The sequence below is a fragment of the Miniopterus schreibersii genome, assembly GCF_964146895.1.
Source record: "Miniopterus schreibersii genome assembly, chromosome: 8".
Classification (NCBI taxonomy): domain Eukaryota; kingdom Metazoa; phylum Chordata; class Mammalia; order Chiroptera; family Miniopteridae; genus Miniopterus; species Miniopterus schreibersii.
The window spans coordinates 14,758,815-14,827,677 of record NC_138109.1 but is presented as its reverse complement, the minus strand read 5'-3'; the positions used below and the strand labels follow the sequence as shown (position 1 = coordinate 14,827,677).

The following is a 68,863-nucleotide window of genomic DNA, read 5'->3' as shown; positions in this document are numbered from 1 at the left end:
AAACAACCTAAATGTTCATCAGCTGATGAATGAATGAATAAAATGTGGTACATCCATATATCCATGGAATATTACCTGACCATAAAGAAAAAATGAAATACTAATACATGCTACAACATAGTTGAACCTTGAAAACATTATGCTGAGTAAAAAGTCACAAAGACCCATATCATATGATTCCGTTTATATGAAATGTTCAGAATAGGCCAATCTACATAGAGACAAAAAGTAGTGTAGTGGTTGCCTAGGACTGTGAGCTGAGGGGGCTGGGAAAAAATGGGGGAGTGACTGCTAAAGGGCACATGATTTCCTTAGGGGGTGATGAAACTGTTCTAAAATTGATTATGGTGCTGGTTGAATAACTCTGTGTGTATACAAATCAGTATTGAGTTGTACACTTTATATGGGTGAAGTGAGAGATCATCCTATGTCAAAAGATTAGTGCATAGTGTGATTCCGGGCTCTTGTTTGTTGTCCCAAAGCTGAGGAGGGACCAGTGTAGGGACCTAGACTCTCCTCAGAGCTCCTTCTCCCTTCCCACTACCTCAAGTAATAGAAGGTGTGAATGGAAGAGCCTGACTCCTATTTCACTCCCATTTTACAGAATAAGAAACTGAGGTTCAGATAGGAAAAGCAATTTACCTATGTCACTAAGACTCAATTATCATAGAGACTAAGTTCCCTTTTATTTTATTTTTTTAAATTTGTCTTTAATGATTTCAGAGAGAGGAAGAGGGAGAGAGAGAGATAGAAACATCAATGTTGAGAGCATCGTCATTGATCAGCTGCCTCCTGCACACCCCCGACTGGGGATCGAGCCCTCAACCTGGGCATGTGCCCTGACCTGGAGTTGAACCGCGATCTCCTGTATCATAGGTCAATGCTCAGTTGCTGAGCCACGCCTGGTCGGGCCTAAGTTCCCTTTTAAAATCAATGAAGCCCTAGCTGGTTTGGCTGGGTGACTGGAATGTTGGCCTGGAGACTGATGGGTCTTGGGTTTGATTCCAGTCAAGGGCACATACATCGGTTGCAGGCTCGGTCCCCAGCCCCAGTCAGGAGGCAACCAATCTATGTGTCTCTCTCACATAGATGTTTCTCTCTCTCTTCTTTCTCCCTCCCTCCCTTCTGCTCTCTCTGGAAAGCAACGGAAGAAATATCCTTGGGTGAAGATTATAAAAAATTTTTTAAATCAAAGTCAGAATGAATATGGGAAATTTGTACAGGGAGGAAAGCTCACATATAGCATTTTTTGAAACATATATAACATTTGAAAGCCAGCTGGACTCTTTAGGGTGTACCCCAGGCCATGGTTGTTTTCCTCCATTCACCAGGACAATTAAAATTTAGTTTTGGTGAAAATGAAAAAACTCTACTGAGTACACCCCTTCTCTCTTCCTTTCATCTTCTCTCTCCTCTTCCTACATCCCCAAGTCATTCCCACCCCATCACAGTGATGCTCAGGTCTTGTGAATGAGCAAATATTGGACCAATTAGCTTTGGGACTAGAAGTGTCTACAGAAGGGTGATTCACAGTTACATGAATTTGCTAACTGCTCTTCCTAATGCAGATAGAAGGAAGGAGAGAGGAAAAGAAATCTGTTCCTTTCCTTAGAAAACTTGATTCAAATGTATGGGGTGAAAAAAAATAAAAATAAATAAAAAATAAAAATGTGTGGGGTGGTCACAAAGCACTAGGCCACCCTCATGAGGCCCTGCCCCTGTGTAATTCCAGCCCCAGCTAGTCTTCCTGGGGAAAATCCCTTCTGCTTTCTGGACCCCAGTTTTCCGATTTATAAAGTGCAAAATGATTGTCAAAAGACCTCCCAGCATGAGCCTTCAGGGTTCTAGGAATGTGTGGCTTAGCACCTTCTCTGCTGCCCTGACTATCTAGGAACAAGCATGGGGAGATAGGGCAGAAGTGAATCCAGTAGAAACAATGGGAATATCACCTCATTAGGGAGGCCTTCCATGATTACACCATCTAATGATGTAATCTATCTCTCCAGTTCTCTTTCTTGCTCACTACGTCTTTTTCACACTCACATACACACATGGTTGCTCCCTCCCCATTACCCTGTTTTATTTTCTTCTTAGTACTATCCAAAATGTCTTATATATTTGTGTACTTAACTATTGTCTTTCTACACTCAAATGTTAGTTCTAGAAGGGCAAGAATCTTGCCTCTCATATCTCTGGGCCTAGCCCAGCACCTGGTACACAGTAAGTGCTTAGTATATATGTGTTGTCTGATGAACGAAATGAATGAACAAATGAGTGAATGGGTCTGTGGGTGGTATCCGAGCTGTGCCAAGCATGGCTGTGATCTGTACCAACTCTTCCATGAGGAGCAGCTGAAAAATAGGGCTCTGGAGTCAAGAGACCTGGATTTGAAACCCACACTGCCAATTAGTGGTTGTATAACCTTAGGCATTTCACTTGGCCTTTCTAAGCCTTGGTTTCTTCATCTGTAAATTGAAGATAATGATCCCACATCTCAAGGTGTATTTTTATGAATTAGAGGTGGGTACATAAAGTGCTCTGGTGCATAGCAGGTGTTTAGTAATTGTTAGTTTCCTTGCTTGCTTTCTTTTCCTTCCTCTGCTGAAGCCTAGAGGTAGGAGGTCAAGGGCTTGGAGATTCTGGACTCAGCCAAAAGAGGCTGCTTCTTTCTCTCTTTTAAAATTGATTTTTGAGAGGGAGAGAGAGAGAAACATCAATGTGAGAGAGATACAGTCATGGATTGCCTCCCATATGCACCCCAACTGGGGACTGAACCACAAATCGAACCCATGACCTTCCAGTGCACAGGACAGAACAGAAGCTCTAACCAACTGAGCCACACTGGCCAAGGCACTTATCTATTTCTTATCTTTCAAGAGAAGGTAGAACAAAATAGCAAGCAAGTTCACTGAGGACAAAGCAAGGGACTTGGTCAAAGTCACACAGCCAAGCAGTGGAGTAAGCAGCAGGGGCCCTCCCTGGGGACCAGAGGAAGCCCCTGGTCCCAGGACAAGATGAAAGGAGGGGATAAGGGCAGGATCTTGTTTGGGCTGGACTTCCAGAAAAAGGAAGTAGCTGCTCTAGTCAGAGAGTCAGCCTCCTGGGTTCTAGTCCTAGGTTTGTCAGAGGCAAGTTGGTGACTTTGGAATATAGTTTACTATTTCTAGGTCTTGATTTCTATTTCTGTACATTAGGCATATTACTCCTTGCCCAGCCTGCCTTACTGAATGGAAATGTTCTGGAAAGAGGACCTGGCCCTTAGCAGTCTGCTTAGGGCTGGCTGGTAGTGTGTGGGTTTTTGACTTTATGTAGGAAAAATTTCACAACACGAGTCCAGGTGAATTGTAGGGGATGTTTATTAAAGGTGGGGACAGTGAAACAAGGGCAGGCCTAGGTTAACAGAAGGAGCTGCTTTGGCTCGCTAAGAAGTCGGAGAAAAGGGGGCCTTGGGGACAGGTTTGAGGGGTTTGCCTGAGACAAACTGCCATTGCCCATTGCTGCCCTGGTTGTAAGCCTCCTGGGGTCCCTTAGAGTTTAGGAGATGCCTGCCTGTGGGGGAAGGAGAGGGAGAAGGGGAGGGGAAGGCGCCCAGGTGCTCTTGGGAGGGAGAGTGAGCACTAGATGTTCATTTTTTGAGGGGTTTTAAAGGTTGGACATTTAGGGGAGGTCTTAGGGGAGGATCTCAATACAATATTCATCAGCTTTATGCTGATGTAACAAAATGAGGTTTATTCTCTTAACTTCATCTGTCCTTGGGTATGGTTGGCAAATGGTACTAATTGGATTCCTGCCACCTGTCTCAAGTGCAAGCCATTTACTCTTTCTTTCCTTCGTTCCTTTGTTCCTTCCTTCCTTCCTTTTTTTTTTTTTTTTTTTTTGAGAAATTACACCTGTAAGAATTTATTAAAAGGAAATATTTGAGCCCTGGCCGGTTTGGCTTAGTGGTTAGAGTGTTGGCCGTGCACTGAAGGGTTCCAGGTTCGATTCCAGCCAAGGGCACATACCTCAGTTGCAGGCTGATCCCCAGCCCTGGTTGGGGCACGTGTGGGAGGCAACCAGTCAATGTGTCTCTCTAGCATCCGTGTTTCTCTCTCTCTCTCTCCTTCCCACTCTCTCTGAAAAGCAATGGAAAAGATATCCTCAGGTGAGGATTAACAACAAAAAAAGGAAACATTTTAACATATGGGCAAAACAGAGTGTACATGTATATACATCACTGCATTATTGTTGTTTTAAAAACTGTAAACAACTTAAATATCCAGCAATAGGAGTCTAGCAAGAAGTGTTATGGTATGCTCATAGAGTGAAATAATTTCCATTAATTAAAAGAACCTCCACATGACAGTCTCGAAATTTCTTTTTTTCTTTAAAACCATTTACTCTTAATTGAGTGTCCTTGGTTTAGAGAAGGTAGGATTTACCAGATGGCTGAAAACTGCTGTTTAACTGTTTCCCTATTCTGCTTGTCCTGGCTTACTAGCCTGTCTCAGAAGTGTTAGGAGATTGATATTTAATTTGTTATATTGTTAGGAGCATGATATTTAATTTATGAGAGAATATTGCAGTGATAAATCAGGCATACTCAATTTCTAAAATTTTGCCATAAGAGCATACATTTAAATTCAAAATAAGATTAAAAGTAACAATAATAATAATAAGCTGCATCCCTCTGGGCTCTGTAAAGGGGGGGGGGTGGCTTGTAAACATATTATTTCAAAAGAACATATGAAAATCTTTGGCCAACTATAAATAAATCAAAATTTAAAAAATACTTACTGAGCACCATCTCTGGGGTGGGTGAGGAAACTGACTCAGGGGGTTAGTGACTTGCCTAAGGGCACACAGGACCTGAGAAGGTTGAGAACAGGCTGGCAGGAAAGATTTCCGCCAGCCGCTCAAGAAGCCCCTGAGAGACGGGGCTGCAGAAGGGCCTGAGACGGGCTGGGTCAGGAGAACCAACCACCAGCTCCAGCTTCCCTCTATCCCCCAGGCCCTAGAGGCCCTGGGTAGTGGAACGAGCAAGAGCCCACAGAGTCTACGGCCCAGGGTCAGCACAGGGGCCCGACTTGTTCTCTGTGTGACCTTGGGGGAATCATGCACCTACCTGCCCTCTCCGAGCCGTGTTCCCCTCCTTTGAACATGGACTTTAAGGCTGGCCAGGCTGTAGTTGGCAAGGGTCGATCAAGAGAGTGCGTTAAGAAGTCCCTTCCTCGGTATACTCTTGAGTTTGTCACCTTTCTTCAACTCTGGGAGATAGCGGGAAAGCAGGAGGAGCGCTGTGTGAAGTTGAACAAGTGGCGCGACCTCTCTGGGCTTCTGAAAATAGTGGATGACTAGGACCAGGCCAGGTGATTCCTAAATTCCTTCCAGCGCCCAAAACAAAAAAACCTGGAATTCATTAGCGGTCCGACCCCGCCGCAAACCACCTATCGCTCCCTCGCGGCTGCCCCGGGAGAGCGAAGCCCTTTCAGTCCAGGGCCTGTTCCGCCCCCGGCCAATCACCGTGAACAGAAGTTCTTTAAGGACCAAAGGAGGGAATTCAGCAGAGAAGGAGGGCGGGACAGAAGCGTGCCTTCCAGCCAATCAGAATCTCCCTGGCTCTGCTGACCAATGGCAGGATCGCCTGAAGGCGGGGCGGCTCCGGCTGTGAGACAGCTGCCGGAACCAATGGGCATGTCGCCCGCGGCCTATAAAAGTCGGCTGAGCCCGAAACGCCAAGCTTTAGGGTCGGTAGGTCGTCGCCTTCGCAGGTGTGCCCTGGGATTGCCTCGCCGTCCCTGCCGTGCGGTCCTTGCAGCCGCGCCCCCTGCTTTGGCCCCGGCCCAGTCGCCCTCCCTGCCCTCCTCCCCTTAACCACCCCCCGGTTTTTGCCGTCGGGGCTCCGGGGCAGGGCTAATTATGCCGTCGGAGAGCGGAGCTGAGGGCTCGGACCAGGTGGCTGCGCAGGTAGGGACGGCTGCGGCCTCGGCGGTGGCCGCGGCCGCCCAGGCAGGCGGCGGCCCCGACCCGGAAGCCTCGTCGGCTTCCCTCGCGCCGCACCTGAGCGGGCTGGGCTGGCCACAGGTGAAGCGGCTGGACGCGCTCCTGAGCGAGCCGATTCCCATTCACGGGCGAGGCAACTTCCCCACGCTGAGCGTGCAGCCCCGGCAGATCGTGCAGGTGAGAGGGCGCTAGGTGGGGGGCCTGGGGTCTCTATCCTGAGGCCCTCGTGGCCGCAAGGACCCCGGAGTCTGTTCGATTCGCTGGACAGCTAGGGAAAATGAGGCTCAGAGAGGGACAGGGGCCGGAACAAAATTGCATAGCATTGATGGCAGGTAGACCATATCCCCTTCCCCCTGCACCTCATGGTCCCTCCCCACTTGCTTTCCCTTCCGCCGCCCCTGGGGAGCCCTGATTCCCCTCGGACTATTCACCCAGGCCGTGGCTTGGAGAGGGGAGCAGAATGAGGAGAGACTCGGCAGTTGGGGAAGAACAGTCCTGCCTGGAAGGACAAAAGATGCCAGGCAGCTCTGGGAGGGTAGGTGTGCATTGTTGGGTTCAAAATAGTTCTTCTCATCCCCAAATCGTCATTCCTGGGCCTCACTCCCACTCCTTCCCTGGCTCAAGGTTCTGGGGGCAGACTGTCCTGTGCTCCCACAGCCCTTTGTTCAAGAGCCCCCTAGCTACTACCAGGAAAAGCCTAGAAATCCTGAGAAGGACTCCCTCTCAGCTGGATTGTGGCAGGAAAAGATTAAGCACCAGGCCAGCCCTGATGCAAGAATGCTGGAAGGCAACCTCAGGTGTCCAGGTTAGGTGTTTCTTCCCCTTCCCATGATTGGAAATGAAGGTCAGCACAGATCCCAAGCCCCATTTCTGTCCTGAGGAGCAGAAGAAGAGAATTCTGGCAATCCCTCTCCTCTTCCTTAGACTCCCTCTTCCCTTTACCTGACACCCTAAAATTGCTCTTTCATCTGTTTAGTCCAGGCATTGTCAGGCTCTGAAATAGCAGAATATGGTAATTGTTGTACCCATTTTAAACTGAGGAAGCTGAGGCCCCAAGAGGAGCAGTGAGCCACCTAAGACTACCTAAAGAAATGAAAAGCAAACCCAGAGAATCTGGAGTCTTTCCAGGAGCCACTGCTGCAAGTTCAAGGTGTTTCCACCCCTTCCCCAGATCCCAAGACTCAACTTCTAGGTCCATGGGATGTCTTCTTATAAGAAGAAACCAGAAAATCAGCCACAATTCCTGCACATTCCTACCAGAAATGGACTTTCTTTCTGGGGTAGTAGCTGACAAGTTAGGTGAAGCCTTAGCTTCCACAGAAGGGGAGGGGTGCTCACTGGGGGATTTACCTTGCCCTCCCTCCTGAGGAATGGGAGGGAGTGGGAGCAGATTCTCCAGAGCTGACTCACCCACAGTCCAGTGGCGCCTCACAGAGGCATTCCTCTGCTGCCCCGCTGTCATGGGGTAATTAGGAAACCAGTTGAGGCTTTTCTCCCCAAGACAGTCAGGTCAATCTTGAGGCCCCAACTGCTGTACCTCCAGGACTGTTGCTTCAGGAATGGGGGAGAGAGTTGAGCCCAGTGTGGCAGCTCCCCTCTGCAGGGACAAGGGGTGCCCTGGAGGGGAAGTACCAATATGGTCCAAACTGCCTTTACAGCTAGGGAAGCTGAGGCCCCAAGAGGAGCAGTGAGCTGCCTAATACCATATTCTGCTATTTGAGAGCATGGCAGTGCCTGGACTAAACAGTGCCTGCTCTGTGCCAAGCCCTCTTTGGGACACTAGGGGGCATAGATATGACTGGGACCCAGACTCCCTGCTTTCTAGGTCTCCCAGCCAGGTCGGGGAGACTGCAGATCAATAGGAGCTGGCTTTACAATGTGATAATAGTACAATGTCCTCCTAGACAAGGGTCAGCAACATCACAGAACACGGAGTTGCCTGCTGTGGTGAGGACAGCAGCAGAGACCAGAGCTGGACTGGGAGGTTGGACACCTGCCTTTAGGACCTGGGCTGTTGTCTGTTCCCTCTGCTGGGTCCAGTGTCCCCATCTGTTCAATGGGGACAGGTTGGATTCTTCTCCAACACCCTTTCTGGCTCTGGAATCCAAAGGGAACAGGATTCCCTTCACCTGGCCTGTACAATTGCCTCCACAGGGAAGGAAGCCCATCTCCTAGAAGGAATCTGCAGCTGGCAGCTTCACAAGCTGTTGAGAAGTATGTGGTGGGGGTGCTGGTTATTGACTTTGGGCCTCTTACAGTGCTGAGTTGTCCCACAGTTCAAGAATTGAAATCTTTCTTCCTCTTTACCCCACAAGGTTTTGCCTGTAGCAGCAATCTGAGCAACTAGAGATGCTGTTCTTGTTTGTACCTGGGCTAGGGGGCCCCCACTCTTTTGTAGGAAACCCCCGGCCTCTGGGAGGACTGGTTCTAATTAAGTTCAGCCATTTATTTGCTGTGTGACCTTGATAAGTCCTTTGCCCAAGGTCACAATTTTATCTCTCCAGCTGCATCCAAAGGATTTGCATTAGGTAGCTCTGAATTTGAGTCTTATAAGCCAGCTGGCTGGCAGGTCCTATAGATCTCAGCAGTAGTTCTAGGGACGGCCTTAACACAGGAGAAAGGAGGGTACAGCCACTGCCCCCTCCATGGCCGGAAAGTCTGATTCAGGAGGCTCCAAGCTGCCCTGCAGCCCTTGGGTGTGGCAGTATCTGGGGACTGTCTGCCAAACTGGCTGAAGTCACCTGGGAAAGAGACAACAGCCTTTGGCTGGCTGACACAGCCAGCCCCATGGCCTGACGCAGGCGTTTTAACAAGTGTACTGCTACCTACTCACCAGACCAGATGCCATGCCCTGGGGTGGGCATCAGCCTGAGAGCAGGAGCTGGCTCTGAGTAAGGCTGAGTCAGCTCTAATGGGACTTGGGAAGGGGCTGGTCAGCTCTGCAGGCCTGACCAGGGTCCTTGGGACAAGATCTTGGGTCCGTTTCTCTCCTTGGTCTGCACGGACACAGCTGCCAGGGTGGGGTTAGAAGTCCCACAGGCAGGACTGCAGCAACTGGCTCCTTACCTCCAGCCTCCCCTGTCTGTCTGGCCAAGGCATTCCCCAACCTCCACCTTCCTGTTCCCTAACTATTCTGGCTCTGGGCTTCAGTGACTGGAAGCTTTGGCCTCATTTCGATATTTTGAGAGGGAGGGAGAATTAGAACCCTAGTTTCTGGCCTCTGCTCCCTCTGAACCCTGGAATAGTAATGTGGTAGAAAGAAGATAGACTTTGGAGTCAGTCATACCTGGATTTGAGGTGCCTCTGCATGATCTTGGGCAGGTGACTTCACTCCTGTGAGCCTCAGTGTCCTCATCTATAACTTGGAGATCTTAAAGGCCTATCTCCTATAGGTTCTGGTGAGATTATTTTGATGGCCAGTTGCTCACCCTCCATAGCCGTGACGATACCTTCCTGTAGTCAAGGTCCTCCTCCCAGAAGCCTTCCTGGAGGGAGCCGCCCGCCTCAGATTGCCCCACTGCATCTTGCCTCCTCAGCATTTAGGTGCATTCTTTGCAGTAATTCCCTGGGAGGTGAGAAGGGCAGCCCCTCCACAGGTGCTGACTTGGCAGCAAGGGTTGCAGAATCACTCGGGGCAGGAATGCTGCCTGGTCACTTTCAGGACAGTGTGTGAAGTACTCTGGGTTGCTGAGTGTCCAGCCCAGCTCCACTCTCCTCCCCACCTGGTACTAGGCCTGGGAAGACGCCTCTGGCTAGAGGAGCAGGTTCAAGTTGACTTGTAGGTTTGCCTGTCATGCTCCTGTGTCAGCAGATGGGATCTGCTACATCCCTTCCCACTTGGTTTGGGAGGCTTCCTGAGATCTTGACCCATTCCCTCTCCCAAGAATGGAAAGGGTCTGGGTTTTAACTTCCAGCCCTGCCCTTTCTGAATGGCTTCCCCTTTGAGTCTTAGATATTTCACCACTGTAAGCCTCAGTTTCCTTATCTGTAAAATGAGTATAATATTTGCCTCACTGTGCTCTTGTAAAGATGAATTAAGATGAATATCTCAGAGTCAAAAGAGCGTGCATGGACTTGAGAATCCAATTGACCTGGGTTCTAGTCTGAGCCTGGGTGCTCTCTGACCTTGGGTGCTCTCTGAACTTGGGCGTGTTTCTTAACCTCTCTGGGCCTCATTATCATCTATGAATCCAGATGATAATACTCACACATAGGGTTGTTGTGAGGACTAACGTGGTTCTGTGTGTGAACTGAGAGTTATGTGCCCAACACATCAGAGCAGCTGCGCCATGCCTGACACCAAAACAAGTGTTTTATCTGCAGTTTTAGAGAGGTAGAGTAGAATAGTGGTTAAGACATGGACTCTGTCTGAGTTTAATTCCCAGCTCTGCATTCACCAGCTGGGTGACCTTGGGCAAGTTACTTAGCCTCTCTGTGCTTCCATTTCCCCATCTGTAAAGTGGGGATACTTGTACCTACCTCACAGGGTTATTGTGAGAATTACATGAATTTATATCCTAATGTATGAAGTACTTAGATCAGTACCTGGCCTTTAGTAAATTCTATGCTTGTTTTTTATCATTATTGCTCTTCTTTCTGAGGCTTTCGTCCAAATAGGCCATTCTCTAGCTTAGGAAATGAGGTTTAGAGAGTTAAATATCTTTCCAAAGGCACAACAGCTGATAAGTGGTCCAACAGTGGTTGATGTTATTGTCTCTATTACATGGAAGCCCGTAGCGGACCTCGGGGAGGGATGGGGGGCAGGCTTCTGACACCTCTCCTTCCTGCCATCCCCTCCACAGGTTGTCCGCAGCAGCCTAGAAGCACAGGGACTGCGCGTGCATGGTGTGCGACTACATGGCTCAGCTGCCAGCCACGTGCTGCACCCTGAGAATGGCCTGGGCTATAAGGACCTGGACTTAGTGTTTCGTGTGGACCTGCGCAGCGAAGCATCCTTCCAACTCACCAAGGAGGTGGTGCTGGCCTGCCTGCTGGACTTCCTGCCAGCCGGTGTGAGCCGGGCCAAGATCACGCCTCTGACACTCAAGGAGGCATACGTGCAGAAGTTGGTGAAAGTGTGCACGGACACGGACCGCTGGAGCCTCATCTCACTGTCCAACAAGAGTGGCAAAAACATGGAGCTCAAATTTGTGGACTCAGTCAGGCGCCAGTTCGAGTTCAGCGTAGACTCCTTCCAGATCATCCTGGACTCCCTGCTGCTCTTTGGCCAGTGCTCATCCACTCCCATGTCTGAGGCCTTCCATCCAACTGTGACAGGTGAGAGCTTGTACGGGGACTTCAACGAAGCCCTGGAGCACCTGCGGCACAGAGTCATCGCTACACGCAACCCCGAAGAGATCCGCGGTGGTGGCCTCCTCAAGTACTGCCACCTCCTGGTGCGTGGCTTCCGGCCACAGCCCAGCACTGACGTGCGTGCCCTGCAACGCTACATGTGCTCCCGCTTCTTCATTGACTTCCCGGACCTAGTGGAGCAGCAGCGCATCCTGGAGCGCTACCTGGAGGCCCACTTCAGCGGGTCCAACTCAGCCCGCCGCTACGCCTGCCTGGTGACGCTGCACCAGGTGGTCAACGAGAGCACCGTGTGCCTCATGAGCCACGAGCGCCGCCAGACGCTGGACCTCATCGCCACCATGGCACTCCAGGCGCTGGCTGAGCAGGGCCCAGCTGCTGCCGCTGCCCTGGCCTGGCGCCCTCCAGGCCCTGATGGGGTTGTGCCTGCCACTTTCAATTACTATGTCGCCCCTGTGCAGCCTCTGCTGGCCTGGGCCCACTCCTGCTATCCCACCTGGCTGCCTTGTAACTGACTCGGAACCTGGTCAGGAGCAACTGGACCTCCCCAGATGGAGTGGGGCCTCAAGGAGTATGTGGAAGGAATGACGAGAGACAGGCAGCCTGTGCCAGGTGGCCCAGCACTGCTACTGGGTTGGGCCTTAGACTGAACACACCAGACTCCCTGTGGGCTTAAGGCCAAGCCGGAGTTCTTGGCAGATGGACCCTTTGCTTATTGCAGCACATTTTTAGGCCAGCATGATTGTGGGGTACAGGAGCTATTTGTCTTGGGGGTTAATTGCCTTTAGGAGACAAAGCATGTTTGGGGTGGTAGCCTCAGTGTCCATCATCTTGGTTTGATTTCTGTGGCCTAGAAAGGGTCTTATTGGCTGTAGTGCGCCTAGCAGCCTCTGAGAGCCTTTAAACCACACAATGGCTAGAATATGGTACATTATGGGAACTAGTCACTTTGGGTCAGGCTGGGCCAGTCACAGGGCTGGTGGTCCAACCTGGCTAATCACTGGGAGAAGGGAAAACAAGGCATGAGGCAGCTACCTGGAGAGGGATATATTTGGCCCAGTCCCCTAGCACCCCTAACCTGAGCTGTCAAGGTGTGTGGTGGGCAGGAACCAAGTGGGCTGGGGTGGGACACATACATCTCATGACCCTTCCAGGGTGTTGCTTCCTTCCCCCATGTCATGAGGAGCCCTCCTGCCTGGGAGCTTGTTCTTAGAAGGATACAGGGCCCAAAGTGGCCACAGTCAAGTGGTCCCAACCCACTGGCCTGCTTATAGGTTCCTTGCTTGGGGGAGGAAAGCCATGCCCTCCTCCTGTTACTATTTTGCACTCTTACCACCTGCCAATAAAAATCATCTACACTGAGCCTAGCACCATGTTTTATCCTGGGAAAAGGACCTTCCATGCGGGTGCTGTGGCTGCCTTCCCCAGCCTGAGTCTGGCTTATATTGTGGAAGGGGACATTGAGGGGGTGGGTGCGTGAGTCCTGGGCCATTGCTGAGGGAATGCCCCTTCTTCCCTCAACATCAGCCCGAGCTTGACAACTCTGCTAGGAGCTCGTGTCTACACATGTGACTTGTACCTGCACATTGCCTCTGCAAATCTCTTGTTCAAGAGTAAATATTTAAGTGTTTCCCACCTAGAGTCCTAATAACCCTGGACCTGGCCTCACACTGTGGTGTTCAGGGCTGCTTGACCCCATTTCTGCCCATCCTACCCCACTCCTTCCCAGGAAGCAGATGGGGAACAAGTTGGATAAATCCAGACTGAAGACCCCTCCAGTAATGGCAGCTAAAACTGGGGGACTTCTAGGGTCCCACAGAGCCCGAGCCCAGATTTGGCCGCCTTAGGAGAGGTTCCCTCAATTCTCTGGCTCCCTCTGTCACCCCCAAGTGCCGATGGGCACTGATGAGCACATTCCAACTTGTTCTAAGCAGGTTCCCTAGAGGGACAGGTCTCTCCTTTCCAGACTCACCAGGGGCTATACCAGGCTATCTGGGAGTGAATGTCAAGCTCTAAGGGAGCTGTTCCCTCAGGGCATCAAACAGTCATAGTTCTGGACGCTTCCCGCTGTTTACCCAGCCTCTTTGATCCAGGGAATGCAAAGCCCTTAACATATTCAGCCTCATTAGTGGCCTCTGAAGTGGTGGCTTTGATGGTTTCAGCCAGGGTGAAAAAAAACACAAGGGTACAGAGGAGACCCCAGGTCACCTGGGTGAGTCCAGTCACCTCACCTGCTCAGTGGGTCCCTGCTGGACTCAAAATGGCTAGAAGGGTGAGTGGAAAGGCTCTCTTTGCTTGGTGACTAAAACAGCCCCCACCTTCACTCTGACCATGCCCACCCAACTAGGGTCCTGGGAGGGACTAAGTTTGTCCCATCTCCTCCTGATTTGGGCACATAGGGGATGCTCACAATGTAAGTACAGAGGCTTATCTTGTCAGGGTAGGGAGCAGGCTTCACTGGGATATGCTTGTTTCAGAGGGTGAGAAAGCCAGGAACCAATGCTACATAAGTGTGTATATATCTGCTTTCAGCCCACGGTGAACCAGCTACCCCTCTGGTGACTGGGAATATGTCAGCAAACCCAGGACCAAGATCCTTGCCCTTTTGAAGATTACATTCTAATGGGGTAGACAGAAAATTAAATTATATAGTCTTAGAAGGTCGGCGATGCACAAAAATATACATAACAGGATAAGGGATTGGAATAGCTGGAGTTTGCAATTTTTAAAAGTCATGGTGGACCTCATCGAAAGTGTGATATTTGATTGCACAGATTTAAAGGTAGTGGGAAGCAAGCCGTGCAGATGTCTGGGGAAAAGAGTGTCCACGCAGAGGGAACTTACGCATGTAAGTTCTGATAATGTACACATGTTCCTGGGAGGCATGTCTGGGGGAAGGCGCATGCTCCTGAGGGTGTCTAGCTGGCCTTATGCAGGTGTATGTGCTTTACTCCAGGCCAAAACTATGCTAAGGTCTTCCCAATCACTACCTCTCATCTTCACAACTCACAAGATGAGCAAGAATTATCTCCATGTCACAGACCAGGAAACTAATGACAGAAAGATCAGAGAAGTTTGTCTGACTCCAAAGCCATTGCTGTTACCATCCTGCCCCTACACTCTGATTTTCCATGGGTGAGCGTGATAGTATGTCTCCTGTACATACATGTGACAGGGCATGTTGGCAAGGGACAGAATGAGTTTGTATTTCTGTGACATTTGCCATTTTATGTATGACTATGGCAGAGTGTAGCAGTGTGATAAGATGGATGTTTTCCTGATGTACATGTGACAACAGCCATGACTTGTGGTGACTGTCAGAGGCCTGTGGGTATGTTCAGGAGTGGTACAGTGGGTGTGAGAGAAACACTCAGTGGTTGACATTGTTCTCAAGGACAATTCCTGCAGCCACCTAAGAGGCCAGTACAGGAAGGTATCAAGAACTGGAAATCACCCTGGGTGGTTCTGCTCAGTGCTTAGAGCACTGGCCCTCAGACTGAAGGATCCCGGGCTCGATTCCAGCCAAGGGCGCCTATCTGGGTTGGGCACTCAACCCCTGTCCCTGGTCTAGGCGAATGCTAGAGGCAACCAATCAATGTGTCTCACAATCAATGTTTTCTCTCTCTCTCCTACTCTCTCTGAAAAGCAATGGGGAAAAAAATTATCCTTAAGTGAGGATTGGAAAAAAAAAAAGAACTGGAAATCAAAGAGCCAGACAAGGGAAGGGTGAGGAAGAAAATCCCCCATGCCCCAACCCCACAGTGCTCTCCAAGCAAGTCACCCATCCCTAATGACAACAGCAGGTGGGGAGAACTCCAGAGGAAAAGCATTACGGTAAACATTAGGGAACAGGAGATATGCCCCCAGGCAGTTACAAATGTGTTGGCCCCTCCAGTCCCACTCTCCACCCTCTCCTGCTGTTTGCCCAGAGGAGGATGATCCAGGAACTGTGCATCATTGACTCCCTTGTTCCTGCCTTCCTGTTGGGTTTGGCCAATGAGAGGCCCAAGCAGGAAACTGGAGGAGAATGGGGTGTTTATTCCCCTGCTCCCTCCCTACAAGGTTGCCATGGTTGACTAGATCTCTTAATCATAGGCCACTACTCATCAGGGACCCTCTCCACGCAGCTGTACTCTCATCCCTTTACTCTCCCCTCCCCTGCCCTTCCCCTTTAGGTCCAGGAGTTGTAAAGCCTTCCCACTTTTGCTATCCCCTGAGAGCTGCACCATCCCTTGTTAGTTTCTTAAGCCCACATCTTTGGAAATAGTCCCTTTTAAGTTTCTGCCCAGTTTGAGTGTCCCCTGTCTCCTGCGGGGACCCTGACTGACGAAATAGGTCCATACAGTCGACAGCACAGTCATATGCTGCCACACTATCATAAACATGCATGACCTCCCTCAGGGTCACACAGTCTCACATGTGCATACCCACCCCTTAGCTTCCTCATCACAGCCTTACTCAGGGAAGACTTCCTGGAGAGGGTCAAGGTCAAGGAAGAAATCAGTCTGCAAATCAGTCAACAGTCCCAAGATTGCCAAATCAAACTAAACAGGAGCTGCTCAAGGAACTGCCAACTTAAAGAGTGGTGACAGACAAAGGAAAAAAGGCAAAGGTACTTGTACAGTAAACCACAAAACCGCATGCAATTGTCTCACAACACTGAAATTTATTCTTCCTAAATGTATGAATCAGGGGACGGAATTCTACAAGTTCTGGGTTGTGTGTGAGTAAATGTGGCTCGTTCCCTCTATTATCAGGATATTTGAATAAATGTGGTTCCTTTTCTCATTTAAAACTCTGCTTAGAATTATGTGGCCACTACCTCTTTTGGAAAAAGAGGTATGTCCCCCCAGGAGCCAAAGCTGATCACCTTTCTGAGGGGCCACAGGCATGCTCCCACAGGGACAGGGCAAGAACAGTGAATGAGGAAGACAGATTTCTCAAACCGGTTTCCCTCAAACAGATTTCCAAGTTGTCAGACTGAGAAGCAATGGCAGCTACCAAGCTGCGTTGTGACTTGTTTAAGAATGATGACTGTTTTTTAAAGAAATCCTTTCCACTTCCACATTGAAAATGTTTGCTGCACTCTTAAATAATCTGATTGCGGCTCAGGGACCTGTGGCAACACTACCAATCATACAGTGTAAGCCAAAGTCAAATGTGGCATACATAAAGAAATTCATAGTATAGGTGACTTCCCCAGAATCCTGTCCCTTGCCTCTGTAAACAAGGTGCTCCTGTGAGGTGGAGGGCTCAGAGTTGTGTAGGGCTGACTGAAGAAGTCTTCCTGAAGGAGGTGCTCAGAGAAGGAACAGGATCCAGGAGTTCAGATCCATAGAGTTGCTGGGAAGATCTGGAGAGAACAATTTCAAGATCTTCAATTACCTCTTTCCCACAGCCACCCAGCCCCACCCAAACACCTCAACATCTCCTGCCTTAACAGAGGCCATTGTGGAGAGAAGGGCCAGGGCAATATTATAGAACTGGGCTCCACTGACTCCCGCCCTGGAAGGGGTGGGAGTTCCTGGAGTAAGCAGAGGTTCCCTTGGGCCTTTGTATTTGGCTGGGATCCCCACTGGTCTGAGCAGCTGGAATGGAATGTTCCTGGGATGAAACGCCTGCCCCTTCCTCCACCTCTCCCCTTATGGAGTTCCCCAGGGCTTGTGATGCAGGGAGAGAGAGGACTGTTTCAGGGATTCCTGATATGGTGATGCTCTGGAGAAGCAAAGGCCCACACTGCCTGGGGCCTATGTCCTGGCAGCCTCTCCTAGACTGGGCAGATCTGCTCCATTCCATGTGTACAGATCTCCACTATGTGCTAAGCACTGAGTGTGACCCCTCATTTAATACTCAGAAGCTATGTCCTCCCTAGCTGCCCAAAACACACACACACAGAAAATACACTGGTTCAACGAGAAGGTAAGTTATTTACCCAAGGTCTCCCAGCTGAGAAGTTCCAGGCCAGGATGGAATCCCAGGTCTGTCTTGTTCCAAGCCTGGGATACTTTTTGCCCCACCATAGATCCCATCCTCCTCTTCCCCTGCCATCCCAGGCTCTTTGCTCTCCTTAGCACCAAACATCCAAGCCCAGGCGTGCAGAGCGGAAGGAGCCCTCCAAGGCAAGCGAGGGCCCTCAGCATAGTTGGCCTGCCCTTGCCTAAAGCCAGGTGTGCTGACTCAGCCTAACTCACCCCCCTTTCCCCCTGAGCCCAGACAACCAGGCTGGAGAACCAGCCTCTGGGGGTGTGCCCAGACCTTAGGGAGGGGCACCTTCTGCTACCCCTCCAGCATCTTATCACATCACTCCCAGAACCAAGGACCAGGGATCACTGAAACCAGATATAAAGGTGAGACTTCAGAAATTCCCCCACATTTACCTGATAAATGAAAAGTCACATAGCCAAATGTTTAAGGGATCTCCCACTTACAGGTTCTATGTCTTTGGGCAAGTCATCTGTGGAAATGGGAATAATAACCTCTACAACCCCTATGTTGCAGAACAGCTGGACTGAAACAGATAATGGGTGTAAAGTGCCTTGCACAGTGCTTGGCATAGAGGAGGTGGTTAGTATATTATTCCAGAATCAAGGATTCCCTTCCCCCATGACTCCTGGCCAGGGTGCAGCTGGTCAGGACTAATGGGGGAAGAAATAGGCTGGGGATCTCCCAGCTTTCCCAAACACCTCCTCCCCTGCTGGCTCTAAAGAGCCTCTCCTTCAGCTCTGAGAAGCCTGGGCCCCTGGGTTTCTCTCCAGAGCTGGCTGTCAGGGAAAAGGAGCCTCCTACAAACTGCCCATTTGCAGGCTTGGAGCACCTGAGCCAAGGTCTGTTGCTTCAGCCTAATCTCTACGAAGCTACCTTGGTCCCCAGGTGGTAGTGGGAGAGGGTGTTCTAATCATTTATCAGTGTAACAAATCTGTGAGAAGCCAAGTGACTCCCGGTTTTTACTCCAATGGTGGTCACCAAAAGGGGAAGCCTCTTTCCAGGAGTCTTTCCTGATGGGCCTTCTAGCCAGGCACAGGGACTGGCCCAACCAGAAGTCTTCCTTTGAGCCTCTCCTCTAACTGGCCTCCCCTAACTGCTCTTCTGCCAAACCCTTAAAGCTCAAGGCCTAGGATGCCCCATCACTGCCAGGATTAGACTGGTTGGGGGCAGGGACAATGACAGCGGAGCTGCTCCAGGCTACACCCAGGTGCCAAGGGAAGCAGCCCCACACTGCCCTCTGGTGGTACCACCCACAGACTTGAGAAATGCCCTCACTTGGCTAAGACCCGCCAAGAAAGAAAAGGGGCTTATCCAGGGGATGGAAAGGTTCCAGACTAGAGCCCTGAACTGGTTCCCCAGACCCAGGCATTAACCTGAAGAAAGGCTCCTGTTCCCTCATTTCCCTTTGCTAAGATCCCAGATTCACTGGCGGCCACCAGTGTCCTCAAAGTACAGGTCCAGTCCCCAGAACTGGGGGCCATCAAGAAAGTGTTCAGGAAGTCATGGGGGGAGGGGTCAGTTTCCTGACCACAGGCTATAGTTATTTGTGAAGGCCTAAAAATAGCCCTCCAAACAACACAAATTGCCCAGCCCCCAGTGGGATGGTGACTGTCAGGGAAGGCTGTCTAGAGGAGGGCTGGGAGGCAAAGGACCTTAAAAGCAGAGACCCTCTGGTTCAGAGCTGCTTCTTGAGCCCCTGGACTGAGTAGATATCAATGTTTGTTGATTGAGAAAATGGAGCTTCCCAGAGGAGGCCCTGAGCTGAGGGGTAGTGGGCACAGCACTGAACCAAGAGCTGCGGTTCAAGCCACTGAGTGCTGTATGCACTGGCCAAGGTCCTTGATGAGACACCAGGACCAATCTCCATTTCCTACACATGTACACCACTTTCTCCAGCAAGAATCATCTCTAATTCCCCAACCCCTCCCCCACCTCTAAGTCAGGACAAAGCTGATTATCATTAAATCCCAGAGAAAGGCAAAACTGTGATGGCACAGAGCACTTTACACCATTAGCTAAAAGCTTCTCTGGACCAAGTGCCCTCTTCCATGCAACCCAGAAAACAAACAGTTCTGGCTGCAGCCCCGAGAGGTGGCCAAAGCCCCTCACTGTGTCAGGCCCAGAAAGTCCTTGTCCTTTCTGAACCTCTAGACCCCAGTGACCCAAGTAGCTTCAGAAGGTTCTCCCTGGGGAGGTCAGAGGATGCCAGGGCCACCCACTGCTCTCCTGGTCCCCAAACCCTCCTCTGTCTCTGAGACACCCTCTTGGACTTCCCTTCCCCAGATAAGAATGGGTTCAGGAAATCCTGTCTGTTAGCTGAGAAACCAGACCAAAAGTTTGGTACCTGAAGAAAAGAAGGGCTGATGGGGGAGGGTCAGGGGAGGGCCCCTAGGGCTCTGCCTTTCAGAGCAGTACACCTGACCCTCAGGACTCCAGGACTAAATCAGATTCCCTAGACTCTGACATTCTCATCCCACCGCCTTCTCCCCATTCCCAAGCCCGGACATGAGGAGGGACAGCTATGTTCAGAGAGAAACTGAGGAAAGCAGCCCAAAGAGGGGACAGAGTTGTCCCAGGTCACACGGCAGACAAGCTGGAAACCAGCTCTCTCTAGCCCCTGCCCCTGGGCAGGGAAGAGACACTAGGAGAAGGCTTGGGATCTAGTTCTGTCCCTTTTCTGGCATGTGACCTTGCCACTCTGCAAAATGAGGAATTTAAATTAGCTCCTGGCTCCACCAAGCAAAAGCACTGCCTGTTTCTACGTGACTTTAGAGAATAAAACATTCTTCCATGACTTATGTGGGAAGAAGACAGACATCTGCCCTGGGTTAACCTCACTACAGCCCTTTCTGGAAGTGAAGGCTACAGTCAGCTCAGCTGGTGAGCAGCAAAGCAGCAGTGAGGCCATTCACAGCTGAGTGGGGCAGGGGCAAGGCATGTGGACAGGAAGAGAAGCAGGTCTCATTTCAGGTCTGGCCCTTTAAGGCCCCCCTTTCTAGAAGTCAATGACATACCTGCCCCCTTGGGGCCTGCTGAAAGATGTCACCTGGCTCCATCCCTGGCAGAGCCATTTTAGAGCTGGGGGAGGGGGGGGCGGTGTCCCTAGAAGAACAGGTGAGGCTTTAGGCCGTTACCAAACACTGGCTATCTAAGGCTGTACTCTGAGCAAAGCTGCATGAGGCCATGAGGAAAAAAATCTCTCCTAGAAATGGAAGGGTTAAATATTATGGGGGAAAATCCTCAATCTCTCTGGGATGCCATCTCCCCAAAGGGGAAACAGGGGCTTAGGAGAGAACTCAGGGGCACATGGCTATACCAGCCCCCACCCCATCCTGGGACCTCATTATTCCGTCTCCCCAGAGGTATGGAGCTAGGTGGTGCCAGAAAACAGCAGCCTCAAGGGCAAGACTCTTCTTAGAGCCCCAAGGGACTTGGGAAAGTCAACGCAGATGCAGGTGCAGGGAGGGGGAGGGAGTGCTGCGTCAGTGCAGCAGGCTCCAATTGGTAAAAGTTTGCTGGCAAACCCTCCCGCAGTCTGAGCACCCTCAATTTGTCCAACTCTGTAATAGGGACTTGGTGCTACCGCCTCACTTCCCAGGTCTGGGAGAGGCGGCAACATTCAGTGGACAGCTTTATTAGGGACCCAGCGGACGCCAGAAGCCCCAAGGAAGGGAGATCTGGGTCCCTGCACCACCGCTCCGCGCCCCTTGGGTGCACCAGCCGCTAAGACCGCACCTTAGCCTCCTTTACTGGTCCCCCGGCCGCCCGACTGTCTCTTCCTAGGGTCGGTCAGTCCATCCATCCGGCTGGAGACGCTGTCCATCCGGCCGGCGTTCGCAATCCTTCATCGGCACCTCGGCAACGGTCCGTCGGGGGTGGCCAGGGGTCCCGGCGCTGGGTCAGCGCTGGGGGGAGGCGGGGCCCCGCGGCGGGCTTCGGCGGAAGGGCGAGTCGGGCTCGCGGCCGTGGCCCCTCCGCAGGCGTCCGGTGCCCCAGGGCACGCAGCTGCCCAAGCCCAGCGCGGAGGCGAGCAGCGCGGGCGGGCGGCCGCGGCGGCCGCGGCGCGAGCCCTTCTTGAGCCGCGACCCGTGCGCAGCCAGGTAGAGCTCCGACTGCGCCACGCCGCCGCCCAGGCGGCTCAAGCTCTCGGCCCGGTGCGCCAGGCGCAGCTCGGCCGCCAGGAAGACGCGGTGCAGCTGCAGCACGCGGCTCTCCAGCTCCGACACTAGGCGCCGGCGGCCCTCCACCTCCAGCAGGCGCCGCCGCGCTTCAGCCAGCTCCAGCGCGCGCCCCCCCGACCCCGCCGCGCCCGGACCGCCGCCCGCGCCCCCTGCAGGCCCGGTGTCCCCCGCACCCCCGTTAGTGCCCTGGCGCCAGCGCTGCAGCTCCTGCCCCTCCGCCGAGCCCACCGACGCCGGGGTCGCCTCTGGCGGCGACGAGGCCTGAGTCGGGGTCAAGGTCGGAGTTGGGGGCGGGGGCTGAGGGGATGACAGAGGCTCCTGGGGCGGGGGCGGCGGCGGCGGGGACCCCGGTTCCGCCACCCCTTCCTGGGCCCCCGGGCCGCAGGCGCTGATGCGGCACCCCGGCATCCCCCGCCCCCCGGCAGTCTGCAGCGCTCGGCCCTCGGGTTTGGCCGGCTTCCCCCGCGCAGGGCACGATGGACGCTGAAGAAGCAGGAGACGTGGCCGCAGCCCCCGCGCCGCCGCCTAGCCAGCCGCCGGTACCTCTTATGGAAGGCGGCGCGGACGCGAGAAACGGTACCGCCAATCAAGGAGGCCGTGCCCCGCACCCGCCTCCTCGGCCCCGCCCGTCACGGCGTTGCCCACGCCCTTCAGGCCCCTGGTCCAGCCCCGCCTTGCTAGGGCGACCGGTCGCCACCCTCCTCCCCCCACATTTCGGGTGGAAAGGAGACTGCATCTTCTCCGGTTTGGCCCCGAGTCATAAGGTCTGGTAGCCGGTGCTTAGAAATCATGGACTCCAATCTGCACCTGGGGGAGGGTTTTGCCCATGTGACAGTGAGCCTGGACTAGAACTCAGGAAGCTTAACTCTTCGAGCAGTGCTCCTTCCCATACCGCACCCCTTGGTCCAATCGGTTCTGCCTGGTCTCCTGGGCCACAAGGCCACCAGGACCCCCTCCTCCAATCTCCCTGGGGCGGTGGAGAGATTAACACAGAGGGGCAACTGGCGTCCTGGTGGGAATCTGATCAGGTTTGTTCCCCACCAGGCAGACCGTTCGTGTGCAGAACAAGCTACAGCACACGAGTCCGGCCTGTCTTTCGCAAACCTTGATGGACCCCCAGGGGAGCCCCAGACCCCACCGTGTGCAAAATTTTTTCCATGCCCCTGCTCTTGTTTGCTCCTCCCAGTAGATGTCCCCACGCCTTTACACAGAGGGGAAACAGACCCAGAAGGTGCAGTGGTGCCTTCCCCAAGGTCACAGTACAGGTTAGTTGCTGAATCTGGACCACTGGCTGGGAGCTGCTCAGCCATTTACGCCCTCTGGGGGCTCATATACCTGGGTTTCCTCACTGTCATTGGGGAAGACCTTAGCTGGGTCCCTCTCATCCTGGCAAAATGATAAAATGGAGCCCTGCCCATGTTCCGCACAACAGAAATGCCCCTGCCATACCCCCTCCAAACACTGGCACAGACAGACACCAGGGCACTGCCTCAATTTCCATCCTTTTAAAGGTGCCATCAGAGATGGGAGGTTCCAGTGATGGGCAGGGCAGGGCAGAGGCTGGAGGGCCAGAAACCAGTTCAAATGGACTGGGAACTGCAGCTAACCCTGGTCTCAGGGGATCTGCCAAAAGTGTGGCCAGTGTGATTACTGCACCAGCCTGAAGAGGAGGCAGATGGGGGAGCTGCACTGGCTGCATGCAGAGGACAACAATGGAGCAGCACCCCCATGTTCTCTAAGTGCTTTCAGGTGCCTTAGATTGAGTGATTGGGATTCGTGGGTGAGACAGCTGGGCTCCTGAGAGGCAGTTCAGAAGGGGCTCAGAGAGGAGGGAAAGATCCATTGGGCCAGGCTCAGTGAAGAGGAAGGGAGGTAGACTCAGGAGGAGGGAATGAGGGGGAGGGTATTCAGTAACCAGGAGTGGTGGAGGCTCAGTGGAGGGCAAGGGGAGGGGGTCAGTGACTGTGATGGGCTTAGGGAGGAGGGAAGAGTTTAGTGGGTGCATTGGTTCCAGAGGAGGCTCACAGAGGGAGAAGGGAAGTTCAGTGAAAAAGATAGGGCCTCAGGGAGTCAGAGGGGCTCAATGGGGATGATGGAGGCCCAGGAGTTACCAAGTTCCCCCCAGAAAGAAGGAATATCCTGTTTAATGGTGTCTGTCATCCCTTTGAATGGTCTCTTTTGTGTCATCAAACTTCCGTGTCTTTCGCTGTGCAGATGACCCCCTCCCACACACACATCATCATCATCATCATCATCATCATCACCACTGTGGAGAGACTGATAGGTGTTTTGCCTGAAGCAGGCAGATCACTGCTCCCAACTTCTGGGAGATGGACAAGGGGAACAAGACTAGGACTTAGCCCCACCATCAGGCAGATCCAGAGAACCAGCCAGATCTGAGTTCAAATCCCACACAGGGCCCATCTGGGTGACCATGGGAAAGCCCTTTCTCTAAGTAGGAGGAGATACTCAACCTATTTTTACTGAATGGATGAATGTTCTCGACCTCCTCACAAAGTACGTAAAAAAGAAGCATCAGCAGCCTTTTCTTCCTAATGAGAAACCAAAGCCCAGAGAAGTAAAGAGACTTGCTCAAGGTCACACAGCAGATAACTGGTGAAGCAAGAATTCAGACACAGTTCTGACCCAACACAAAGTCACAGCCTACCTCCCTGTTATTCTCTGACATGCCCCCTCTTCCTATCCTCTATGGCATTTCCCACAAGTTACAGATACATGTATGTATTCGTTTATTATGTAGTTATTTAATAGTCTCTCACCCTAGACTGTTTTTGCTTATCATTAGACCCCCTTGCAGTTAAGTAGGATATCTAGAGCTGTTGAGAATAGGGAAGTCCCCTTTTTCATTCATTCATTCATTCATTCATTCATTCATTCATTTGACAAATTTGGTCATTATCTTCTCTGCTGGGCTGGCTGCTAGAGTTTACAGCAACAATCAGATGGGGCCCTGCCCTCAGGGAGCACACAGTCTGGGGGGACACAGACATGTGGTGCCAGTTCAGTGAGGCATCTACAGGGATGTGGAAACACAGAGGCTCTGGGAACATAGAACAGACACTAAACCCAATTGAGTGGGGAGGGAATCAGGGAAAGTTCCCTGCAGATGATATTTAAACTGAGACCCGAAGGATCAAAGTGACAAAGCAAGTGATACAAAAATGGTGATGGGGGGGTGGAAAAGGAGAAGGATTCATGATGGGAACACTGTGCACAGGACCAGAGGTGAGCGCTTTTGGCATCTGCCAGCTTCCTCCCTGGCTTCCTTAATTGCCCTGGGCTCTGTACTCCTGCAAGTGGACAGCCAACCACATCTCAGTGCATAACCAGCCTGGCAGACACAAGATTTGAAATTAGGAAGTACATTTTTCTACTGTAATAATCACTGTTTTTTCTGATCTTTATAAAAGTTATGGATTCCACCCTAGCCGGTTTGGCTCAGTGGGTAGAGCACTGGCCTGCAGACTTAAGGGTCTCGGGTTCGATTCCAGTCAAGGGCATGTACCTTGGTTGCAGGCTCAATCCCTGGACCTGGTCAGTCAGGGTGCGTGTGGGAGGCAACCAATCGATGTGTCTCTCTCACATCAATGTTTCTCTCTCTCTCTCTCTCTCCTTCCCTCCCTTCCATTCTCTCCGAAAAGCAATGGGGAAAAAATATCCTCGGGTGAAGATTAAAGAAAAAAAACTTATAAATTCTTCTTGTAGAAAAGATGGGGAATAGAGAAAATATTAAAAATTTTAAAATAGAGAAGAAAGGAATCTGGAATTAGAGGGACTTGAGTTTGAATTGAAGATCAGTCCTTTCCTAGTTTTGCAACCCTAAGAAAGGCACATTTTCTCTGCGATCTTCAGGATCTAAGGAATGGAACTGCTAACACCTATGGCATAGGCAAGGGCATTGATAGATGCAAGGATTTGTCCAAGATGTCAGAAGCTAGAAATATCTGTCCTCAGTCTGAGCTAGAGACCCTGAAAGAGAAGAGGCAGCCTGAGGGGGACTTGATTCCAGAATCCTGCCCATACATACACACTTCTCCCAGGACAGCAGACAGCAGAGATACAGCCTTATGGTGAGAGAGTGGCTGTGGCCCAAATCAGGATCCCCTCCATCTGCTGAGAGTGAGCTGGGGCAGGAGGTCAAGGCCTAAGATGTCTACTTCCATCCCGGCCTAGAAGATACAAAGCCTCTACTAAGAGATCCAACCCCTCCCTTTCCGTTTCTTCCCTGCAACCTGACCTGGTACCCTCTAGGATGTGATATCAGTTTAATAATTTAGCAGATGCAGATAAAGATAGCAGTTCTGAAAATAACCCAGCTAGGCTCAGCCTCCATCTCCTCTTTCCCCAGCAGACTTCCTGCCCTCCCCACGAGGTTCCTGGCCGCCCCACACCTGTCAATGCCCCTGCCCACCAATGGGCACCTGACTAGACACTTCCTCCTTTCCCTTCCCCTTCTCCACCCTCCTCCTCACCCTTTTTTCCTCTCAATTATCATATTAAGAGCTTTTATATTAATTAGAGCTTTAAAAAAATCTTGTGCTAGAAGTCAGAAGCTTGGGTTGAATTCATTATGTGCACTGAGCAAGTAAGTCCCTTCTCGCTAAGTCTCTGTTCCCACATTTGTAAAATGAAGCCTCTGGATTCCTGTGTGGCAGGAACAAAATGTTTGGGCAGTGGCAATTACCTGGACAGGGGACTGGATGTCTTTCCCAGGAAGGCACAGCTACAATGTCAGTGCCATTTCAGCTATCAGCACAATTCATCCTGCTGCTCCACCCAGAGAGCTCACAGGTTCTCTTTGTTTTTAACTCCTCTTGTGATGAAAATTTTGCCTGGGTTATTATTCCTAGAATAAAAGCCTGTGCGTGACTTGTGTTCACAATGGATGTAGCAGGTTTCATGTGCTTTTGGTGCTTCATCATGTTTCTTACAAGTAGAAATTCTACTTCTCTCTGGGTAGTTGGGAAAAGCAATACCCCTTCCCCCTTGATGCATCTTTGCTCAAATCACCCCACTTTATAGGTCTCAGTTTTCACATCTCTAAAGTGGCCAGGTGTTGAAGGGTAAGCAGAACAAGGTAAGCAAGACTCCATGGTCTTTAGATTATAAGCTTCAAAAGGGGTGAGATCACTTCTGTTTTCATGCATTCATTCAACAATATAATTAAGCATGTACTATGAACAAGCCATGATGCAAAGTGCTAGGGGCACAGCAGAAAACAGAAGAAGCACAGTCCCTGTTTTCTCAAAGCTTACATTTCAGAAATAAAAATAATTAAATCCAAAGGCATGTGCTATAAAGGAATAATAAAATACCTGCTAATACTTACTTAGTGTTTACTCTATGTCAGGTACTGATCTAATAAGTTGCTATTATTAACATACCCCATTTTATATGAGGAAACTGAAGGACAGAGTGATCAAGGTCACACGCTCAAGGAGTGGCCTAGCTAAGATTCAACATGCAGGCAGTCTGCCTCCAGAACCTGTTTTCAACCATGTAGCCATAACGCTTTCTTAGAAATTATGAACAAGGAATAAACTGGTGACATGATGGGAAGTGGAGTCAGGGAGGCTTCTCCTCAGAAGGTAACATTAAGCTGAGGCCTGAAAGATGAGTAGGAGTTCATCATGTGGAATTGGGGAGAGAGATTTTCCAGCAAAAAAAAATCATACGTGCAAAGGTCCCGAGACAGAAAGATTGGTCAGTGCCTGGTAAACCGGCAGGAAAATTAAGGAGATCTGAGGTCAGAGGAGCAGGCTGGGCCTGGAGAACAGGGCGAGGGTTTTGGATTTTACTATACAAGCAGGGGAAGTCTTTGAAAGACTTAAGTAGGGGTCAACATGATCTGATTTGTTTTTAAAAGATCATGCTGCTTGCTATGTCAAGAATGAACTTAAAAGAAGCAAGAAAGGAATGAGGGAGACCAGTTAGCAGATTATTGCTGTAATCCAGCAGGGAGAGGACAGTGGCAGGCCAGGAGTAATGACAAGACATGGGAGGGGGGATGAGCTTGAGTTTTATTTGAAGGTGAATTGAGAGGATTTGTGGATGGATTAGTATGGGGGTGAGGGAATGCCTTCTGGGTTTGTGGATGGAGCAGCAAAATGGATTGTGGTGCCCCTTGACTGAGATGGGAAAGACCAAAGACCAAGGGAGGAACAGGGTTAGTAAAGAAATCAAGGTCAAGAAGTGTGTTTGGTTTTTTTAAAACCTAAGTGATAGCCCGGCTGGGCGTGGCTCAGCAGTTGAGCGACAACCTAGGATCCAGGTGATCGGGGTTCGATTCTCCGTCAGGGCATATGATGGGGTTGTGGGCTCGATCCCCAGTCGGGGGCGTGCAAGAGGCAGCCGATCAATGACTCTCTCATCATTGATGTTTCTATCTCTCTCTCCCTCTCCTTTCCTATCTCTGAAATCAATAAAAATATATTTAAAAAAAAAAAAAATATATATATATATATATATATATATATATATATATATATATATATATATATATAAAACCAAAACCTAAGTGATAATTGCTTCATTACAAAAATAAGAAAGGGGTCTACAGTAATAGACCATTATATCTCCCCAGTTTTTAGTCCAATAAATATTATACTTTGCAGACGGTGTACCTTCAGTTTCAAAGGTGGAAAGATAGTTCTAAATGACTGGTATTAACATAGAATTCAGATAATATGGCTTGTGTGACAGTGCACTGGAAAATGAAGGTCTAACTTGAAATCATGTTCGTTATGTCTTAGAGTAATGAGAAAGGCAAAACTCAATAAAAATAATATAGAGAGGAAAAAATAGTCCTAATAAAAGTCTACACACATAGGGGATGGACAAACTTTTAGAAATAATTTTGTTTTGAACGCCTATTTTGGAAACTGTTTTCTGCTTTTATTCTCTACTCAATACTCTACTCACAGAACACTTCACTTCTGGTCACCAAATGTGTGTGTGTTTTCCCACACCAACCAATTCTCCAACACCAACGGGGTGTCCTGCAATTCTGACAGTACCCAGAGTTACTGCAGACCACAGAGGTTAAGGGCTCATTCACAAAAGACTGCCCCCCACTTCAGGAGCCAATCACAAGTAGTAGGTACCCAGTTTACCATAATTTCTGTCCCATTTAGCTATAAATCAGAGGTTCCCATGACCTTCTTCTTGGATTCAATCATTTGCTGGAACAACTCACAGAAGTCAGGGAAACACATCTGTGATTTTGACAAGAACTGAACAGAGTGAAAGGAAGCACAGTATGTGAGGAGATGGATCTGGGACAAGTGACTTCCCCACTCTGAGCCTCAGTTTGCTCATCCACAAAATGGGAAGAATAACATCTGTAGGTCGTCTTCCCAGAGCCCACTGTGGATCTGCTTTCTCCCTTTCACTGCCAGGGCTAGAAGGCAGCTGACCTAGGCTGGCCTCTACCTGCTCCAGCTCCACTACTTTGATGAACTATTTATTCTTCTAGCATTCCTGCCTTGGGAAGCACTCCTGGGACCCCAAAGGGCCTGGACAACCTTCTATTGGAGCAATAAGCTGTCACCTCTGACACTGTGTAGGCGCCTCTGGGTACGGTATGTCTCCCCCCAACACTGTGAGCTCCCCAAGGTCACATGCCAAGTCTTATTCCTTTCTGTGTCTGCTGCACTCAGCCAGGGCAAGGCACAGAGTAGGGGTTCAGTGATACCTGTTGAGTGAGAGAATGCTCCAGGGCTTTTCAGGTTGTCCACCATGATTACCATCTCCTCTGGTCCCTATCCTCACCCTACCCTACCCCAGCCTCATCATGCCTGGAACTGTGTGTCTCCACTGCTGCTGGTTCTCCCAAGTTCACTGTCCTACTCAGGGTCTCACTTGGGAGGTCCAGGGGAAGGACACTGTACCACCACCCCATGAATCTCGCAAACCATACCCTTTTCCCTCTACCCTTGAATTTCACCCATTTCCTCAGACCACCTCCTATGTTGACTCTGGGCTTGGCTATATGACTTGCTTTGGCCAATGGGACATCAAGAAGCATGAAGGAAGCAGAGACTTAATAGGCACTTGCACATTGAGGCTTGTCCTCTTGGAAGCCAGCTGCCATGCTGTAAAGAAGACTGGCTAGACTTCTGAATGATGAGAGGCCAGATGAACAGAGCTCCTGGCGGTGGAGAAACCATCATGGTAACCCAGCCCCAGCTGCCTTCGGTTAAATGCAGCCACATAAGCTACCCCCAGGAAAAACCAGCAGAACTGACCAGCTGACCCCAGTTGAAACACTGAATTTTTGGAAATAATATAACATCGCTGCTTTAAGCCACTAAGTTTGAGGGTAGTTTATTTCTCAGTAATAAATAACTTAAAGAAGAGTCCTCTCTTCCCTATCCTCTCCATGCTGTCCTGGGGGATCCACCTCCAGAATAGGCCATGTGTCTAACCACTTCTCACCATGTCCGAAGGCACCACCCTTGTCCAGGCCACCATCATTTCTCAGCTGGATTATTTCCACAGCCTCCTCACTGAAGTCCCTGCCTCCAGTCTTTCTCTCCTGCAGTTACCATACAGTGACCATAGTCACACTTTTGGAAACTTGGTCCAATCAAGCCATTCCCCTGCTCAAGACCCTCCAGCAAGTTCTAATATCATTTGGATTAAAAGACAGACACTGGCTTCCTTTGGGTTTCCAAGACATGCCAAAATGATCCCCACCTTGGTCTTCTGGTTCTTGGCTTAAATGTTCCCTCCTCAAGAAGGCTACTGATAGAAGAGGAACTGAGGCTCGGAGAAGTGAAGTCACTTCCCAAGTTCACACAGGAAGAGGCTGTGCTGTGATCCCATCCTAGGTCTGTGTGACCCTCCCCACCGCAGGGCTCTTTTTACCACATCAGTGGTTTGAGAGGGTGAAAGTGATGGGCATGGGCTCCTGAGAAAAGGGAGGGCTTGGAGGGGCTTTTTTCCACAAACACTCCTAGCTGTAGCCTTTGGACCCTGACCTCAGCTGGGGAATCAGATGAATCAAACAGTACTGTGCTCTCTGAGAGCTCCCATCTGGGAACAGGGAAAGTAGCAGAAGGGGTCAAGGCCATTGAAGTGGCTCAGACAGCCTTTTGAGTTAACTCAAGGAGATAGCCTTCTAGCTGGGGGCTCTCTGGGAAGGCTTAACAGGGTTATGAGATTGGCTGGGGGGAGGGCCAGAAAGTGGGGATGGTGTTCAGTGGCCAGAGCTTCCTATTGTTCCCTGACAAGGAGACTCAGCATTGACCATGTGTATCCATGCCAGCGTGTGTGTATGTGTGTGTGTGTGTGTGTGTGTGTGTGTGTGTGTGTAGGAGAGTAAGAGAGCAGTACTGGGGGTGAGGTGGAGAGTAGGCAAGAGGAGGGCTGAATGTGTAAATGGATTTTACTGATGTGAAAACTAAAGCCCAGAGAGGCTGAGTCCTTTGCACCAGTTCACAAAGCCACTAGGTATTTAAGGCAGAATTTGGACCCAGGCCTACCTTGACACCACACAGAGCAAGGTGAAAAAGTGGAGGGAGGTCTACCTCCTCCAGGGCCCACTGCTTATTCACTATATGACCTCACCTAAGGCCATTCCCCTTGTGGGCCTCATTTCCTCATCAATAAATTGAAGGAGTTTGATGAAGGTTCTTTCAGCACAAAGACTGCAGAAAATACTTCTATGAGAGCTTGGAACCAAATCCAAAACCAAAGCAGCAGCCCCTGCCTCAACCTGATACAGGATGGTGCCTCACCCTGAGGCTCCCTTCAAGTTCAGCAACTGGGTGCTGCACTAGCTAAAGCCAAGGAGCCCCCACCATAAAGCTCAGCCCAGAGTTCCAGAAACCCCTACAGCCCAGCTCCTTAGAATTCTGGGGTTCCAGCTGCACCTTTCCACATCATGGGCCCAGCGAAGATTCCAGCTCACCTGCCCATCACTCCCCAGGATAGCTCCAGGATACATCATCCTTTGGCCAATGAAAGAAAGGGGAGAGGCAACTCTGAATGGTCATTGGCCCATTGTCTGACCTGTACAGACAGACCTGACCAATTAGAGGAGCCAAGACAGCCTCAACTCCCCCATTCTAATTCTGCCCACCCTCCGCTATTCCGTTCCCTTCTGCCTCACCAGGTTTCCTTTCAGTTGGTTCCATTCCATTTATTCTATTCAGAATTCCAGGGTATTCTATCTGGGAAAATGGGGTGTAATAGGCAGAATTGGAGCTGATTACAGAAGGGAATTCTTGAGGGTAGAATCCCCCATTCTGCTGGGGGCCTGGAGCAATCTCCAGGGCCTAGTTTTGGGAGTACCCAGAAGAACCACTGTAAAGAGCTCAGGCTCTGAACAGAATGGACTTGGACTTAGCTCTGGGCTCTGCCACTTACTATTTGTGTAATCTTTGGCAAGTGGCTTAAATCTCTGAGCCTTTGTTTTCTTAGCTATACAATGGAGATTTGGGATCTGTTCACTGAGTTATTGTGAGGATTAAATGGAATTAGGAACATAATTTACCTAACACACAGTAGGTGGTCATGGTGAATAGTAGTGATTTATTCTCCTGCTGATTCTTAGAGGGAGTGGCCTTGCCTCAGAGAGTCCTGGCCCAGAATGGCTGGGGAGGCTAGGATGGGGAGGAAGAAGTGATCAAAATAAAACAGCTATCATCTATTTAGCACTTAGCATGTGCCGGCCCCTATTGTAATCATCACATGAAACTATTTACTACGTTCACTTTATAGGCCAGGTATCTGAGGCACAGAGAAGCTCAGTAAATTGACCAAAGTCACCCAGCTGATAAGTGGCAGAGGTGGGGCATATATTTAGGCCCTCTGACTCCAGAGTTCACACTCTGAACCACTGTACATCTTACCTCATATTAAACCCACTTTGGATGAGAAATGCTGAGGTTAAATTCACACTGCACCTGAACAGGTAGGGGTGCACCTAGGACTCCAACTCAGATCTTGTGACTCTGAAGTTCTGGCATTTATGCTGTTGAGTGCTGCCCCCTAGTGCCACCCATGGATCCACATTTCCCTAATCCACTGCTCTCCTGATGCCCAAAGCTGTAGATCTTATAGATACTAAATATCACTCTGAATGTCATCCATATATACAATCATGATGTTTTCTTGGCTATCTCGCAAATCCTCCAATTCAACAGGTCTAGCACCATCTTTGTACTTTTACACCTCAAATTTGCCCTTCTCAGTCATTTCCATTTATCCAGCAGCACAAACTAGAACCCCAGCCATCCTTGACATTTCCATCTCCCTACCATCGTCTGTCACCAGCTCAGGAGTCTGCATGGTAGCAGAGGAAGAAAGCCAGAAAAGTAAACACTGAACACAGCAGAGCAACAGTGGTGGAAGCAGAGGATCAGGACAATGGCCTCCCAGTCATGGCCCAAGGCAAAACTGAGGTTGGGTAGCTCCAGTTAGAGAGGCAGGCCTTTCTTCTTAGAAAGAAGGCCAAATGCAGCTTTATGGCTGGCAAGAGGGTACTGTATTGGGAGCCAGAAGGGCCAGATTCCCACCCAGCTCCACTACTCAGTCACAGTAGGACCGTGGGACCTTGATGAGCCTCAGTTTCCCCATCTGTGTGCAATTCTTGTACCCCAGGAATGGACTTGCTGGGTCTTTGGGTACACAGATGTTCAACTGTACACAATGTGACTCACTTTCTGAACTCCAAATGAGGACACAATGTGCCACTTGCCCCAGCTAAGAAGGTGGAGAAGATCTACTGGGAGGGATCATCATAGAGGGTCTCTGGTGGAAATGGAACACCTATTGTGTGCACATGGTAGGGCACCTGTGGAATGAGCTGATGGTATCTTGAGAGGTGAGATAGGCAAGAACACCCCACCCTACCCCATGGTAGGAATCATCTTCCAAGAAAATGGGCAAGGGTAGGGCTTGGCAAGGGGCCCAATCCAAACTGGGCAGACAAAGGGCTCAGTCCTATTTGACAGTATCTCCATCTGGGGGGTGGGAGGTGAAAAGGGGCCTGAGGTTGGGAGGTACTGTATTTTTGGTATACCTGGAGGGGAAGGGGGTTAGGCAGTACTGAATTCCTCCCAGTTATCAATCCTTACCCAGTTATCAATCCTTACCCCCAGTCATCTTTTCCTATGGCCTTTATTTCACTTTGCTTCCATTATCTTTTTTAATTATCCCAGTTGAAAAGAGGTACAGCGGTACCTCTGTTTTCAAACGTCTCCATTGATGAACATTTCAGTTTACGAACGCCATAAACCCAGAAGTAAATGCTTCGGTTTTCAAACAAGCCTTGGAAGTCGAACATGCCACACGGCTTCCGCTGAGTGCAAGATCCTGAGGCCTAGCTGTCAGCTGTTGATCCCTCGGTTTTCGAACGTTTCAGTACTCAAATGGTCTTCCGGAATGGATTACATTAAAAAACCGAGGTACCACTGTACTATTATCTCCACAGATGAGGCTTAGAGAAGGAAAGTGCCTTGCCCTAAGTCACACAGTTTGTGCCACTGCCTGAGCAAATAATTTCCCCTTCCTATGCCTCAGTTTTCTTATTAGTAAAATAGGAATAACACCTGCCTCACCTCACAGACTAGTGGAAGGATTAAATAATACTACGCAAGTAAGGGGTGTAGCATGGATCCTGGAGATGCTCCTTAAGTCACTTGTTTATTGGTGTTATTAAGTTATTAAGTTGTTATTAAGGGGAGCAGGACACAGGTTAGTCTGAGCTCTGACTTCTTGCCACCCAGGAATGTTGCCTCTTGTAGAGACCCCATGGGATGGTGTGGTCATGGCCCATTTTGGCCACTTCTACTGATGTTGGATGTGTCTTTCAGAACAGCCCAGCCCAGCCCTCTCCTCCCAGAGCAGAGGTACTTGTCTTCTGCAGATTTCCTGGAACAGAGAAAGTGAACTGACCAGAGAGCAGAGGACCCAGGCTCCCAATTCTTCCTCAGGGCAAAGGAAGAAGACAGAGCCCAATGGTTCATGCATTCCAGACTATCTGCTGAGCACCTACTGTGTGCCAGGTCCTACACTGCAGGAGCATCGGGAACAAGACCAGACCCTGTCCTCAGAGTCAGAGGCTAAAGGAGGAGACAGAAGACAAGAAAACAACAGTGTGCTGAGTATTATGATAAAGAAGTACAGATAACTGTTCTATATAACAGAAAATCAGACAGGCTAGGGGTCAGGGAAGGCGTCCCAGGAGACACGCGCTTTGAGCTGAGCTTTTAAGGCCTGGCACGCGCTCCTGGGGCTCGGAGACGCGAGGACCACCTGCCTGCAGAAGAGGAGACTGACGGCCCCAGCGTCTACCCACCCTGCCGGCCAGGCCTCACTGACCGGGACCTGGTGGAGCACAGCTCTGAGTCCGCGGGCGCAGCGCCCAGCCCGGCCTGGGTGCCAGCCTAGCGCCCGGGGCGGGGCCTTGGCCCAGGTGAGCCGCGGCGGCGGCCGCGCTTCGCGGAGGCAGGAAGTGTGTCCCCAGCGGCGGCCCGTGCGGCGCTCCCGCGAGAAGCTCACCTGCACCCCAGGTGAGCGGCGGGGGGGCAGGGGGCGGGGGAAGGGGCCGAGCCGGAGGCGCTCACCTGGCGGGACAGGTAAGCCCCGCGCGGGCCCGAGGGGGCGCGAACTTGGGCGGCACCAGTGTGTAGAGACCTCCGAGGCTGCGCGCGGGCGGGGGAGGGTCCCGGGGCCGGTTCCTCGGGGACCACCCTCCCACTTCCGGGGTGCGCGGGCCGGGCCGGGGAGCGGCCTGAGCGGATGCCTGGGCCGGGGCGGCTGCGCGGGGTGAGGGCGCCGTATTTGCCCTCAGGACTGTGCTGGCTTGGGGCGGGGGCCGTGCACACCCCGAGGAAGCGCGTCAGGGCGGGAGGGAGGCCGGGTGGGCGGGCGCGCCGAGGGCCTCTGCAGCGGGAGAGGGCGGTGCTCGCCCGCGGGGCATCGCTGGTGCCGGGGCTGCGATAGCCCCGAGGGCTGTGTCGGGGGCTGCTTCTCCCTGGCCCCGGACCAGGTGCCCGCGGATGCGCGAGGCGCGGGCTGAGCCTTTGGAGCAGGAGACCGAAGGTGCACGGATGCGGGGCGCGAGCACCGACGGCCGTTTTCTGAGCAGGGTTGGGGTGTTCCTCCCGGCACGGTGTGCAAGACCCGGCCAGCACGGGTGTGGGGCAGAGGCCGGTGCAGCAGGGCCTGCCCTGGGAAGGAGGGAGGAGGGAGAGAGAGAGACAGCCCCCCTGAGTGTGTGTTTGCAGGGACTAAGGAGCTGGGGAAGAGCATCAATAGAAGTGTGGGGAGGGCGGGTCTGGGAGCCTCTGACCCTGAGGAGGATCTCTGCGGTGCCACGGGGTTCCCAGTGACCCAGTCCCTCCCAGGCGCTAAAGCCCCTGCATGCACTATCTCATTTAAACCTCATGTGGTGCTTGAAGATACTCATCTCTCCCCTTGTTAAAGATGAGGAAGCTGCAGGCCGTGGCCGGGTAGCTCAATTGGTTAGAGCGTCATCCGGATTAGCCAAGGTTGCCACTTGATCCTTGGTCAGGGCGCATACAAGAAGCAACCAATGAATGCATAAATAAGTGCAACAAATCAGCTTCTCAAATCAGTGTTTCTCTCTCCCTTTCTCTCTAAAATCAATAAATAAAAAGTTTTTTAAAAAAATGATAAGGAGAACTGAAGCCTACCGTCTTGCCTCAGACCACAATAGAAGCAGTTGCCCTCCTCTCACAAAACTGAATAACCAGTGTTCCTAGGATTTTGGAGGTGAGGGCAGCAGCATCGAGGGGAAGATGCGGCCTAGGTGAAATGGGCTGAGTTTGACTTCAGGAGAGTTCAGGGTCTAGAGGGGAGGGGGAAACTGAGGGCAGGCATTGTCCTTACCTCAGGTTTTGCTCCCCTGACCTCCATCCCACGCCCATTGGAGATGTGTGGCACAGGGCAAAGTACATGGGCTCTGAAGTCTGGTGGACCACAGTATAAATCCGGCTCTCCCCCTTTCCAGCTAGGTATCTCTGGACAAGTCACTTCAGCCCTCTGGGCTTCAAACTCCTCATCTGTGAAGTGGAGCTATAATATTTACAGGGCAATTGTGTGTTAAATAAGGTTTATATCTGTGCTGTAGTCTTTTGGGGCTGGAGCCTGTTTCTGGCCCATTTACTACTATTTCCCCAGCATTTAGCACAATGCTGGGCACATGGTAAGTGCTCCGCAAATATTTGTTGGATGAATCTAATAATTAGTGGCAAATCCTAAAGCCTTGGAGGTGGAGAAGGAGACAGTGACCCAAACCATCATCAGTAACCCCTTGTTCTTACAAACCCCAGGGACCTCAGAGTTCAGCGTGGTTGGAACAGTGTAGATACGCTCAAGCTTCTCCTCATCCAAGGTCTGAGCCTGAAAGAGTCAGGGCTCCCTCTGTGGGCCCTCCTCAGGCATAGGCTTGTCCTTGGAGCTGGCAGCTGGCCACTTTGACTGCCCCCTTCCTCCCAAGTGATAGATGAGATGTGGTAGTGGATAAGAGTCTGGGCTTGGCTGATTGGGTACAAATAAATGTGTGGCTTTAGACAATTTATTTAGCTTCTCTGTGCCTTACTATAGTAATAATAATAATACCTACAAATAGCGTTGTGAGAATTAATTGGTTTAATGTATTTAAAACACTTAGAACAATGTAAGCCACCAATAATTAACTCTTTCACTAGAATACAAACTCCTGAGGTTAGGGAATTTTGTCTGTTTTATCACCGTGTCCACAGAATTTAGAACAATGTCTGACACACAGTAGGCCCTCAGTTAATATTTGTTAACTGAGTGAATGAATGAATCCATTCCCACCCCCACACTGCTCAAGCCAAGGCAAAGATATTTAACCGCTTGCCTTGCCTCTCTGGGCTGTCAGGGACTATTACAATTTCAGTTTATACACCTTTGGAGAGGGGATTTCAAACACACATCCAGACACTACTACCTCTACTCTGGTTAGTCTAGAGCCTAAGTCCTTTTTATTTCCACCCAATGGTCCTCGTTCTACCCTGAGATCACACAATGTGTCAGTTCCCTGAAGCACTTACTGTAGCCAAACCTGCTTCAGACACTGAGGCAGAAAGGAATCAGACACATTCCCTGTCTTGGGGTCAAACAATGGGTTCAAGGCCAACATAGCTGACAGAGAGCCCAGCAGAAGGCTGTGGGGAGAGAGACTTGGGGCTCTGGAGGGTCCTTGGAGAAGGGATGCTGAGTGGGGACAGCAGAATGGGTTGAAGAGTTGTAGGAATAGTGAAAGAACTCTCGTGTCCTCCCCATCCCCATTCACCGTCGCTAACAGTCCCTCCCTCCCTTTCTCTCTCTACACACATACACCTTCGGTTTTTTGGGGGGAACCTTTTGAGATGTTGTAAACATCATGCTCCTTTACCCCTAAATGCTTTAGTGTATATTTCCTAAGAATACAAGCATTATTTTATATTACCATAGTAATCAAATTCAGGAAATTTAGTAGTATTGACACAATACTATTAAATAATATACTGTCAATTCTAAATTTCATCTGTTATCCACATTATCCAATTTCCATTTTTTCCCCTTGACCCACGATCCAATCCAGGGTCATACATCGTGCTTAGTTGTCATGTCCTTCAGCTGGGGCTTGTCTGATGTTTCCTCATGATTACAGGCAGGCTATGCACTTTTTACAGGAATACTTCATAAATGATGCTGTACCCTTCTTTGTGCAAAGTATCTAGAAGCACATGATGTCAGTACATCCCATTATTGGTGATGTCAACTTTGATTATTTACCAAGTTTCTCCAGATTTGTGGGTTTTGGTGTGTGTTTTTTTAATCCTCGCCTGAGGATACTTTTCCATTGCTTTCCAGAGAGAGTGGAAGGGGGAGAGAGAGACATTGATGTGGAGACACATGGATTGGTTGCCTCCCGCATATGCCTCGATCAGGGCCAGGGATCGAGCCTGCAACCGAGGTATGTGCCCTGGTCAGAACTGAAATCAGGACCTTTCAGTTCGCTGGCCTACACTCTAACCACTGAGCCAGACCAGCCAGGCCTTGGGTTGTTTTTTTAAGCTCTCACTGGCTGCAGCAAGTAGAAAGGAATGGAGGTGGCCAGAATGGGGGTCTTGACAGTATCTGAGTGAGAGATGATAGTGGTTTTGGCATTGATTTGCCCAAAGCACATTGCTTATTAGAGCCAGAACTGGGACTAGAACACAGGTATCTTAACACCTAGTTCTTCTCATACATCACCAGTTATAGAACCCCAGTGCCATTAAATCAGGATTAAAAAGATAAGGGATCAATATTTTTGAAAATACAGGCTAAGGAGAGTTACTGTCCTGCAAACCCCTACATGTGACCCTCCCAAATATATCGGTATATAATGTTTTCCCAACTCCCTCTGGCAGAGTTATTTATTCCCATAATGCCTCATCTAAACTACATGTCCCATGTAATGAGCCTTTAAGCATCTGTTTTCCCTACAAAACACGTAAATCACAAGAACAGAGTCTATAGTTCATTCATCTTTGGTTCTACAGTGCCTAACATAAGGCCAGGCTCAGTATTTATGAGATGAGTGAATCTTAGCTCTGAGCTTGTTAGCAACCAAGTCATAAAGGGAAAGAAGATGTATTTTGTGGCTCAGTTTCCTTGTCTAATCAAAGGAAGCAAAACTGCTTGGTTGTTAGAAGAGCAAATCTGAGCCAGACTGAAATATTGACAGGGTACATTCCCATCTCTGATTTGAAGGAGGATGGTAAAAGAGAGAAGGTGGTAATGATCAGGTTCTGTAGCAAGTCACATGAAAAGGCATTTATTGAGCAGCCTCAGAGGCTGTGCTGGGTGGGCTTACCAACAGTAGGAAGAACTGGGGGAGACCATTCCCCAGACAGCAAGATCCCAGGAGATTTTTCTTTTTATGTGGCAAAATATCCACAACATAAAATTTTTTATTCCATTTTAACATTTTAAAAGATCCTCTTAACCATACATTCCTGTGGCATTAAAAAGTCACAATGTTGTGTAATCATCACTACCATCTATCTCCAGAACTTTTTTATCTTCCCAAACTGAAACTCTACTCATTAAACACTAACTCCCCATTCCCCATGGCCTCAGTCCCTGACAACCACCATTCTCCTTTGTGTCTATGAATTTGACTATTGTAGATATTTCATATGGGTAGTACCATATAGTATTTGTCCTTTTATGTCAGGCTTATTTCACTTAGAACAATGTCTCAAGACTCATCTGTGTTGTAGCATGATCAAAATTTCATTCCTTTTCAGGGCTGAACAATATTTCATTGTGTGTGCACATCCCATTTTACTGTATTCATTCATCCATCATGGGACCTTTGAATTGTATCTACCTTTTTTTGCTTATTGTAAACAATGCTGCTGTGAATATTCATGTACAAATATATGTTTAAGTCTCTGTTTTCAGTCTTTTTGTATATACCCAGAAGTAGGATTGTTGGAGCATATCGTAATTCTATGTTTAATTTTTTGAGGAACTGCCAGACTGTTTTCCACAGCAGCTGTGCCATTCTGCATCCCCACCAGCAGTGCATAAGGGTTCTCTACATTCTTTCCTATTTTTGTCACTTTCTGTGTGTTTTTCAATAGTAGTCATTCTAATGGGTGTGAAGTCCCAGGAAATTTGGGCATATAGGTTAGACCACAGAGAGAACTTCCTTCTTGGGGAGGAAGGGAATACTAGAGGATCTGTGGGCACACTTGGGCCTGCCCATATCACAGGCCTCTCAGAAACCAGAAATCTAAAGCTCCTCATGTAGGCACAGGAGCTTGCCCCTAATCTCTGACCCTGATTCCTTCCTGACCTCTCCCCACAGGCTGCAGCAAACCATGTAATGAGCCATGCCCCGCCCGGGACACCCCCGCCCATCATCTGGGCCCCCACGCTTGGGACCCTGGGAGCGGCCAACAGAGCTATGTTTGGAGACCTATGATGAGCCATCTCAGCCCCCACCGAGCCGCCGCACTCGTAAGCCAGACCCCAAGGATCCTGGCCACCGTGGGCCTGAGAGCCTTACCTTCATCTCCGGCTCTGCTGAGCCCGCTGCCGAGCCCCCAGCCTGCTGCCTGCTCTGGCGACCCTGGGTGTGGGACTGGTGCCTGGCTGCCTTCTGCTTCCGTCGCTGCCGGGATTGCCTCCAGCGCTGTGGAGCCTGTGTTCGGGGCTGCAGCCCCTGCTTGTCTACTGGGGACTCGCCTGATGGGGCTGCCGAAGCCAACTGGGCCAAGGAGCACAATGGAGTGCCCCCCAGTCCTGACCATGTACCCCCCAGCCGGCGGGATGGCCAGCGGCTCAACTCAACCATGGGTAGCAGCTTCAGCTACCCTGACGTCAAGCTTAAAGGCATCCCTGTATACCCCTATCGCAGTACCACTGCCCCAGCCCCTGATGCGGACTCCTGCTGCAAGGAGCCATTGGCCAATCCTCCACCCATGCGGCACAGCCTGCCCAGCACCCTTGCCAGCAGCCCCCGAGGCTCTGAGGAGTACTACTCCTTCCACGAGTCGGACCTGGACCTACCTGAGATAGGCAGTGGCTCCATGTCGAGCCGAGAGATTGATGTGCTTATCTTCAAGAAGCTGACAGAGTTGTTCAGCGTACACCAGATTGACGAGCTGGCCAAGTGCACGTCAGACACTGTGTTCCTGGAGAAGACCAGTAAGATCTCAGACCTTATCAGCAGCATCACACAGGACTATCACCTGGATGAGCAGGATGCTGAGGGCCGCCTGGTACGCGGCATCATTCGCATCAGTACCCGAAAGAGCCGCACCCGCCCACAGACCACAGAGGGGCGCTCAACCCGGGCTGTTGCCCCTGTTGCCATTGCCCCTGACAGCGGCCATGAGACCATGGTGGGCTCCGGGGTCAGCCAGGATGGTAGGTGGGGCAGAATGGAGGAGGCTCTGGCCAAGGGAGGGCAGCACTGATGTCTTTGGCCACTGTGGGTCCACCCCTCAACCAGTCCCTGCTCTTGCTCCTCCTTTTTCTCAGCTCCTCTGCATCCCCTAACAGGCTCCTTCTATCCCTTGCTACCACCTGCCAGAGTAGCTTCCAGACCTAGCCTGGTTAACAGGACTCAGGAACCCACATGAATTTGGACCTCTGACCTGTCCTGGCCTAACTAAAACACCCACCACCCACCACTGTGCATACCCACAAGCATGTGTGCGCGCGTGCACACACACACACACACACACACACACAATATCTTTGTTTTAAATACTTTCTGTAGCCCATCGGTGAGTGGCCTCGCCCTCACTGGGCTGGGGTCAGAGGTGGGGAGTGGACTTGAAAAGATGTAATAATGATCACTGTTCCCCTCATGTTCCTTTTCTAGAACTCACAGTGCAGATCTCCCAAGAGACGACTGCAGATGCCATCGCCAGGAAGCTGAGGCCTTTTGGAGCCCCAGGTTTGGTCCTGACCTGATGAGGAATATGGCGAGGAGAGGGGACTGCCCTAGGGGGCCCCACATGCCCCTCTCCCAACTTCCTCCTGGGGTGGGTGAGGATGGGATCAGAAAGGGACAAGAAGCCTGAGCAGCTACAGATGCCATCCCAATCCTGCCAGCTAGCTTAAAGGGTTCAGTTGGGAGAGATTCAGGAGTCTGCCCCCGAACCAGCAGGAGACTGGTGCCCAGAATAGGCAAGCTGAAAGTGATGGGACCCCAGCCTCTAAGCCCTGGTCACTGGGGAGGAAAGTGGAAAGCAGGGGGCCATCCAGCCTGGTGCTAAAGGCACTCTGTGTGATTTCTGCTGCTGTCTTCTTGGCCTTCACAAGCCTTTGGGAGCTGGGCTGTTACCCTTTTACAGGGAAGAAGTTGGGGGCTCAGAAGTTAAGAAACTGAGTGGGTCACCCAGCCAGGATCAGACTAACCCAGGCTTAAGTCCCACTCTGCTCCTTCTCAGGGGGCTTCTCCCTGCCTGTGGGACCTGAATGAGTTTCTTCCCCTCTCAGCCTGTTTTTTCCTCTTTTCCCTCTCAGGATACCCAGCCAGCCATGACTCATCCTTCCAGGGCACCGACACAGACTCCTCAGGGGCACCCCTGCTCCAGGTGTACTGCTAACCCCCACTGGGCCCAGTGGGCGCGATCCCCTTCTGAGAGAAGCACAGCCTGCAGAATGAAGAGGGGGACCAGGACTCCTTTTGGGGAGGCAATACTCCAACCTTGGCTGACTGGTTCCTGGACCACGTGCATTTCACTGGGCCATGGTGCCCGCATTACCCTGGATCCCCAGCTGGCCTGACCTGTCCCTTTCTGTCCCTGGCCTGGGCCATGGAAAGCAGACTTAGGAGTTATCTTCTGGGATTGAATCCCTGCTCTCCTATAACCTGCCACCCTAACCAATCATGCAGACTTCCCCCTCCCCATGCAGAGGGAGAGGATGCCAGCTAAAAGCAGCTTAAATAGACTGGGTCAGGGGGCAGGAGGGCCTCTGTCAAATTCTGTGGGCAGTGCCTACTCCATGTTTTACTCTGTTGAGCAGTTTGTTTCTTCGTTGATGTCCTACATGCTAACGTGAACATAGTTGCAAGTACAAAGGAAATAAAGATGTCTACCTTGTTAAATTGACTGTGATACTGTCCTTTCTGTCCCGTTTGCCTGCTGCCTGGAGCAGGAAGCAAAACAGAGCATCTAGTATTGTGGGGTCAAAATCAGAAGGCTAAAATGGGAGCGATAACGCCCACCTCTCAGATTCACTGAGTTCCAGGAGATAGAGCCCAGCAGTGTCTGTACCTAAGGTCTCACATGTGGTTTCTCTCATTGCGAGGTTCTACGCTGGCCTGTCTGGGCTGCCCCTGCTGCCCAGGTTCACTACCTACAGGCTGGCCTGCTTCTGGCCATCCCTGCCGTTTCCCCAAGACCCCACCCAGCTACAGACCTGCTGCTCCCTTCACTTCTCCCTGGTGCTGATAGAGCACTGTGGTTCACTGTTACCTTCTTGACCTTCCCAATAATACTGGAGTGGGGTCCTTCTTTCACAGAGGGGTCAAGAAATTTAACGGGACACAGAGCTAGTTAGCTGTGGCTCTGGACCTATAAGCTGACCTTGGCAATTCTGCCCCCAAGCTGGCAAGCTGACCTGTGTGGGGCAGAAGCAGGTTCCAGGAGACCAGCTGGGTTCAGAAGGACCCTACTTAGCTATTCACACAGAAGTGTCTCAACAGGCCAACCAGGCTAGTTGATTGAACAAACTAGGTGTCCAGGACCTCCTCTGCCTCACCTACAGCCCCCATAGACCTTTTTATTGTCCTTGTGGCATCCTTTGGAAAGGGACTAGACAAACTGTACTTGTCTATCCAATTTCCTATCAGACACACAGGATGGTCCCTTGGGATTATGATCACAGGGCCCAGTACCAGTGATAAAACTGGCTCCTTTCCTTAAGCTGTTTCATCCAGGTTAAGGCTTCCCAAGACTGAAAATGATCACAGGACACTGGAGCCCAGGGATATCACGGGACATAGGAGGAGTGATTCAGCAATCCCTCCACCCTAGCCTTGGCCCTAGAGGACACTTTTCTGAACACAGCCTTGGGAACCACTACTGGTTTCCTCAGGAAAAAAGGGTTTATCAAGTTTGGAAACAGACAAAGCTAGGTACTACACAGCCTCTTGACATCTTTAACAAGCTATTCTGAAATATCTAAAGGATGTGCTATGTTCCAGAAATTCAGGGGTTACCGTCACCCACAAAGCACAGCACTCTGGGCAAGTCAACCTAGACACTCCTGCTGTAACCATAACTTCTGTGGCGGCCTACAATCAGGGACCTCTATTCTCTGGCCAGAGTGGATTAGGGTCAGCTCCAGGGACTGGATTTGGGTAGAGGAGAGCACCTCTCCAGGCCTGGCACTGCCTTGGTAGCTGAGAAGTCCTGACATCTGCAGAGGTCCAGGTCAGAGACACAAACAATAGGGCCCCACTGGACTTTACCCTGTCCTCCAGGCCAGGTGTCTGTACCACACATAGAGCAGACCTGAGCCCAGGGCAGTCCCCCCAACCTTTGTGGCTCTCAGCTACTGGAAAGCAAGTGTGTAGTTTCAGAAACACTTGATCCAGGGCCGGAGGACAGAACCATGGCAGTGGGAAGTTGTCTTACAGATGAAAGTGGAATCAAGTCCCTGGTCTTAAACTCTGCTGAGTCATGGGCCCCTATGAGAATCAGACATATGTTCTGGTCCCTGTAGCCAGAAAAACTTACCTTTGCTCAGAATCACACACAAACTGAAAGTCTTGTTTTAATCTTCCCTTTAACGAGAAACTGAGCCCCAGGGAAGGGTAAATACTTGCCCTAGATCACATGGCAAAATCAGCTAGAAGCCAAGCCCCCAGCTCCCTATAGCAGCCATGAGGCCTGTCCCCAGGATAAAGGCTAAAGGGAAGAGAAGACACAGGTGGAATTGGGTGAATAGTTTTAATGTGTAACAGTATGCCAATTGGGGAACATAAGACCCCCAAAGGCCCCAGCCCTTCTCCCATGGTGCCCTGGGACCTGTGTGCCTGGGCCAGTCCCATGCCTGCCTCAGCTCTGAGACTGTCAAGTCCCAGGAGAGGGCAGGAAAGGAAGGTGGATGGCTGAAGTTTCAGCCCCAAGAGTTTGGGGAGGAAAATGGACTAGTTGAATTTGGCCTTAGAAAAATCCATCTCCGGATGCTGATCCATGAACCTGGGAAGGGAAATAGGAAGACAATGAAACAGGCTGTCCCTCTCCCCCAAAGTTAGTCACTTTCTCCCATGTGAGGTCTAATCTCTTTAGAACCCTGAGCAACCTGGAGTCAGGCTAGGCAGGGGGTGGGGCCCCAGGGTCTCTGAGGCCCATTTGAGCCCGAGGCTGGAAGCTGAGGTGCCAATATTGGCACTGTTTGCCTGTAGATGGCAATGACCCCCTATCACCTTCCTTCCTATGTTCAGGTGTCCTTGCCCTCAAGATTACCTCAGCAAGTGATTAGGGTTGGCAAACTGAGGCTATAAAGCCATAAACTTGGCTGGCTCATTCTGGAAGGGGCAGGGCAGCTCCTGTGTCCTGCTCAGTGACCCACTTGCAGCTGTCACCCAGTTCCAAGTCCCCCAACATCCCCAAACCCCCAGCTCTGAAGTGCTCACTTTTTCAGAATTTCCTGTTTCTTCTGCTCATCTGAGGTGGGCAGCCCCATGGACTTCTGTCTCTGGTCATACATCATCTTTTCCACCATGCTGCGTGTCTCACTGTCCAGGTCTGAAAGCTGCGGGCAGGCAGGAACAGGGACAGGTGAAGTTCTGGGGCCACCTGGGCCTCTCATCTCCCAGCCGAAGCTCCCCCAACCAGCCAGGACTCACCTTGGAGTTCTCAGGGTTGATCTTCTTGGTATTGATCTCAGGGTCACTAGACACCAAGCGGCTCCACCACTCCATCTTGTTGATCTGTGAGGAAGAGACCACTGGGGGGTAGGAGGTAGCTCACTCTGTACCCCAGAAACCACCCACCAGCCCTCCCAGAAACCAAACTCTCTCCCACCAGCATCCTACACCTGGAACCCAAGCAGGCCTATGGTGGGACCTGAGATATAGAGGAGCGAAACCTCTGCCCTCCATAGTGGCTGGGGAGACTGATCTGAACAGTCACAAATCAGAATAAGGGAAAGAATAAAACACCCAGGGTGAAGGGAGAGGAGTTACAGTGACATGCAGCTGGGACAAGCAGTATACCAGACTAAAAAAGCATGGAAGGACATTCCAGCTGAGAGGAAAAGCAAGTGCAAAGGCATGGAGGGGTGACAGAAGCAGCCATGGCCAGTCAGGTAGACTGAGAGAGGCTTTCCGTGCCATGGGCAGCTCTCCTTGGACTCCTGGCACTTTACAGAGACCAGGTTTATTTATTGGTGCCTGTTCCTATCTCTCTTTGAGGGAAGGTGAGAATGTAGGCTTCCTGAAGGCAGTTTTCTACATTTTGTTCACTCCTCACTCCCAAATATAGAACAGTCCCTGGCACATAATAGGTGTTCAAGTATTTGTTAAGCTGAACGCGTGCATGAACCTAACACAAAGGTGAAGATTTGGTTAAGACTGTTTCGATCCTGACTCCACCCTTTCCTACATGTAAGAGCCTAGGAATCTAAGAGCTACCCTTTTTCCTGACTCTAAAATGGGACAGATGCCCCAGCCATCTCCCCACTAAGTGCACTGTCTTTCTCTTTTGGAAAAATCTCTTTACAAGTTTAAAGTAGACTAATTGTGAGAATGGGCAGGAAGTGTTTGCAAGTTCATGCTTTGCCAGCATGAATCTTGTTTTCGTGGCTTAAAATCTCAGGGACTGTGAAGTTATTCCATAGGAAGGTCAACTTTAATGCAGAGATAGCCTCTTAGATATAAAGAAGTACTTGCTGAAGTGTCTTTAAAATTGCTATCTAACAAGCAATATTGTTTTGTTGCTATGTTTACTTTTCTGTATTTGTTTATATATTAAGTTCTTTCAAACCAGAATAAAAAATAAGATGGGACCTACTCTAAATCTTGTGGGATTAAATAAAATATGTCCACCAGGTCCCCAACAGAATAAGCAGAAACCCTTCCCTCTTTCTTCAAGACGCAGGCCAGGAGGGTGAGCCTCTCACACCTTCTCCAGATGCACCGTCACCACCTTGCCGTCCTCAATGAGCCAGGAGCTCTCCTCCACCTTCACCTCGTTGTAGAGCTCCCCGTCAATGATCGCAGGCTGCCCCTTGAGCCCCACCCGAAGGTGCCGCCGCTGGATGTCCACCACGACGTCCTTCCCCTTCAGCCGGAAGTTCACACGGAAGGGCACTGCCAGCTGCATGGGACAGGGATGGTCAGGAGGGGCCCCAGGCTGGCTCCCTCGCCTCCGCCCTGGGCCTGCCACTCACATCCAGCTCCGACAGGGTCTGGGTCCAGCGGTAACTGGACAAGTCTGCTCCATTGCCGAGGTTGGGCTTCAGCTTCCCTTTGTCCTTCTCGTCCTCCTCCTCGGCCTCCTCGGCCTCCTGCTCACAGGCAGAGTGCTCAGCCACTTACTTGACAGACAAAGACGAAAACCCTCTGGGCCAGGCCCAGGGCTGGCACTGGATATTCAGCCACAAAATGAAAGTGACCCGGTCCCTGCCTACTCCATGGCCCACTGGGAGTCAGAGGTAAAACCTGGCTCTGATCTCGGTCTGAGGAAAGCTCAGACTGTTATAACCATGTGATAAAGGACACAGGTGGGGGACAGAGACAGTCAGAGATGGACCCACAGAACCCAGCTAGGGGTGTCAAGCCAAGGTGGGAAGAAAGCCCAGCACAGAAAAACAAAAGGTCACGAAGTGGCCATGAGTAGGGTTGTTCTAAAACAAAACCAGGCTGCCAAATGAGCAACATCCTTTTTCTGGGTCTATAGGTTAAGACCCGCAGTCTCAGGTCAGAGCCTCTGGAAAGCCAAATGAAGCCCCAACACTTGTTTGGAATTCTGGACTCGAGTCAGTGGGAGGAGCTCCAAGGGGCTCGTTCCCCGATGTGTCATAGTGACCCACCACAAAGGGCCAGGCTGGACCCACAGACCCCAGCCCACCCAAATGGTACCTGCACAGGCAGTGCCCTCTCTGGCTTTGGACTTTCTTGCCAAGGCTTAAGGCCAGTGGGTTTTGGGTGTTTTAAACACAGATCCTTTGGTCCAACATCTCTGAGTAAGATCTTTTAGTATGGGGAGGATCCCAAAGCTGAGGGAAGGATGGGAGGGGAGGGCAAGGCTATAGAGTCCACAGAAGTTCCCGGCCCCAGCTAGTCCCAAGCATCCCCAGTCCATCTCACCTGCTTCTCTGGTGAGCCAAGGCTGCCATTCTTGAGCTGGGCCTCATGATTCTCTGCATCCTTTTTCTATGACAAAGGGCAAAGCAGTTGGCAAGACAGCCCCCTCTTCTAGTGCCAAAGGGGCAGGGGAGGGAAGCCCACTTACCTGATCAATCTCTAGCTGCAGCCTCTCTGCCTCCTCATCAGTCAGCTCCTTGATCTGGGGCCCAGAGCTCTCTGACTTGGCCTCCTTGGCCAGCCTAGCTGCCCGCTCTGCCTTCTCCCGCCGCTCAGTCTCCTGCCGAGCTCTCTTCTCCCGCCGGGCCTTCTGTGCCAGCTGGTTGTGGTGGTTGAAAGTCTGTGTGATGAGCTGGGGAAGGAAGTGAAGGCAATGAGCCATCAAGGTAAGGGGCACTGTCCCAAGGACACAGTCCCATCTGCTGGGCAAGGCACTTAGAATCTCAGTTTCCTCATCTACGAAATGGGGATAATACAGACATATCTGATAGAGCTGTAATGAGGATACCTGCAAGTAGCTGGCTCAAAACACAGTGGCTACTTTAAAAAAAATAGTCTACTAAGAGTATGGACACTGAAGTTAGACAACTATAGTTCTAATCCAGGCTTTGTCACACACTAGCTATTGTATTTTTGGCAAGTTACTTCACCTATAAGAGCTCAAAATCCTCACTGGTGAGGATGAAACCCACCTGATAGGATTGTTGTGCAGACCAAATTATAAGTGCCCTGACAGTCCTTCACTAGACAGTGAAGCTATCAGAACTCCTGACTAAACCCCTCTAAGAAGACTTTCCTGAGCTCTGGCCCACAGACCTACTCACTCTAACTGATCTCTCTTACCCGTGTGTACCTGTCTCCAGGAAAACAGCCCCAGCTGTGCAGCACTCAGCACCACACTCAGGACTGCCACATTAGCAGGAAATCAGAGAGCTTTCCTCAGGGAAATGGAGCATCTTCCTCTCCTCAGCCTGCAAGCTATCAACATTAAATCCTTTCTCTCCCACTATTCCTTCCTAGGATGTTTCTAACCCACATCCTACTGCTAGCTGGCCTCCCTGCCCCCTAAGAGCTACCCCAATACTATTGCCAACTGTCACTGTCTGTCTGTGTGGTATGGCCTTAGACAAGGAAACAACTTTGACATTCTCTAAGCCTGTTTCGTCACCTGTCATGAGGATCAAATATGATGGACACTCATCTAGAGCCTGGTACAGTCCTTGCACATCATAGCTTGCCTGGACGAGGCTAATCTAATGTCAGCTTTGGGGGCTGGGGAGAAGTACCTCTCCTGCAATAAAAACACAATGGGAGTGATGGTTCCACCTCACTGTTATACTACTATCTATCAAAGTATGGTTCCCTCAACCTGCAGTATCAGCACCACCGAGAATTTGTTAGAAATGCTAAATCTCAGGCCTCACTCCAGACTTACTGAATCAGAAATTCTGGGGGCATGGCCCAGCAACCTGTATTTTTAATAAGCCTTCCTAATTCTCATACACACTAGAGAATCACATCTAGATTTGAGTTCCTAGTCTATTCCTTCTACATATGTGACCCTGGAGGTCAGCTCTCTCTGTGCTTCTATTTTATTCTAAAAGTAGTCCAGCATAAGCTGTTCTTTGCCTAGAATGTCCTTGTTCCTACTCCCAGGTCTCCTGGCAAACTCCTACTCATCCTACAGGATCAGCTCAAGTGTCTCTTGAGTTTCACCTCTTCATCTTCAGCAGGCCCAGAAACGTATCAAACTCAGGAAACCCAACTCTATGTTGACCCACACACCTGGAGGCCTTCCAGGGCACCCACCATGTGATCAGTGGTCAAGAAACCATCTTTCAAGAATCTCTGAGCCCAAGATGGAGGGAGGAAGGGATCTGCAAAAGCTGAGAGGCTCACAAGGTACTCAGGGTCACCGAAGTCACCCATGGGCTTCTGACCGAAGGTTCTGCCAAATGCCCTGTGACTTATCATTCATTTAATGCCAGTTTCTCCTGCCACCGCCAAATCCCCAACCATACTGTAGTAAAGTTAAAAGGGCACTGAAACCCCCCCTAAACCAACTGGGTTAACAAAATGGGGTGTGCGAGAGGGAAATGAGCCACCTGAAGGCCATTCTGCTGTTACTACAATCAGTCATGAGACAGTTACGCCAGCGGAGGCTGTTCCACCACAGGGCCTTGGTCCCAAGTCCCTAATCGAGGAGACCTTGAACTCAAGCCACTTGCTAACCAGTGGCCAAGGGTAGGCGGGAACAGGGTCCTCCCCTCTCCCAGCTTCAGTGAATCATGTTACATCCCATCCGTCCTGTTCCTTCCTAGCTCCTGGAGGTTAGGTGAGGACAGAGCTGAACCACAGGGCAGAGTCAAGGCCAATCACAGCAGCCTGACTCCGCCTCCCATCTCCTCCCACCAGCTTTACCCAGGCCCAGCCCCAAGCAGAGACCCCTGGAGGAGTAGAGCCTATTCAGAGATGCCAACTGGCAGGCTGTCACAGTGAAGCTCTGTCACTGGACACATCTTTGGGAACCACAGCCCAGGAAAGTGAGGGACAGGTGAGGAAGGCTGAGTTAGCTCTAGAAGGCCTCAGACTGCTCAGTGGGGGTACCTGAACACAGGCTTTTCCTGACCTAGGCTGGTAAAGAGTGGTTTCCACCAGTCTAGTGAGGGAAGACACAGATATTTAAACCTAATCCAAAGGTTGAGGTCCTGAACTTTTGTGGGCAGGGAGATGACACACTCCTGTTATAGAACTTTATGTAAGTGGAATTTTACAATATATGTTCTTCTGTGTGCTTGTCCTCCTTTAAAAGGTTGAATAATATTCCATTACATATATATGTGACATTTTGTTTATCCATTCATCTGTCAATGGCCACTTGGGTTGCTTCCACCTGGTGGCTATTGTGAATAGTTCTGCTACGAACATGGGTGCACAAACTCTCTTCAAAATCCTGCTTTTAATACCCAGAAGATTGCTGGATCATATAGTAGTTCGAGTTTAATTTTTTTTTAGGAAAACTCCATACTGTTTTCACAGCAGCTATACCATTTTACATTCCCACCTACAGTGCACAGAGTTGCATTCCTCCACATCCTCACCATCACCTGGATTTTTTTTTTATAGAAGCCATCCAAATGGGTGTGAGGTGGTATCTTATGGGTTTTATTTGCATTTCCCTGATAACTGGGGATGTTGAGCATCTTTTATAATAAAGTTTTTAATAAGCTATAATTCACTTTTTACCAGCAATGTCCAAAGAGCAGCTGTTTTCCACATCCTTGTAAGCAATTTTTTAGAAAAATTTTGTTGACAGGAAGAACAGCGCATGTGTTTCTTTAACATTTCCTTGACTACTTGTGAATCTGAGCATCTATTCAAATGCTCTTTAGATGTGCTCTTCTTGTAACTGCCCATTTTTGTTTATCCTTTTCTTGTCAATTTACAAGAGTTCCTGCATAATAAATCAGCTATTAAATTTTACCTGTTCTCTGCGTTGTATTTTTCCAAACCTACTGTATTTCCATTGACTTTATAAGTCAACATCTCTTCTGCAACACAAAAGTTTTCAATCTTTGAAGAGGCAAGCGGCTACCTCTTCTTCCATAGCTTCCAGGTTTCTACTTGCAAGGCCTTCCTAACAAGACTCTGCTTGATCTGCAATTTACTATTACATAGGAGTTAAACAGATGGAAAATTTTGGTTTTTCACAAATAGCCACTTGTAGCAGCACGACTTATTAAATCATCCTTTGCCTACGAAGCTGAATTATCATATTAGACACATATGAAACCTCATATATGCTAGACTTTTTCTAGGTTCTCTTTTCTGCTTCACTGGTGACCTTTTGGTTCCTGGGTCAATGCTCAATCACTGAGCCACGCCAGCTGAGCCACATTACTTTTTTATCCTCATAACAGCCCTATGAGGTGAAGATTATCCCTGTTTGCATGTAAGAAAAATGAGGCTCAGAAAGACAGTGATTCAGCAAATGCCACACAGTTAAGTGGGGAGTAAAGCGACCAGGATTCAAACTTACATCTGCTCAACTCCAGAGCCTTTGCTGTTTAATCACTGCACCTGGAGATGATGTACCTGGTGGACCTGCACCATAGTAGGTACTCAACACAAAGGAGTTACTGTGTTACAACCAGAGACTCGGTGTGAAGGCTGGACAGGTTTCTGCCTGCCTAAGAGTCTGACCAACCTCCTGGGAAAGAGCTAGCCCTAAGGTAACGAAGAGTCACGGAGCACAACAAGGTCTAAGAGGGGACGTGCAGAAGCCAATATATGGCAGCTATCATCACCCGGATACCTCTGAAGCTTCGTAATATTAATCATCTATCTCCCATCTCCCTCTTCCTTCTTGACTCATGCCTCATTTCCTCACGAAGTCTTCCTAAGGCCCCAGCCTAGGCTAATACCGACTTTATTTGCCCAGAACTTCTGCCCTAACACCCACTTCTACATTTTCCTTTCTTTTTTTGGAGGGGGGGAGGCTAAACTGTGAGATCCATTAAAACAAATACCATGTCTATATTCACCTCTGTAATCCTGAAGGGTTTGGCATAGTATCTAACACAGGCAGTGTTAAGTGTTCAATAAATACTCATTGATAAGAACCAGATGGTTTCACTCACATGCAGGATATAAAACTGAAACTTATGGACACAAACAGCAGTGTGGTGGTTGCCAGAGGGAAAGGGGTGGGAGGGTGAGGAGTGAAGGGGGTCTTAATACATGGTGATGATGGAAAACAGTATGGAGGTTCCTCAAAAAATTAAAAATGGAGCTGCCTTTTGACCCAGTGATTCCACTTCTAGGAACATATCCTAAGAATCCTGAAACACTAATCAGAAAGAATATATGAGCCCTTATGTTCATAGCAGCGCAATTTATAACAGCTAAGATCTGGAAACAGCCCAAGTGCCCATCAGTAGATGAGTGGATAAAAAAGCTGTGGGACATTCACACCATGGAATACTACGCAGCTGTAAAGAAGAAGGATCTCATACCCTTTGGGACAGTATGGATGGACCTGGAGAAAATTATGCTAAGTGAAATAAGCCAGGCAGAGAAAGACAAGCATCACATGATCTCGCTTACATGTGGAATCTAAAAAACTTAATAAACTGATGAACAGAATAGATTCAATGGCATGGAAGCATAGATCAGACTGACGAATGTCAGAAGGATAGAGGAGGGCTGGTGGGTGGAGGGGGAGAGACTAACCAAAGAATTTATATGCATATGTGCACAACCCAAGGACACGGACAATGGTGTGGAGAGGGACAGGGGAGGGGGTGGAATGGGTCATTGGGGAGAAAAAGTGACATCTGTAATATTTTAAACAAACAAACAAAAAAATGGTGATGGGAGAAGATATGACTTTGGGTGGTGGGCACACAGAGTAATATACAGACCTTATAACATAGAAACCCACACCTGAAACCTGTATGTTCATAGTAACCACTGTCACCTCAATAAATTTAATAAAGTATTATCAAAAATACAAATATTCATTGAGAAAAATTTAATAAATATTCACTGAACAAATGAACGACTGCCCATAAGGTAGTCCGGCCCACAGAAAAAAAGGGAGGTACTAGTGTTAATACAAAAGAATGAGACAATAGGGGTCCTATAGATCAGATTCCACCTTCTTCCATTTTACAGATGTGAAGACTGACAAGACCAACAAATTGGTGGGAAATCACCCAAGCCACACAGGCCAAGAACGTGGGACTCCTAGCCACAGGTCATCAAGATATATTATAGCACTTTATAGCTCCTGAGAGCCCTGAAGCCACAGAAAAGGATTTGCAAATTGTCTCCTTCTTGTTAATCTGTCCCTTAAGTTTAAGTGAAAAGAATCATGGTTATAAAAATCATAGATCAGTGACCATAATTTACCAATCCTCCAAAATGTAATTACAGCAAGGGCTCTCTGGAGTACGCCTGCACCTTTTCCCCTTTGATTCTCCCTGGTATGTTCTTCTGTTGTTTCTTTTCTTTTTTTTTTTTTAATCCTCACACGAGGATATGTTTCTATTGATTTTTTTAGAGAGAGGAAGGAAAAGGGAGCGAGAAACATTGATGAATCGGTTATGGCTTGAACTCGCAACCTAGGTGTGTGCCCCAACAGTAAATCAAACCCATGACCTTCCAGTGCACAGGAGAACGCTCAAACCAAGTGAGCCACACCAGCCAGGGCTGCCTTTCTTTCTCCTAAGCTCCAAGGGCCCTTCTTATGCCTCTGTAACCTGTTTCCTGAGCCCACACAGCCCAACTAGCTCACTTCTACCTGTGACTATCTAAATGAACTTTTGTTTAAAAAAAAAAAAAAAAGTAATTACAACCTAAGACTCATAAGGAAGTTCAAGGCCTTAGAACCTATATCACAAAATACAATTACAGCCCAGCCAGCGTGGCTCAGCAGTTGAGCATCAACCTATGATCCAGGATATCGAGGTTTGATTCCCAGTCAGGGCACATGCTCAGGTTGCAGGCTCTATCCCCAGTAGGGGGCATGCAAGAGGTAGCTTATCAATGACTCTCTCATCATTGATGTTTCTATCTCTCTCCCCCCATTCCTCTTGCTGAAATCAATAAAAACATATTAAAAAAAAAAAAATACTATCACAGTACCAACTTTGGGTTGCAATCACTAGGAAGACAAGGACTGGTTGGCTTTGAGTTTTCCTGTATTTCTGTCTTCTAGGCTGTTTCTAACATTTGCCCACTTTCATCTCCCAGCAAGGTAATTAGATAAAACCTACACAGTGGAAAAGGAACTAGGAAGCATGGTGTCAGGGGCAGAAGGTAGTTTTACAACAGACTCTGGTTCCAACCCTGGTTCTCCCACAACTCAGCTCAAGACTTTGAATAAAGTGCCAAACACCCCAGAGCCAATTTCCTCATTTGTAAAGTGAGGACAGTAACACCCATCCCTTTGGAACTGCTAAAGGATCATGGGAAATAGGGCAGCTTAAGCACCTGGCAGGAAGAGGGGCTTCAATGACAGCTTGCTTCCCTTCCCTGACACTTTGCAGTTGGCATTTTACTTCTGCTGAAGTTATTATGATGGAGGGCCAGATGAGCTTTTCTTCTGAAGAAACAGAGCTACCAAAGTGATAGCAGCTCCCAATACTCACCTTCTCTGCCATCCCCTCTTCTCCTCCAATGAAAAAGTCTGTTTTGCGTCGAAGGAAGCTGAAGAAAGTGTTCACAAGCTGAAAGACAGAAGAAGACTGGAGCTATAGAGATGCCCTATTGTGAGGCCCACAAATGCACAGAAGTCAACTTCCTTAGTCTACATGGGAACTTGGGGCTTGACTGCTTCACCTGAGCCTCTCAACGGACACATCCTCCCAAATAGGCCTGACCTTAGTCACTTCTGCCAGAAAGCCTAACTCAACCTTACCTGTATCACCTGAAAGGCAGATTTCTGATTTCTCATGTATATATGTATGCATGTTTCACATTCCTTGTGGCCCTAGAAGCAGCCTAAGGATCATTGGGAGGACTCCTCCTGCATACAGGGCTTAAAAAGCCTGGAGACTTGACTTTGGATGGTGAACACACAATACAATATATAAATGATGTATTATAGAATTGTACACTTGAAACCTATAAAATTTTATTAACCAATGCCACCCCAATGATTTCAATAAATAATTTAAAAGAAAAAAATATAATTTAAAAAAAGAAAAAATCAAGGAGACAGTCAATAAACGGGAATCGGACAAGTAAGCAATTTAATTGCAGATGGGTGTAAGTTTTACGCAAGAAATAAACAGGTCTTGTTATAAAGCAGCAGTCCTCAAGATGTGGTCAGGATATCCGAGGACCCAGAGAGACATTAATTTGCTTTTTTCATCTCATTCCCTCACAAGTGTATATACAGTGTTTTCCAGAGGCTACACGGCATGTGACATTGCAACAGACTGAACGCAGAAGCAGATATCAGTACCCAGCAAAATCTGTCTTCAATTAAACCAAACGTTGAAGAGATTTACTCCCCAAAAAATAAAACAATGCTTTCCTCTCCAGACAGTGAAAAGCCCAATTAGAGTGGCAATGGCTGAGTTACTAGGGCAGAGCCTGAAAAAGGGGAGGAAATGAAGCCACTTCAAAGAAGGAAAGACCAACTAACTGGCTGGGGCACCAGTATAGCCAAGTAAAAGCATGGGTTTGAGTATCAGACTGATATATATCAGGTCTGTAACCTTGGGGAAGTTTCTTAGCTCTGTGAAACAGAAATAGCAGCAGGGCCTATTTCTAGGTACCTTGTAAGGATCAAATGAGATGTTGGAGGTGAGGGCCTTAGCAATGTCTGGCCCAGAGCAAGAGCCCTCCTGCCAGAGTAAACTGACAAATAGGAACCATGAACCATGGTTTATTCTGTCTACGTCCCCAATGCCTGGCACCAAATCTGGCTCAGAGTACATGCTCAATAAAACTTTTGCTAAATGGAAGATCTAGTGACGACCTAGGGTTAGCACATATAAGCCCTTTTATTTGCTCAAATGAATGGTTCCAAATCTGATGCTACAACTTATATTAATAGTTTTAATTCCTGCTTCTAGACACTTTAAATTCATTAAGAAATCGTTCCCAAATTCAGTTTTTTGTTAACAACGTAAGGGGGAGGAAGGAGAGAACCTTTTCATATTTGCAAATTAGTAACTCTCTTCCCACCTCAAAGGGCTTAGGAGTTCTTGGTCACCACAAGCACCTGGGTGAAAGATGGGACTAGAAAGCTCAATGAAATCGTGTCCCAGTGAGACAGAATCAGCAATGAATTGTAGAAAGCACCCAGGCCTAAGGGGTCTGGTTCCGTCTAGGTCAGGAACCTCTTGGATTATCTTGAGCAAGTTCCCTTGGTCTCTTTACAAAACAGAGTTCTGGACTAATCTTAATGGGCTTTTCCACCTCTAACTTTCCATGTTTGTGGTCCAAAAAAACCAATTCCAGAATCAATACTAGTTGGTCCATATTGTTCATGCACTACGTGTTATTGTGTGTGGTCACTATGCATGAATTATACTTTTGAAAAGCTCTTGTAAGCTCCATCAGGCCAAAGACAGGCTTTTGTTCGAGTCTGAAAAATACCTGTTCAATAAACAAACCTGATTACTGATTAGTACTCACTGTCCACTTCAAGCCACTACTCTCCTACAAAGATTCACAAAATAGGGATTCGCAACTCTTTTTCAAAGACAAAGAAATTGAGGCTTGGAGACGTGTAAAGTTCCCAACTGGGAGTGGTGGAAATCACTTGTGAATTCAGGCCTTTAATTCCCCATTCAAGGCCTAAAAAAACAACACGTGCTACCACCACCCCGACCACCAAATCCCACCCCACACACAATCCTCGGCTAGCTTCAAGTCGGTAGCTGCAAATCCCAATGTCTGGGATGGTTCTTCCTAAGCGATGATCTTTGCAGGCGGCCATTGGAGAGGAAACGAGGCCCGAAGAATGTGTGAGAGAGATTAAGGGGCGGGGGATGGAGGTGGATCCCGCGGCTCTGGGGGTTTCCCAGGGGCAGGTTCACGGACGCCGGAGTTGCTAAAATAGAAACTACTAAGTGGCGCCGGGGCCCAGGACTGCTACGAAGGGGGCAAAACGTGAGGCAGGGAGACCGGAAGCTGGGGCGCGGTGAGAATGTGGGGGGATCCCTGAAACCCAGGAAGCCCAAGCGTGGACCTCCGCCCTTGAAGGCAGAAAAGCGCGGAGGGAGCCTGGCTAGGGCCGTCGAGGTGGGTGGGCGCCGCTAAACCAGGCCCGGCCGACGCCGCGCGGGCCGTTACCTCCTGGACGCCGCCTTCATGCTGCTGCGCCATGGCCAGCAACATGCCGTCGAAACGCTCCTCCTCCTGCTCTCCGCCCATCGCGCCGACCGCTAGCCACGCTCCGAAATCCGAGCTCCGCACTGGCGTCCCGCGTTCTCCCTGCTCCTTCTATCGCGTCCGACCCAACGACTCCAGCCCTCAGCCTTCCGCAGCGGAGCCGGAAACACGCACGCATCCCGCCGCTTTGGCCCGCCCGCTCGCCCTCTCTTCCCGCCTTCCTCTAGGCAAGCGGCCATTGAGCGCGCGGCGAACAGCCCGCTTCGCCGACCATTGGCTGACTTGCTGAGCCAACCAACGAGCGCGCCCAGGAAGCAGAGGGCGGAACCAAGGTCCCGGGAGTTTGGAGTGAGTTGCTATGGTCACCAGACGCTTTGGAGCCTTCCAGAAATCCCTGAGTTAGAAGTGGGGGAGGGAGGTGTTGGAAGTTAAAAAGGGATAAACCACTTACCCGCCTCGAAAGTGACCTCCCAGTTTGTAGAATGGTGGAGCTGAAAGTGTCATTCAACTCTTCTGGCCTCCCGGAAAGGAAAAGGGACCTGCCCAACGTCCAACCTACCTCCATCATCCTTATAAACTTCACCAGACTTAATGGGCTTGCACAATGTTCAAGCACTGGCCCCGGGTTTAAAAGGGCTCTGTGCTTGGTTTAATGCTCTTCTGTTGCAGTTCTGAAATTCTTAATAATTTTTTAACAAAAAAACTCACATTTTCATTTTGCGCTGGGCCTTGCAAATTACGTAATGAGTGCTGTATTCCACCTTCATTCCTGTTAAGGTGGGGGACAGGGTCCCAGCCATCTAAGCTGAACGTCTCCACTTTGCGATGAATTTCATCATCTAAGTCTTTCAGGGATTCTACCCTTATTATCCTTTCTTTAATCTCCTGTCACAAATTTCTTTCTTCTGGATCATTCCCTTCAACTTACAAATGTGTTTTAATGTCACCTTTTTATTATGTGATACACTTTCTCCTCCTACCACCCCAATTTTCCCCAATTTTCAGTTCTAATTCACAGAGAAACTGCAAAACTTGAAAAGATTGCTGTTTGTTTCTCCATTCCACTTCCTTTCCTTCACCTTCCACCTCTCCTCAGTTTAATCAGTCTTTTTTTTTTTTTTAATATATCTTTATTGATTTCAGAGAGAGAGAGAAACATCAACGATGAGAGAGTCATTGATCTGCTGTCTCCTGCATGCCCCCTCCTGGGGGCAACCTGTGCATGTGCCCTGACCTGGAATTGAACCTCAACCTCCTGGATCCTACGTTGATGCTCAACCGCTGAGCTACGCCTGGACAATCAGTCTTTTCTTAAAAGCCTCTGACCAAGGTTGCAATGACCTCCATACATGCCATGCCAGTGGACCACTATTTTATCTTTTCAGCTGCTTTTGATACAGTTTACCCCTTCTTCCTTTTGGAAACACTTTTTTCCTTAAGGCTTTGGACAAAATTGTGTTCCCCCCAGTTCATACATTGAGGCCCCAATACGACTGTTTTCAGAGACAGGTCTCTTTGTTTTACTTTTTTTAATCCTCACCCAAGGATATTTTTTTCCATTGCTTTTTGGGGATTCAGAGAGTGGAAGGGAGAGAGAGAGAGAAACATTGATGTGAGAAGAGAGACATCGATTGGTTGCTTCCCATCATGCGCCTGGGCCAGGGATCAAGCCTGCAACCCAGGTAGGTGCCCTTAGGTTGGGATCAAACCCGGGACCCTTATAGTCCAAGGGCCGATGCTCTAATCACAGAGCCAAACCAGGTAGGGCTGAAGATAGAGCCTGTTAAAGAGGTAATTAAGGTTAAATGAATTCATAAGGGTGGGGCTCCCGTCCAATAGGACTAGTGTTCGTAGGAAAAAAGAGAGACCACAGAGGAAAGGTCCCATGAGGCAGCTCTCTGCATGCAGAAGAGTGGCCTCAGGAGAAAGCAAACACCTTGATCTTGGACTTCTAGCCTTTAGAACTGTGAGAAAATAAATTCCTGTTGTTTAAGTCACTCAGTCTGTGGTATTTTGTTATGGCAGCCCTAGCAAACTAAGAGCTCTGTGTCACTGCATTTACCAGATTTCCTTCCCACTCGCTAACATTCTTTCTCAGTGCCCTGTCCTACCCAGGCTTGTAAATGTTGGAGTCTCTGTCCTTTGCTCTCTCTTTTCTTCTCTACACTTTCTCCATAGGTGATCTCATGCTATCTCTGGCCTAGACCTCTCCTGAGCTCCAGATTCATCTGTCTACCTACCTTCTGGACAACTCCATTTGGATAATTAAACATCTCAAAACTCACATGGCCATGGCTGGTGTGGTTCAGTTGGTTGGAGCATTGTCCCATTCACCAAAAGATTACTGGTTCCATTCCAGGTCAGGGCACATACTTAGGTTGCAGGTTCAATCCCTAGTTGGGGTGCATATGGGAGGCAACCGATTGATGTTTCTCTGATGCATTGGTGTTTCTCTCTCTCTCCCTCCCTTCCCCCATCTCTAAAATCAGTGAAACATATCCTCAGGTGAGGATTAAAAATATATATATGTCTTGCCTTAGCTGGTTTGGCTTAGTGGTTAGAGCATCGGCCTGTGGACTACAGGGTCTCAGGTTCGATTCCAGCCAAGGGCACATACTTCGGTTGCAGGCTCGATCCCCAGCCCTGGTCAGGGTGTGTGCAGGAGACAACAATAGATGTGTCTCTCTCACATTGATGTTTCTCTCTCTCTCTCTCTCTCTTCCCCCCCGCCCCCACGCTCTCTGAAAATCAATGGGAAAATATCCTTGGCTGAGGATTAAAAAAAAAACAAAAATCTCACATGGCTTTGAGAAGATGAAAAAGTTCTGGTGATGGATAATGGTGATGGTTGAACAACAATGTGAATGTTCTTAATGCCACTGAACTGTACACTTAAAAATGGTTAAAATAGTAAATTTAATGTTATGTATATTTTGCTGCAATAAAAAATACTTTATGAGACAATTTGAAATTTGAATTCTGAATAGATATTTTATTTTATTCAAGAGTTACTATTATTATTACATGTTTTTATTGATTTCAGAGAGCAGAAGGGAGAGGGAGAAAGAAATAGAAACATCAATGATGAGCATCATTGATCAGCTGCCTCCTGCAGGCCCCATACTGGGGATCGAGCCTACAACCCAGGCATGTGCCCTGACTGGGAATCAAACTCTGACCTCCTGGTTCATGGTTTGACCCTCAACCACTAAGCCTTGCCAGCCGGGCAAGAATTATTTTTAATTCTCACCTGAGGATATATTTTTATTGATTTTTTTTTTTAAAGAGAGAGAAACACTGATATGAGAGAGAAACATCAATCAGTTGCATCCTGTATGTGCCCTGACCAGGGATCAAACCCTCAACCTTTTGGTGTATGGCAAAATGCTCCAACCAACTGAACCACCTGGCCAGGGCAAGAATTATTATTTTTTAAAAAATTAACATGGCCAACATCTTTACGCTCATGCACACAAATTCATTCCTCCCAAAGTCTTTCCTATTGAGTTGAATGGCCCCTTCAAGCACGCATTGGCCAAAACCCAAAACTCCACTCATCCACTTATTTGCACAAGCCAAAAATTTAGTCTCATATAATCCATTAGTAATTCCTGTCATCTCTTCCTCTAAAATATATTCTTATCCTTTATAGTCCATCCTCCTCCCAGCAGCCAGAGCAATCTTTTTAAAGGATAAGCCAGATCTTGTTACTCCCTTGCTTAAAATTAGCCCTTCATGGATTGCCATTGCATTCAGGATAAATTCCAAGCTATTACCATGGCTTCCAAGGAGTAACACCATCAGGGCCCTGCTCACCTCTCCAACCTCATCTTGTCCCACATTCCCCTTCACTCGCCAGGCTCCCTCCTCACTGGCTTCTTTCAGTTCCTCATATGTGCTGTCCTAGTTCCTAGACCTTTGCCAGTCAACTCATTTTGTCCATCAGATCTCAATCCAAATGACACTTCTTCTTTGAGGCCTTTAAGATGAATTCTCCATTTCCATGATTTTTGCTTTCAAAGTGCCTTTTGCTCATCTTACTAAAATTAAGAAATTCTGGGCCCTGGCCAGGTAGCTCAGTTGGTTAGAGCATCATCCCAATACACCAGGGTTGTGGGTTTGGTCACCAGTCAGGAAACATACAAGAATCAACCAATGAATGCATAAATAAGTGGAACAACAAATCAATGGTTCTCTCTCGCCTTTCCTCTCTCTCTAAAATCAATCAACCAATACATTTTTTAAAAAGAAATTTTGGTTCTACATCATCTCCTCTCACTGAAATATAAACTTCATGAGAGATAGCACCTGATTCATCTGAGCATTCAGCTCTTAGCCTCAAACATTGTAGAATCTCAATAAATATTTAGGGAATGAATAAATGGTCTTTGCCTGATACTAATTATTAATAAGTATTGCTAAAATGTACTACCTTCTTATTAAGTGCCCAGTACTATACCAGACACTTTGTAAACATTATTTGACTTAACCTTTGCAGTGCTCCTATGATAAAAATGCTATTATTATCCCCATTTGGGGGATGAGAAAACAGGAACAGAGAGGTGAAGTCATGTGCCCAAGGTCACACAGCTGAAAGGGATTGCATTTTTTGCAGTGTGGGTAACTGTGTTTTCTGAGCCCTGTGTATGACCCAGGGGACCCTGGGACCCAGCCTCCAGATCAGCTTTATCATGACCCCTACAGAGGGGCCTTTCTCTCCTTTCTCTGGGTCTCCTCCTTCTCTAGAGAATGGGGGTGAAAGCAAAAACAATAATGACAATGGTCCTCCTTTATAGAGCACTTGCTATGTACCAGACACTGTGTCCTCACTAACACCTCATGTGAGCCTTATAAACACCCAGGAAAGACACTATTAGAGGCAGATTTTCTGTAAAGCTAGTGAAGCTCGAACTCCAGGGCCTTGCACTTGCACGGGCCCATTCAAGGCACTGGGAGAGGCCCCAGCAATGTCTTCTTAGGGTCATATATATATATTTTTTTTAATTTGAAAAAATAAAATTATAAAACTACAATTGGTTAAGACCACTGTTTCCTCCCACTCTGATCCCACTTCCCAGTATTTGTGATTCCCAAGACACCTGGAAGTATGTGAGTGGTGGAGGAGAAACAGGATGTGTGTGGAACAAGAAGCAAAGCTGCACAAAATCCTATCAATTATCACTAAGATGTCATTTCATATTGAGACTGACTCAAAAAAAAAGATCTCTCCTATAAGGAATATGCAGCATATGCAACTATAAATGCTCCATGCTCTTTTTCTTTTTTGATAGGAGCTACACAAAGTAGACGTTATCAAAATGCCTGCTACAAACCTATAAGCAATACTACAAGTGGCATATACATCTGCATGTGAAGCGGTATGTCTGTGTATCCTGACTATCAAGAATGAATTTTTTTATTAACCATGCAAGAGAAAAGACAGAATCATCTCTCTAGTGTCACTGTAGAAATTTATTTTTAAAATCATTGACAATTTTACTTTCTCCTCTTCTTTTCTCTTCCTGAAAATTTTAGTCCTAAAACTATTAGGTTCAGCAGAACAAGGAAGAGGTATGTGCCAGAGGGGGAAGGAGCCACGGTGGCCCAGAGCGGAAGTCAGAGGCCCCACAGGGTGAGGAGGGCGTCCATCAGGAGCAGTGACCTCGCATGGGGTGACAGAGGCTCAGCAGGGTGAAGGAGGGGACCCTGAGTAGGAGGGAGCAGCCTGACACAAGGTATCAGAGCCCAAGTGGGGTGAGGAAGGTATAACTCATGGGATGTGGTAGGGCAGAGATGGAAGACTGGGACAAATCTTCCATCTCAGGATGTATCAAGAACACAGCATCCCTGCCCAGATGGCGTGGCTCAGTTGGTTGAGTGTCGGCCCAGGCACCAGGAGGCCACTGGTTCAATTCCCTGGTCAGGGCACATGCCCAGGTTGCTGGGCTCAATCCCCAGCAGGCAACTGCAGGAGGCAGCCAACTGATGTTTCTCTCTCCCTTCCTCTCTCTGAAATCAATAAAAACATGTTTGTTTTTTTTAAAAAAAAGAACACAGTATCACTTCTGTGATATTCCTACTAATGATACATAACTTGAATCTAATCATAAGCAAGCTTCGAACAAATCCAAACTGAGAGCCTTGCTACCAAATAACTACAACTCTTGACAAGCGTCAAGGTCCTGAAAGGCAAGGAAAGACAGAGAAAGTTTCCTGACTAACGGGCTAGGAGACATGACAAAGAAATGCAGTGTGAGATTCTGGACAGAGCCCTTTCACTGTAACTTATTTCATGGGAGCATGCAGTGAAACTGAAATGGGGTCTGAGATTAGATGTTCATTTCCTGATTTTGATGATTATATTGTGGTTATACAGGAGAATGTCTTTGTAGGAATTACACACTAAACTATTTGAGAGTTCTGAGGCATCAGGTTGTCAATTGACTCTCAAATGGTTCAAGGTTAAAAAAAGAAAAAAGTTCCCTGTATTGTACTTGCAACATTTCTGTGTTTGTGATGGTTTCAAAAGAAATAACATTGACATGTGAAGAGGTGAGCAAAACGTGTACAGCTAAGACAGGTAGGCAAATATTGTCAGTCAAAGGATTTTGTTGTTCTGGGTTTGTGATGTTTATGTTTTCAGTCCGTTTATTTTAATTTGTAATTGGCAGTGACTTGTTTTCTCGTTTTAAATATCCACTTTTATATCTGCTTTTCTATTATTAAAGAAGGCCTCCCAAATTGTATAAGTTCAGGCCCCATAAAACCAATATCCCCTATAGGGATATTGCCTTTCTTGACACCTTTTTAAGGATGAGGAAACGGAAGCACAGAAATCTAAAATGACTTGCACAAGGTCACTCAGCTAAGTGATGGAGCAGGATTTAGACCCAGGCAGTCTGATTCCAGTGTCTCCTTTGAGGGAATCTGTGAGGATTCAGTGAGAAAAAAGGGACATGACGGGAACTTTGTAAATGTAAGAATTAAGATTATTAACAAACAAAAGGTGAGCGCCTGTTTGTCTGCTGAGGCTTAGTTCCTTAGGCAGAGGCAATGAGGGAGCTAAGTCCTAATGTATGCCACAAACTGCAGGACCTCACTTTGTCCTTGTAGCACCCTGCGGGCAGGCGTTACTGTTCCAGAGAAGCTCCTGAGGCCCACAGAGATTTGGGGATCAGCCCAAGGTCACACAACTGGGAGCCAGGAGCAGATGTCAGAGATGGTGATAAGTGCCTAGGCTGGGCTTGGCAAGGTCCACACACATGACACAGCCAAAGACCTTCCTGCCGCTCTCACACCCCATGCCTTACCATCTGAGATGGTTGCCAGGGACAGAGTTGCCATATGGCTAGTGGCAGAGCAATGTTTCTGACTAGATCATAAGTGGGCAACATCTTCAGACAAAGCAGCACCAAGGTGGGGGTCCAGGTAGCCACCAACTCTGGGAAACTCGGGGCACACAGCTCTGGACTTCTTCCACTAGGTCCAGAAGAAAAAGGACTTTGAAATCAGACATACCTGGGTTCCTCTCTTCTTAGTGGCACAACCTTGGGCAATTCACTTCACCTCTTTGAGTCTCAAAAAGTAAAATTCTTACTCATAGGGAAACTGAATATTGGAGTAGAAAGTTCCTGGCATATAGTAGGTGTTCAATAAACAGCAGCCATATTTTATCACCATTCTGCTAGGGTTTCTCAGCAAATATGGCCTCTCAGGAGCTCTAGGAATCCAGGCTGGGGACAGAGAGTTCTTAAAGATCTTATTTCTGCAGGGACCCCAGAACTGGAGTCAGGGGCCTCCTAAACTGCACAGTGGGCAAAGTCCTCCCAGCCCCCCAGGGTCCTGGCTCCCTTCCCTGCAGCCTGTTCCTTACTAACAACAGGAGCTGAGCCCCAAGGTTAGGCAAACAAGCCAGTGATAAGGCACTTCCAGTTTGGGCCTTGTGTTAAGGCTTGTCCAGCTCTGGGGCTGACTTCCCAGCTTAGCAAGAGTCCTACAGGCACCTGTAGGGACACCTGCCTTGGCCACCTGCTGAATGTGCACCTGGTGCCCTGGTACAGCTTGGGTTAATGACCCTGTTTATCCACTTGAGTCATCCGATAAGGGATAGCAGGGGCCAGCGGACAGGCGGCCCCATGCCCTGCACCAGCCGCTTCATTGACTAAAGTGATAATCAGGGCCACGTGGAGCTCCCAAGGCCCCTCCCCAGGCACTTCCCCACCAGTCCTGCCAGGGTCAGTGTGTTTCTTTTTTTTTTTTTTCAATGAACATGACTTTCTGGAGTCAAGGTTGTTGAACCATTCCCCCCTCCTCCCCTTGGGGATATAAATAGCACCCACAGGGCAGAGCAGAGGGCGGGAGAGCTGGGAGGAAGGAGGAGCAGATCCTCAGTCATGAATTCCAGCCAGCCGGGGACCTGTCCGTGCCAGCATGCCGCAGGGCGCCCAGCCATTCTGTATGCACTTTTGAGCCCCAGCCTCAGGGCCAGGCCCTCTGTGCCCCCAGCCCATAGGCACTGCCTCTGCAAGCAGCACAGGCCCGTCCAGCTGTGTGCTCCTCATCGCACCTGCCGGGAGGCCTTGGATGTTCTGGCCAAGACGGTGGTCTTCCTCAGGAACCTGCCATCCTTCTGCCAGCTGCCCTTCCAGGATCAGCAGCAGCTTTTGCGAGGCTGCTGGGGCCCCCTCTTCCTGATTGGGTTGGCCCAAGACACAGTGACCTTTGAGGTGGCGGAAGCCCCAGTTCCCAGCATACTCAAGAAGATCTTACTGGAGGAGCCCAGCAGCAGTACAGGCAGTGGCCAGCAGCCGCAGCGGCCCCAGCCCTCACTGGCTGCGGTGCAGTGGCTTCAGTGCTGCCTGGAGTCCTTCTGGAGCCTGGAGCTGAGCCCCAAAGAGTATGCCTACCTGAAAGGAACCATCCTCTTCAACCCTGGTGAGCTCCCAGACACTCCAGGATGAGGGCCAAGTCGGGGGGGGGGGGGCAGGGACCAGCCAGGGAAGACACCTTCTCAGGGTTTGACATTCATTATCTCTTTGGGTCCTCATTATACTAATCATCTCACAAACGAGGCTCAGAGAGACTAAGTGACTTGCTGAAGGTCAGAGCCAGGTCGGGACAGAACTTCGGCCTGTTCACACCAAAGACTGGCCCTTGCCATTCTGCCCAAGAAACTTGCCCTGACCTGCAGGGAGGGTAGAAGTGCGAGAAGGAAGGATGGGCAGACACAGCTGTGCCTCAGTCACAGGTAAAACTCTGTGGGTTCAGAAAGATCACACAGGGTAGAGGAATGAAAGTGAGTGCGTGTGGGGGAGGAGAGGTAGGAGCCTTCATAAAATTCAGCCAGGAGAGCAATGGATAGTAGTGTTCTTTGTAACCTGGAGAGCATCTAAATGAGAATTCCTTACCAAGTGGCCCTCAAGAAATATGTAAATTATAGTAATTAATTATAATAATAGTAGGCAAATACTCATATTACACTTACCATATGTTAAACCCAATTTAATGATTTTAGATATACCAGCTTATAACAAGTCTAAGAGATAGGTACTATTATTATACCTGTTTTACAGATGAGGAAGCCAAGGCACAGAAATGACATAATTTGCCCAAGGTCACACAGCTAATAAGTGACAGCCTGGGATTCAAACTCAGGCAGCCTGGCTCTTCACCATTACTCTATACTGCCTCTCCATAAATGATGGATGAATAAAATGATAAGTAAGTAAATGGAGGAGGTAGTATTGGGGCCTCAAACGCTGAGCAGTGGCTTCAGGTCTGGGGCGAGTCTCGCCCTGTGGTGGCTGGGAGTGGGGCGCTCACCAGCCCTCTTTACCCTCTGCCTACAGGCATGCCAGGTCTCTACGCCTCCTCCCACATCTGGCATCTGCAGCAGGAGGCTCATCAAGCACTGTGTGAGGTCCTGGAGCCCTGGTGCCCAGCAGGCCAAGGCCGTTTGGCCCGTGTCCTCCTCATGGCCTCCACCTTCAAGTCCATTCCACCCAGCCTGCTTGGGGACCTCTTCTTTCGCCCTATCATTGGAGATGTTGATATTGCTGGCCTCCTTGAGGACATGCTTTTGCTGAGCCAACCTCCTCCAGCCCAAGCAGAGATCAGCTGTAGCTTGGGCAGAAGCTGGCAGCACTGATTTGGCCAGGCTGTCCCAGGGGTGACCCAATGCTCCCGGAGGAGGCAAGCCTGTGCAGACAGCACTCAGCTCCCCAGGAGCAAGCTGGCCCGGCCCAGCCAGAGGGACTGTATGGATCCTCACTCAGCCACACACCGTCTTGGCCTTCCCTGGTTTGGACACAGTGTCCAGCTGTCTGGCCGGCCCTTAGTAGTCCCTAGATTTTCTAGGCCAAGACTCCTGTCCTCTCCTGGGATGAGGATGGAAGATTAGACTGTTCATTGGGCCATACATCCTACTGACTTTATACAGAACTGACTTAAGTTATTGGTTTTCGTAATAAAAGGTTTTACACCCATGAAACCTGACACTGTAGTTTGTGCACGTGGAAGGGACCTTCTCACCTCAGCCCTCAGCCCCCAGCCCCTATCAGAGGGAGCCCAAGAGGAAGGGACCATGAGGGATGCAGGAGCCAGGCCTCAAGGGACCAGGATATTAATTTTCAGAGTGGATGACTTCATTTCTGGGGATGATATTTATTTTGCATGGGTCTGAATCCAGAGGATAGGATCAGTTCAGGACCCCATCACC

General features: G+C 49.3%; 5 protein-coding genes across 6 annotated transcripts; 3 read left to right on the top strand and 2 right to left on the bottom strand.

The window, feature by feature from the left end:
- Nucleotides 1–5,728: 5,728 nt before the first annotated feature.
- Nucleotides 5,729–12,653, top strand: TENT5B (terminal nucleotidyltransferase 5B). Its single transcript, XM_081144246.1, has 2 exons — nt 5,729–6,159; nt 10,785–12,653. The coding sequence occupies exons 1-2, from the start codon at nt 5,899–5,901 to the stop codon at nt 11,805–11,807; spliced, it is 1,284 nt and encodes a 427-aa protein (XP_081000372.1). The 5' UTR covers nt 5,729–5,898; the 3' UTR covers nt 11,808–12,653.
- A 3,280-nt stretch (nt 12,654–15,933) lies between these two features.
- TRNP1 (TMF1 regulated nuclear protein 1) lies at nt 15,934–21,990 on the bottom strand. Its single transcript, XM_081143818.1, has 2 exons — nt 21,013–21,990; nt 15,934–16,645 (listed from the first exon to the last, which is right to left on the bottom strand). Exon 1 carries the CDS (start codon nt 21,864–21,866, stop codon nt 21,177–21,179), a length of 690 nt encoding a protein of 229 aa, XP_080999944.1. The 5' UTR covers nt 21,867–21,990; the 3' UTR covers nt 15,934–16,645; nt 21,013–21,176.
- Nucleotides 21,991–35,001: 13,011 nt separating this feature from the next.
- On the top strand, nt 35,002–43,085 carry KDF1 (keratinocyte differentiation factor 1). Of its 2 annotated transcripts, none has more exons than XM_081143817.1 (4): nt 35,002–35,065; nt 40,327–41,390; nt 41,851–41,925; nt 42,498–43,085. In XM_081143817.1, the coding sequence occupies exons 2-4, from the start codon at nt 40,352–40,354 to the stop codon at nt 42,578–42,580; spliced, it is 1,197 nt and encodes a 398-aa protein (XP_080999943.1). In that variant the 5' UTR covers nt 35,002–35,065; nt 40,327–40,351; the 3' UTR covers nt 42,581–43,085. The 2 variants fall into 2 exon arrangements, 1 of the variants encoding a protein (XP_080999943.1); XR_013999253.1 differs by having other exon boundaries at nt 35,008–35,065; nt 41,851–42,013; nt 42,498–43,080.
- A 1,830-nt stretch (nt 43,086–44,915) lies between these two features.
- On the bottom strand, nt 44,916–58,330 carry NUDC (nuclear distribution C, dynein complex regulator). Its single transcript, XM_081144179.1, has 9 exons — nt 58,108–58,330; nt 55,449–55,526; nt 48,443–48,646; nt 48,298–48,363; nt 47,379–47,495; nt 47,111–47,305; nt 45,835–45,918; nt 45,622–45,740; nt 44,916–45,184 (listed from the first exon to the last, which is right to left on the bottom strand). Exons 1-9 carry the CDS (start codon nt 58,186–58,188, stop codon nt 45,133–45,135), a joined length of 996 nt encoding a protein of 331 aa, XP_081000305.1. The 5' UTR covers nt 58,189–58,330; the 3' UTR covers nt 44,916–45,132.
- An 8,087-nt stretch (nt 58,331–66,417) lies between these two features.
- Nucleotides 66,418–68,637, top strand: NR0B2 (nuclear receptor subfamily 0 group B member 2). Its single transcript, XM_081144305.1, has 2 exons — nt 66,418–67,080; nt 67,995–68,637. Exons 1-2 carry the CDS (start codon nt 66,540–66,542, stop codon nt 68,291–68,293), a joined length of 840 nt encoding a protein of 279 aa, XP_081000431.1. The 5' UTR covers nt 66,418–66,539; the 3' UTR covers nt 68,294–68,637.
- Nucleotides 68,638–68,863: the final 226 nt, after the last annotated feature.

What these genes read in the sequence shown, in the direction of transcription:
- TENT5B (XM_081144246.1), top strand. Translation starts at nt 5,899, where the DNA reads ATGCCGTCGGAGAGCGGAGCTGAGGGCTCGGACCAGGTGGCTGCGCAG. An exon ending in AGCCCCGGCAGATCGTGCAG is followed by an intron (nt 6,160 to 10,784) that starts GTGAGAGGGCGC and finishes TCCCCTCCACAG; the next exon opens with GTTGTCCGCAGCAGCCTAGA.
- TRNP1 (XM_081143818.1), bottom strand. Translation starts at nt 21,866, where the DNA reads ATGCCGGGGTGCCGCATCAGCGCCTGCGGCCCGGGGGCCCAGGAAGGG.
- KDF1 (XM_081143817.1), top strand. Translation starts at nt 40,352, where the DNA reads ATGCCCCGCCCGGGACACCCCCGCCCATCATCTGGGCCCCCACGCTTG. An exon ending in CTCCGGGGTCAGCCAGGATG is followed by an intron (nt 41,391 to 41,850) that starts GTAGGTGGGGCA and finishes TTCCTTTTCTAG; the next exon opens with AACTCACAGTGCAGATCTCC. An exon ending in GAGGCCTTTTGGAGCCCCAG is followed by an intron (nt 41,926 to 42,497) that starts GTTTGGTCCTGA and finishes TTTCCCTCTCAG; the next exon opens with GATACCCAGCCAGCCATGAC.
- NUDC (XM_081144179.1), bottom strand. Translation starts at nt 58,188, where the DNA reads ATGGGCGGAGAGCAGGAGGAGGAGCGTTTCGACGGCATGTTGCTGGCC. An exon ending in ATGAAGGCGGCGTCCAGGAG is followed by an intron (nt 55,527 to 58,107) that starts GTAACGGCCCGC and finishes TCTGTCTTTCAG; the next exon opens with CTTGTGAACACTTTCTTCAG. An exon ending in TCAACCCTGAGAACTCCAAG is followed by an intron (nt 45,741 to 45,834) that starts GTGAGTCCTGGC and finishes GCCTGCCCGCAG; the next exon opens with CTTTCAGACCTGGACAGTGA.
- NR0B2 (XM_081144305.1), top strand. Translation starts at nt 66,540, where the DNA reads ATGAATTCCAGCCAGCCGGGGACCTGTCCGTGCCAGCATGCCGCAGGG. An exon ending in AACCATCCTCTTCAACCCTG is followed by an intron (nt 67,081 to 67,994) that starts GTGAGCTCCCAG and finishes CTCTGCCTACAG; the next exon opens with GCATGCCAGGTCTCTACGCC.